Consider the following 72,089-nt stretch of genomic DNA (forward strand, 5'->3'; position numbering starts at 1 on the left):
GTGCCCTCAAATGACACTACTCGAATCAGGAGGCAAACAAGGCAAAAACAACTGAAATCGAAGATACAGATGGCATGAGAAACCAAATCGTGAAGAGCTGATCAATCGAACCATGGAAGCATTAGAACCAACAAGATAAACCTCCCCATAATGCGGAAGTCGGAGAGGGATAGGAACACTGAAAATGATAGCCAAAAACAACTATGTGACGAAGAACCAAGAACATCAAAGGTGTTGAGACACATTATCATGAGGCGAATGTCATGGAAGGAACACTCACTTGACAAAGGAAGATGGCAAACAATAGGCAAACATCAACCCCCTCATGGCACTTGATCAATAGTGCATGTACAACAAGACACAAGATATGCAAGATTCTAAGTAAACAATGCATGATGACACTTTATCTCAGTGCGTTTGCATAAATACAAGCTACAATGATAAGAAGACTGGAAAAAGAAACATGAACCAAAATAGAGACATCCTACTCAGAGAAGAGATCCCAGGACCTGAAACAACCACGATATCCACCAGAGTGCTGAAAAGCAAAAAATTGAATAAAATATGTATGGAGTAGAATCTAGAAATAAAACTCATATTTCTGAAAAGTACACAACACAAGCTTTCCAAAAATATAAAGTTTTCAAAAAACAGAGTTCGGATGCTCATTTTATGTCTCCCGGAGTGCAAAAAAGAGACCTCACTTTGACTGCAAAAAAACATAGTCAAACAGAAAAATTAGAAAAAATTACAACACCATGAGGTCGGCCTCGAAACCAACATTCTGACACCTATTCTTTTTCAAAAAAATGACTCTGTATGCCCAAGATAGGGCCAAAAAACCAAATCCCTCCTGAAAAATTTTAAAAAAGAAGTCTGGTGGCTTGTTTGGGCGGAGGAGGCCAGGGAGCGGCACTTCGGTGGAGCTCCGGTGGTGGCCTAGTGATGGCTTGGTGGCAGGGCGGAGCCTCCCCGGGGGCTGGGTGGAGCGGAGCCAAGTGGCCAGGCGGCGGAGGAGGCCGGGTTGGGTGGCGGAAGTCGGCAGCAGGGAGGCCGGGTCAGGCGGTGGCTTGGGAGCTGGGGGCCGCAGGGAGCGGAGGCCGGGGGCTGCAAGCAGCGGCGGGCCGGTCGGGTAGCGGTTGGGGAGCTGGGGGCTGCAGGGAGCGGAGGCTGGGGGCTGCAAGTGGTGATGGGCCGGTCGGGCAGCGGTCGAGGAGCTGGGGGCCGCAGGGAGCGGAGGCCGGGGGCTGCAAGCGGCGGCGGGCCGATCGGGCGGCGGCCGGGGAGCTGGGGGCCGCAGGAGGCGAGTTCGTTGGAGAACGCAGGGCCGATGGGGCCGCCAGCGGGGGCTGCAGAGGCCGAACTGACAGGTCTGACAGGCCTGTCAGTCCGGTACCCACAAACTCAAAAAAACTTTTTCCCAAAAATTTTTTTTTTTTTTTTTTTTTTGCTTTTTTGAAAGAATTTTTTTTTTAAAAGAAAATTTCGGCCTGCATGCTGTAAAATGGCAAAAAATAATTTTTTTTTCAAAATTTTTTTCTCGATCTACATGTAAGGGCTGTACGGCTTGGATCTGAGAAAAAAATTGCTCCCAAAGGCTCAGGAACCAAAATAGGTCAAATTTTATATGACCATAGGGGTTTTCAGGCCTTCTGAGCATGATGGTGAGGTCCGTTTAGGCCCAAAGTTCTCAAAAAAGAGGTCAAACCCTAGATACATAAAAAATTCCTAAAACCCCAGATCTGCTTCCAAAGCAAAAATTCTCAAAACAAGAACAGGTAGATGCAGATCTGAAGCTCTGATACCATGAAGAAGTTGAGGAAATACAACACCACAGGAGCCCAAATAATCTTTGCAAGCTGAAAAATCTATTACAAGGAGAAGCAATGAAGCAAATCACATAAGGAAATAATACACAGGAAAAATATGCTCCAAAAGATGAGAGCTCAATAATCTCCAAAATGTATTGTCAATAATAATCCTTCTTCATACAATGAAAAGAAAGAACTCAACCTTTAATAGGTCAAGAAACCCTAAAAGGGAAAACCTAGGTTTGCACATAATAATTAATTATATGCACCTAAAGTTAGCTTAAGTGTAAAAAAGATAAAGGGAACTTAAATAATTAAACAAATAATGTTTAATTAATCAAGTAAATACTCGAATACTCTTAACATAATACTCTTGCCCTCGATCCATTTTGGGTGCAGGAGACATCAAAGTACAACTGCCATGTGGAGGATGTGGTAACGGCCATAATGAACTCATCTAGTAATTCAGTGAGGAGAGGATGGTCCCTTGGAAGTGGAGCTTCAACCAATTGATCTGCAATAACTTGTCCCTTGATTGCTTTTTTGTCCACATATTCGATGTCAAACTCACTTAGGAGCATGACCCATTTGGCGGTTCTACCAGTGAGAGCAACTTTTGACAGGAGATATTTAAGTGGATTAGTTTTAGCAATCAACTTTGTTTTGTTGTTTAGCATATAGTGTCGGAATTTTTGCATGCTAAACACCAATGCTAAGCATGCTCTTTCAATGGGGGTATAATTGAGTTCATATCCTACCAGTGTTCGACTGATGTAGTAAATGGCATGTTCCTTCCCTTGGTCATCTGTCTATGCCAATAATGCCCCCAATGCCACTACAGTAACACATATATACAAAATAAGGTGTTTTCCAGGAGTAGGAGGCATCAACACTAGAGGTGATGCTAGATATTCTTTCAGTTTCTCAAAGGTCTTTTGGCATAAGTAGTCCCATTTGAATTTTGTGTCTTTACACAATAGGTGTGCAAATGGATGGCACTTGTCTGCTAGCTGTGAAATGAAACATCTGACTGATTGGAGTTTTCCCTGGAGACTGCGTAGTTGTCTGAGAGTCTTTGGTGGAGGCATTTCCAAAATAGCTTTTACCTTTGCGGGATCGACCTCGATACCTCTGCGGGAAATAATGAATCCTAGTAGTTTTCCCGATGTGACGCCAAACACACACTTTTTGGGATTTAGGTGCAGTTTGTATTTTTTCAATCTTTCGAAGATCTGTTTTAGAATGGGGATGTGTTCTTGTCTTGTCTTGGATTTGCCTAGCAGATCATCCACATAGTCCTCCATAATTTTGTGCAAGAGGTCATGAAAAATTGTTGTCATTGCACGTTGATATGTAGCTCCAACATTTTTAAGGCCAAAAGGCATGACCCGGTAACAAAAAGTACCCCATGGTGTTGTAAATGCGGTTTTATGCTAATCCTCATCTGCAATCTTGATTTGGTTGTATCCAAAAAATCCATCCATAAATGAGAGCATCTCATGTCTTGCTATAAGGTCCACAATCATATCTATATTAGGGAGCAGGAAATCATCTTTAGGACAAGCTCTATTTAGATCTCGGAAATCTGTGCAGATGTGGATGCCCCCAACTAGTTTGCCAACAGGTACAATGTTGGAAACCCATTCAACGTAGTCTATAGGTTTGATGAATTCTGCATCTAACATATTTTGGAGTTCCACCTTGACCAGGAGTGCAATATGTGGGTGGATTTTGCGCAATTTTTGTTTTACAAGTTTTGCATCTGGGCGAACAACAAGATTGTGAACCACCAAGGCAGGGTCCAACCTTGGCATATTGGCATAGGACCATGCAAAATTGATTTTTACCTCTGTAAGGAAGTTGATGAAATCTTGTTTCTCTTTTTCCGTGAGGGACTTAGCAATGTGAACATTTTGTGGGATGACTTCGGTGCCCATGTTGATGATGTATGTTTCTTCTATCAACAAATTCGATCTATCCTGTGGAAGGTAACCAATGGTAGGGAGGTCAAGTCCCTCATCATCAAGTGCCTCTTCTAGGTTTTCACTTTCGGATACACCCTTTGTTTTTATTTTTTGTTCATCCAAAGGTGCCTCAGGGAGGTTTTCACCTAGGGAATCATGTCTTTTCCTTTTATTATCTTTTTTGTGGCTAAGGGCATTGTCCTGATTACCAAAGTATCCCTTTTCATGTAGTTGGATACCCTCGATCCCGTTACAATCTTCTAGATTTTGTGTCATCGGGAGAGAAATGAGAGCATTATTGTCGACGCAGATATCTAAAGTGGGTTTGTCTCATTGGCCCCAGTCAATGAGTTCAAGATGGACAAGATATAGCTCATGTGAAGTGGGAGGGGTTACGGGGGTGATGGTATTGATGTAAACATCAGAGAAGATATCTTTCTCGTATTCATAAGGCATTTCGTGGAATTCCTCTTCGTCAACACTTTTGATATCCAAAGAAGGACTAGAAGGGGCACCGACGATAGTAATCTTAGGCATCGGGGTGTACCCTAAGCCTCTATTGTATTTGTAGGAGATAAGATTTATGGGTGTTTTTCTTCCTTTCTCCTCTGGTCCCAGGCCGTGTCCTTTGTAACCCATTTTTCAAGTATGACAGATGCTTTTGGGTACATTTTTTTGGATACTTTTGCTGGATCATCATCCTCTTCCCAGTATAACCACAAAGAGACATCTGCTTCAAGGCTCTCCTCATTAAGTAGGCACCATTGCTGGAAGATGGTATTTTGGCATTGCAAGACTGGTTTCGGGTCCTTTTTGAGCTCTTTTGGTTTGCCAAATGACTTAGGAGAGAGAGGGAGGTTGCCTATTAATAAGACGTCCTCTGATTTGTATTCTCCAAAGCCATTGTCCAAGATCTTGATTTGATTATCTGGTTGAGATGAAGTGGAGGCAACATTTGATGTGTCAGATGGAGGTGTTGGTGAGGGTCTATTTAATGGACAATGATACAGATGCTTCCCCTCTAATAGTTTGCAATATTGAAAAGGTTGGGGATCACCTTTGATAGTGATCTCTCTTCCATTATAGGGGAATTTGATGCATTGGTGATAGGTGGAGCGTACGGCCTGCAAGGAATGAATCCATGGCCATCCGAGGAGAATGTTGTAGGGGAGATCAAGATCTAGTACTTGGCAAGGGGTTTCAATTGTAATGGGGCCCACTTGAAGAGGCAAGGTGATCATGCCCTTTGAAACTCTTTCTACATCATCATATGTCTTTATTGTGATCCTTCCTGATGTGTCTACCAGATCCCTAGAAAGTCCCAATTGTTTTATTAATTTGTATGTACACAGATTAAGCCCAGATCCACCGTCTATCACAATACGTTTGACTTTATGCTTGTGGATAAGAGCTTCGATATGCAAAGGTTTGTTATGGTCTTCATCTGTGGGAGCATCTTTGGAGGTAAAAACAAGGTGTTGCAGGGTAGCAAGGTTTCCAATGAGGGATTAGAATTAAGTGGCGTCGATGTTATCAGGAACGTGTGATTCAAGAAGGGCTTGTTCCAAAATTTCTTTATGGACTAGGGAAGTCTTAAGAAGTTCCAAAATGGAGATCTATGCGGGGGTCCTCCGAAGTTGGTCAAGGAGGTCATATCGATGAGTGGAAGACATGGATGGGGGATTTGGTGGGGGAGGGATTCCTTGGATGGTGACTTTACCTCAGCGTGTAGTTACATTGCAGTCATTCTAGAAATGGGAGGTGGAATGCGTGGTGCCTAGAATGACTATCCTAGCAGGATTTGGTCTATTTTGGGAAGAAGGAGGATTAACTCCTTGGATGGTTATGACATTGACATGATTGTCTATAGGTTCAATGCAACCTACTAAAAAATCAAAGTCGGTTATGTGATTAGTGTAGTCATAACCCATTGCGTTAGATGATGAGCCTTTTCCTTTATCATGCTTCGGGAAGGGTTCCTGGTACATTTTCAGTTTGTCATTGTTATTACTAGGTTTTGCATTTGCTACTTCAATCTTACCCCTATCAATGAGATCTTGTATGTAGATTTTCAGTTTCATACACTTTCGTGTGTCATGCCCCTTGATACGATGGTATTCACAATACTCATTTTCATTATACCATCTAGGTTTAGGTTGATTGGGGTCAAACGGGTGAGTGATTGGAAAAACCACTGCACCTGCTTGGAAAAGTTTTTGAAACACCATTTCAATAGGTTCAGCCAGAGGAGTGAAGTCTCTTGGAGTCCTGTTATTCGATCGAGGTGGTCGTCTCTAGATTGAGACATTGTTGTGAGGTTTTTGGGATTGATTTTGATTGTTTTGATTATTGAATTGATGATTATTGGTGGTGGATTTTGGGGGAGCAGCCATGGTTTGGACCCGCTTTGCATCAGTTACACCATCATTGACCACGTTTTTGTTTCTAGACCAAAATTTTGGCTTGTCGTTATGATAAGAGGAAAAAATTTGTGTCGACTTCTAGTAATGTTTCAAGGTTCCTTCCTCCAACAACACACATTCGAGGGCGAGGGCCTTATCGGTCAATTTTTGGAAGGATTTGATACATTGGGATATTAAGGGTCTCAAAATTTCAAGCACCAAGTTCTTTTGAAATAGCTCAATTTGATGTTGTTCTGGCATGTCCCACTAGAATTTCTTGATAAGATGTTGCCATCTTTGTAGGAAATTGGCAATGGTTTCTCTAGGCCTTTGTTTTGTATTGCACGGGTCCATCATAGAAACATCATTAACCATGTTGTAAGCATAGTGGGCCACAAATTTTTGTGCCAAGTCTGGAAAGGAGACAATAGAACCTCATGGTAGAGATGAGAACCATGCCAGGGCGTCTCCCGTGAGGCTCTTGGGAAAGAGTCTGCAAAGATAAAGGTCACTATAGGAGACTTCTTGGTATAAGATGTGGAATTCTCGGACATGGTCGTGGGGGTCTCCTTTGCCTTCATACTTGGTGAATTTGGGGATCTCAAATCCTGGGGGTAGGGTGAAACTGATATAGATGGGTCGTAATGACAAGGGAAAAACTCTTCAAATGAGTAAATTTTCCTTTTATTAGTCCTTTCTTTCATGCCCTTGATGATATTTTTCATGTCTTGAATTTCCTTGATGAGGTCTTGTTGTGGACTTTGATAATGATGAATTGTATTTGCCCCAAGAATCGAATGAGCCAAAGAAGGTGCACCACCACCAATATATTGATATGATGAGGAGGCGGGAACATGGGATGTGCAAACTGATGTCGCAGGGATTTGTGTGATAGTTGGTTGCAGTCTGCAAACTATTGTGACAGGATTGAGTACGGCTCGGATAAAAATTGCGATGTTGTTGGCATGAAGGGAAGTTTGTGGAATAGAAATATGTGGTTGAATGAAAGGAGGTGGTATAGAAGTGTGTTGGATAATAGATGAGATCGGATTTGATAGTGGTATAGATGGTAAGGAGGAAGAAGGTGGGATGGAGACCACGGTGGGATATGTCACGGGTGGTATTGATTGAGCTTGTATGATTGATGGGGCTGCAATTGATTGAGTCTGAATAATAGGTGCAACACTTTGTGTGGGAGTGAGGTCTCCTTGTGGTTGTTGGGCGAGGGCAGATCTATTAAATTCAGGCGGAAGTTGAGCTCCATTTTCAAGGAGAGTTTTTAGAAGTGAAGTAGGATTGTGTTGAATAAACTTTTCCATCATCTCTTGGTTATAAGAATTCGCTAGGAAAGTTTGCACTTTCGGAGAAAGTTCATCTTGGCTAACCATGTTAGGATTTTGGCTTTGATCTTGATTGCTACTTTGCCCACTTTGTGTAGGATCTTGTGTGGGATCTTCATATAGGGCTATAATGTCCAACATGCCATATTGTTGTTTAGCCATCTTTCTCTTTTGGGATCGAGTTGTAACCATACATGAATAACCTTGGAAAAGTTTGGAGGTGGGAATTTGTGATGAAGGGACTTAGCAAGATATTTGTGGAATTTTGGATTTTGTCTTTTATGACAAGGGATTTTGTTGATTGGTATGGTTCTTGGATTAGAGCCCAGATTTGATTAGAATTTGACACCTTAGTCCTTGGATGAGTATTTTAGGTGGCAAATGCAACCACAAGAAAGGTGATGACCAAGTTGGGTAGAATTTAGACCTTGGATTGATGACTAAAAAGCCTCTCTTATCCCAAGGGTTGACTAATGATCCTAAGAAAAGTAAAGACGTGAGTTAAGAGTCTTGATCGACTCAAAAAGGATTAGGCAAAAGGTACTTGGAGAGGATTCTCCTTCAAGTACGAGAGCCAATTGATTAATGATGAGGTCTAAATAAAATTTCACAAGGCATGTAACTTTAATGTGAGGTTAAATTGGATTAGAGGATGATTGGATTTTGATTTTGATAATTGATTGGATAACGGTGGGAGATTGATTTGATGTGCTAAGTCCTTAGGAAATTTGAGGATGATTGATGGAGGAGGTATGATAGTGATGGTTTAGAAGAAACTTGATGACTAGGTTTCTCTTGGCATGAACATGACTCGATGGAGGATCGATTCGAATGGCAAGTTATATGAAGGGACATGACCACCCTAATTTGGATGGTAGTTGGTGTTTCAAAAGGACAAACTTGAATATTGATGGAGAGGATGGACTCTTAGCTTCTCTCTTAGGCTTATGAAACAGGGGACAAATGGAGCTTTGACACAATTTTGGATTTTGTGTAGGTAGTGTCTTGGACAATTGTTTGTGTCTTGAAAAGTGTTTTGCAAAGTGTTTGGGGATAATGACGTGTTTTTAGTCTACTCTTGGCAAGTATGTACCAAACAAAGGAAACACAATGATCAAATTCATGTTAACTCAAAGACACTCATGCTCATATACAACATTCTTAAGGTTGGCAAGGACAATAGTCATTGGACCCCAATCGGTTTTCCAGCTACGCTTACCTAGAGAAGACACTTAGATGCTTGACTCCACTAGCTCCCCTCCATGACACTCACTTCTCGGGGCAGCCAAACATCAATTCCCATAAAAACTCCTCATGGCGAACTTTGTGTCTCTACTAAGGGTTGTAAAAATATGGGTGGCTTCGGAGGTCCGACCTCCTGCACCAATGACTAAAAGGTTTTTGGCTACTATGAACAAGGTATTTAGTAAGTCTTCCCATTAGGAGCTACCCTTCGAAGTTGTGCAAGCACAATTGAGGCCTGTAGCCCAATGAAGCACCAAGAACTTAGTAATCACGCAAGCGTGATTGAGATCTCTAGGATCCTACTAAGCACCCAATGTGAGAGTGAACTCTCATATAGCCCCAACCATTAACCCTTTCGTAGTCAATGGCCTATTTATTATAGTGAGTTGGGAACCCCAGGTCCGGGTGTACTCACTTGGGTCGTTCCCCTCTTACCTTCTCAAAGAGAAAGTTGGGAGGGTAGACCCAGTAGAGGAAAACACACAATCAAACAAGAAAAGGTTGGAGGGTCTAGATTTCTGTTCGTCTAGCTAGACGAGAGCATACTCTCCTACCTTTACGCTTTTCTTAAAAAGACATGCAAGACAAAGGTTCATTCCATTTTAATTAATATATAAGTGCCTAATTTAAATAAATGAACAATATTTGGTTGAATTTGCTTAGGCAACCTACAAAACAGTGAGATTAGTAGTTTTTTCTGATTTTCTGAGTCTTGAACGGTCGGATTAAGTTGCAAAACTAAAATAATAGAAATTAGTCCTAACTATACTACACATACAACACACACACCGAAGTGAAGTCACCCACACCAAAATGCCTGCGTAGGTGCCGAAATGCTTGCGTACGCGCTGAACCAAATAAAACCAGTAAACAAATTGACAAATCACACAAAATAGGAAGGGATTTTATACCTATCTGTCGCACTGGTCAGAAACGCATGCGCTCGCGCTAAAACTAAAAAACAGAGATCGATAGGAGTTAGCGGGTAAAATTTCAAAATTCAATTCCAAATAACAGAGCAGTGATTTTGGAAAAAATAGTCATGCTGGTTTGAATCGGACGCGCTAAAACGCTTATGCTCGTACCAAAACGCCTGCACACGCGGCAAAGAAACAAACAGAGAGTGAATTTTTATTTTTATTTTTAAATTTAGAAGCGAAAAAAAACAAAACTAAATGTTAGGATGCAGTCGTGCTGATGCGTGTGCGCTTGCACTGATGCGCCTGCGCTCACACCAAAACAAGTTTTCTGTCACGCTAAACCTGAGGCGTTCGCGCTGATTTGCAGTCTCTCGCACTGTTCTGGAACCTGCGTCTCACGACTCATAAAAACTCATAAAAAATATTAGTTTTTAGGGACATGGGTCCCACCGGGCATGCTAGGATGAAGAGGGGAAAATATTAGTGAGGTGGATTAGATAGCAAATACGCAAATCAAACATATAATCATATGGAATCCAAAGACATAATTTGAAATGCTCAAAACAAGGACAAATGCATATACCTCACAAAAACCAATACATTCTCCTTCGGATGGAGCTTGATGAAGTGAAGGCGCCCTTGGATGATGCTCCACTTGATCTGCTCCTCTTTCTTATTTGATGTGGATGGCTCTCCAATGTTGTGCACAATATGAAATGGATTTTAGGAGGATGATATGGATAAAATGATTAAGTGTGGATGAGATATGATTTGGACATGATAAGATTGCTAAGATGATTTCCTCGGCTCAAAAGGGCAGCATAAAATTACTAAACTTGGAGATGAAGAATGAAGGGATGGAATTCTCAATTTATAGGAAGAGGAGAGGAAAAATGGATGGCTAGGATGGATTCAAGATGAAGGGCTAGGATTGTTTGTGAGCTCCCAAAAGGCCCAAGAGAGGGTGTGGAGACCAAGAGATATGCCTTAAAGGCATTTCTTGTCTCCATACTCCTCAAGGTACATTAGGAAGACTTCCCAAGGTATCTTGAGAAGAGCAAGGTGCATTGGGAAGACTTCCCAATGTGTCTTGAGAGGAGAAAGGGATGTGACATTCCTTGAAGAATGGGGAGGAGGAATTTAAAATTAATCAAAAAGGGATAATCATGGGGATTGGAGGAATAAGAAGGAATTAAAAATTCCTTGGGAGAGGAGATGCCTAGAGGATTGTGAGATTTTGAAAATCTCACATTCACCTACGAAAAGAGCATTAAAAGCTAGTGCATGGATGGAAGGGACAAGGAGTTGACTTTGTGGCTAATCATGATGATTAGCCATTAACAATTCATTAGGAGGGGGATTAGAGGAAATTTTAGGTGGGATTAGGATTTGTAGGAGGATTTGACTAGGAGAGAGAATGAGTGGAGGGAATTAAAAACTTGAAGAATAATGTTAAGTGGGTTTAGGGAGTTTCTAGAAGACTTTATTAGGTTAATGATGAATTAAGAAGATGATTTGTAGGAATCATGTAGGTTAACTAATTAATAGAAATTAATTAACCAAGAGGAAGATTTGTGAGGATTTAATTTTTTAGAAGAATAAAGAAAGGGATTGATTTATTAAATAAATCAGTCACATACTATAGTGACAATATTAATTATATTTAATTAATGTTGAGGAGAATTTGAATTAACATAATTAATTAATTAATTATGTGAGGAATTAAAAATAATTAAAAATAATTATTTTTAAGTGTCTACACTCTCGATGTGTTTCAAATATTTGGCATGCTTGATTGAAAGTCTACCCTCACACCGTTTCAGTCAAGCATTGTGTTATCTTCTAGTTGTTTTACTCCTTCAATTGATGTTAAATTGTATAGGTAGTTGATTGTTAGTATTTTGTACATGACACACATGTGTCTAGATATTTCCTTTGTGGTTGGTCTAATATCTCATTTCTCTCATAATCTGCATGATAGTCACTAGAATGATGTTAAATGTATCTTGAGGTATATTCATGCTAGCACATCATATTTTGGCATTTACTAAACACTAGGAGACTCTTATGTTGTTGGATTAACTGACTTAGATTAGGTTGGTGATGTTGATGATCAATAGTTAGCTTATGGCTGTCTTTTGTCTTGGTTTTAGCCTCATTGCATGGTCTTGCAAGAAGCAATTTTATATTGCATTATCATCTACTAAGGTTGAGCATCGAGCAATTTTTATTGCTAGACAAGAGGTTATATGGTTTCATCAATTGTTAACAGAGTTTGGTTTTCCTCCTGAAGGTCCCACTTTTCTTTGGTGTGGCAATCAAAGTGTCATTCACATTTCTCGCATTAGAGGACTAAGCACATTGAGATTCATATGCTCTTCATTCGATAGTTGATTCGGGATGATTTTCTCATCTTGGATTACATACCTATAGAGGAGCAAGTTGCAAACATTTTCACTAAGCCTTTGGCATCCCCTTGTTACCTTCTATTGTGATTGATGCTTGGGGTGAAGGAAGTTGTCCTTGGGGGGTCTTTATGAGTCCTTTTTGCAATTCATGTCTTTTTCATGCATTGCATCTCTCCATTTTGGAGAGATTTTTTTTCGCACATGGTTTTGTCATTTTCTCTTCTTAGGGAGATCTCTTTTTTGTACTTGGGTACCTAATTAGGCCTTTAGTTTTCGGTACCCATCTTGAATTAATGAATTTAGAGGTTTTTAACTTCTCCCTAAGTTTCACTTAAGGGGGATATTAGAGCATTTTAACTTCTAGTTATGCTTTTTTGCTTAATTTCACTTAGTTGTGCTTTTAGTTCAGCTAGAGTTGATCTTTTTTTAGCTCCTCATGCTTTCACTTTAGTTCTCCTAAATTTAGCTTAGGGAATATTTTTTATCTCTATAAAAGCACATCACTATGCATTGTAAATTATTTTGTAATCTTTGATTTTGATGATTATATATTTCTTTTGTTGCTCTCATTTGTGGAAGGTGTTCTTCATTTGTTGTTAATCTTGTAGGTGCTTGTCTTGTAAAATTCAACATAGGTCAATAAAAACATTTTTGGGGGCACTATTTATGGAGTACCAATCCTAAGAATAACCATATACTAAAATTCTAATCATTAAATTTTTTGCTATATTGAAGAGCTGCTTACTTGTCATCATCAAACTTCAATTTTGTCGCTTGATAATGACTGATAAATGTAGGAAGGCAAGAGGAATTGTGAAAGGACAGAAAGTTCCAACTTGTTTATGATCATCCTCTACACTTACTACGTACTAAAACCAAAATGAGTAAGAGGTCACACTGAACCTTGAAATCTCAAAATGGTGCACTGTGAAAATTTATGGGCTTTGAGGCTAGCATTATGCTACATGTATTGAGTCAGATCCATACTTAATGTAGATATAAAAATGGGGAAGATGGTCCAGGAAAATATTTTGACCCCCATTGGACTTATTCTTTTTGAGAAACATTCATTAACCAATCAAGGATTGTGCCACAATAAGATTAGTGGTTCCAATAATTCTTGGAACCATTGAAAACCCTAACACCATCACTCAACTTCAAATTATTTATCTACTTTATGAAATTTAAATCAGCCTTTACTTTTATTTCTCCATCTTTCCAAGATGATGATCGATTGTTCATTAAGAACCAAGAATTAATTTGTAGTTTCACCAATTCTTGGAACCACTAAAAGCTCTAACTTTCCCATACTTGTACAAATTTTACCAAATAAAAAATAGAGACACCAAATAACACAATCTTTAAAATGATCTTTTTAAGTTACATGTATCTTTCTTATTATGCCCAAACCAACAATCAAAGTTCACCAAGAATTAAGAATTGATTGGCAGTTTAAATGATTCGTAAAACTACAAAAAGATCCTATTTCACATTACTTAAATATTTTAACCTCAAAAAAACCATATTGAAAATAGGAGAACCAATTAATCCCTTCTATAAGTTGGTTTGGAAAATACACACACCTTGCCCAAAACTAGCCTTAACTGTGGTTCTAGCCCCATTAATAACTAACTCAATGCACAAGGAACCATGGTTGCACGTTGACTCGTCGATTTGCATGCCCTAATATTATAAAGGAGAGTTGAATAATAGTAAGAACCATCAATATTTCAACAATTCTAGGAACCAAACAAATGAACTTCATTTTATTGAAAAAATGGCTAAGGCATGGGAATATTGGTGGTTGTTGCGAAATAGGGAACTAGGAAATTGTCAATAGTTTTGATTATTTTTGAAATAGTTGTTGGTGTTGATAGAGGTTTCTATAAGTGCCAAAAGCTATGATAGGTCATAACTTCAATATATTAACTCTAAACTTTTCTAATTTAAGAGGGAGATGCCTATTAAGTTTTTATACAACATGAGAGATTTAAATAAGTCCAAAACTTAGCCATATTTTGGATTTTTCAATATTTAGTAAATGACTAAGGACAAGGGAGGGGAGAAATCACCCAATAGAATATTTTAATAGGGTTTCCCTTATGTACATTCTCAAATTAGTTACCTACGAAAGGTCATGAAATGGGCACATTACATGCACACAAAAGGAAGGGACTCAAGTAAAAGGATAACAAGAAACTTGAGTCCCAACACCTTTCTTCCCAAAGACTTGCATTTATCTACAAGTCTAGTATTATAAATAGGATCCATGCCTCTAAATAAATAAAATCACATTGTTTCCCCTCTTCTTAGTTTTATTATGTTGTGTAAATTATTCTTACCTTCATGCTTAAAAGTTTTTTTTCTATTTTGTAGATATATGTTGTGTAATAATGGTTTTCAAGAACTATAAGTGGATTGCCTCTTCCCTCACAATGATTATTTATTATCTTATGTTCATATTTGTTTGCATGAGCTATAAAATGGAGACCTCTATGAGTTTAAATGATCTTGTTGGTCCTATGTGCTACCATGGGCAAGGACGAAACTTGCCTAGATCTTTGATGCATCCATTTTTTAAAAAATTGTCTTCTCTCTTATCCTTATCAGATAAGTAGAATAGGATTAGATTTTAGTTTTAACCTATGTTGTGCTGGATCAACACATAAATCTAGATTTATAAAGGATCCAACCTTCACTAGGGGTTTGATCTCAATTGCACGAATTTCACAATTTGAGATCATTCCTACTGTGTCATTAGAATGTTGAACTAGTTTCAACAAAGGGTACAATTTCAAGTGATAATATGTACTTAGATCTAGTGTTTAATGCTTAATACTCTAGATCATGTGTTTTCTAATGATTAGACACTATAGTTAGCGTAGGCCTCTATTAAACATAAATGATCAAATTTCTAAATTGGATGTACCTCACTCTAGCTCTATTAAATCGATGACTATTGACTTGACCTAGATCATATTGATCTTCAAGATCTTGTTTTACTTAGGTATCTAAACAAGATGGTACAAGTAGATAATGGTAGAGTTTGTTATACTAAGTACAAAAATTGATCCCCTTCTAATACTTTATTGAAACCCTTGTTATTGATCAATGATATGAACACTTTAAAGAGCTAGATCTAAAGTCCTAATATATTTTTATCAATCCAAAAGTTGATGTTATGATTCTGTAATGATGATGCAATGTACAATTAAGCTCTATTTCTAGATGTATCTTAGATCCTAGGTATCTCAAAAGAATTAGGATTTTCCCTTTTATACAAGATGCAATATGCAATTAAGCTCTATTTCTAGATGCATCTTAGATCCTAGGTATATCAAAAGAATTAGGATTTTCCCTTTTATACAAAAAATCTAGTTTTAAATTTGAATGCTTCATGGTAAATTCAAAGAGAAATAATTAGTAGGATAGTGGTTAGATTGGGCCCATAATTTAAATTTAAATGTGAAAGTTCATGGGTCAATCCACATTGCAAATGTGAATTAGATTCAAATCCACACTTGTCAATTCAACCTATTATAGATAATGGGTATTATGTAGATAATTTTTTTGAATAGCCAACTACATACTATTGTTTATCTATTTTTTAAATTTCTATCTCCCAAAGTTGGCTATAATGTTCTTCATAATCCAATTTAATCATATTTGATAGATTTTCCTTGATCTTGACATCAAATGACATTGAATTAGACATTTTTATTCTTCAAAATAATCACATAAATTGTGTTATTATATATAAAATTATATTGTAATCTCCAAAATTAATTAGAAAAAATATTTTTTCTCTACTCTCAGCCCATTTCAACATCTTTATTTAAAATTTATATATTGATAAAATAATTATATGTTGGATCACCATAAAATTATATATTGTAAATGGGAAAATTTGATTTGGCAATTTACAACATAGAAGGAGAAATCACCAAATCAATTTTCTCTTTGGGGGAGGAACTCCTTTACATTCAAAAGAGGGAAGGAATCCACTAGATTCAGTCACAAATTAGATAAGGACTGAATACTAAGTGGATTGGTTGATTATGATGTTTTTTTTCCTCTTTTGTAAGTTGAAATGTTGATTTAGGGTAAAATACTAAAATCAGAGACAAAACTGAGAAAATAATGAGCTACAGGTTCGGGATTTTGTCGTGCACTTGGATCTGAGTAATATGAGCTGATTCAGATATGTCCTGCGAAATGCCCCCAAAAAGAAGGGACCATGATGCAACAACATGGTCCTCTGAATTTTTTACACACCAAAAAGGGTTGTTCCATCTTTGTGTCTGAAGCTTATTCCAAGAAGTACAAATATGTACCTATTTCCTACACGCAAAAAGGAAGGGAAATAGGTTGGGAATAGGGGCTTGCCTTAGGTCAAACCTTAATTTTATAATTAACCATGAAATTGAGATAAATGTAATCGAAATGACTGAAAGGAATGGTTCTCCTTTTGAGGGAGATGTTGAATTATGACTAAAAAATTGAATGATTACACCTCCTTGTGAAGTTTTTATTGCCTCCACATGGGATTAGGGTTTCATGATATAGGATGTAGATCTCCACTTCAACAATTGAATCTTGACTTTATTGTTTCTCCAAGGCTTGAAGGAAGACTGAAAAATGCTCAATTTATCTTGAATGCTTGAATGCTTGATCTCATGTGTGCTTGAATGCTTCTTGATTTTTCATGAAAGATGTTCAAATGAGAGGGGAAATCCTCTTTATATACTTTCCCATTGAGAAAACTGGCTAATTTTTCAACATGAGCCAACACAAAGAGGGAAATCCTTCTCAAATTTTAAATATGAAAAAGGGTTTAAAGAGGGCCCATTTTAGGGAGGAACATGGTGCCACGCCTCGGTCCTAGTGAGGACTAGGGTGTGGTGCCCTAGTCTTGCCTTATTTTTGTTGTCCATTTGGAGGAATTGATTATGTGTTGCATTGATTTTTTGTCATTGATGTCAACACTAGCTATTATGGATGCTTTACCGACACCCTTCTGGTCCCGATAGGATTTTTGGTTTCTGGTTGGTTTGTATTTGACATGATTTGGTATCCTCCGGTATGTTTGGGTTATGGAATTGGCCTATGCATGCTACTCATATTCATGTGCAGTCAGTTTTGTTCTGGTGATCAGATGCTATCCTATTTTCTTGGAATCTTGGTTTGTGGTTCTGGCAAGGGTTTCACCGGCAGAGCTTTGATGAATTGCATAAGTGGTGTTGGTGAGGCTTCTGGTATGGTTTCAGGATGTTGATTGTGATCATGTTTGAGACTTGGCAAATTGGGATCATTTTTTTAGAGTGTGTGGACCTATATTGGGTCTCGGTGTATCTAGGTTATAGACCAACTTAATGTAACATGTGGATTAGACCTCTCGATGTGTTTTCAGGATGTCTTATGGGTTGGATATTATTTGTTTGGTCTTAGGCCGACATGTTTTGTAATTATGTAATTGTTTTATTGTTTGGTGGCCAACCTTATTGTTTATGGTCGAGGCTTTGTATATATATGATGTAAGATCTCATTGTAGATTATTATGGTATGGGATATGGATATGTAAGGATCGAACATTGTAATATCATTCAGGCAGAGGATTTGGTTGATCATTGGAGATCAAGTTGGGTTTATGTAAGATGATTTAGTCCTATGGTATTGAGCTTAACTGGAACTGTACTCAGGCATAAGAGATGCTATCTTTTGTAGTTTAGTCATTCTTCCAGATTGTAGTATGAATTTCTATGTATTCAGTGAGACTCCTTTTGTGATGGGCAGTGCGCTCTAGGTTGTTGGCCTTCCTGCAAGTGTAGGCCCCTCAATTGTAATTCACAAAATTACTATAGAAGTATTGTCTCACTGTGGGTAGGCTTCCCACCATGTTTTTCCCTTTACCGGGTTTTCCACATATAAATATTGGTGTCATGTGGATGGTATTTATTCTCTGATTATTATTTATGCTTAATTGGTTTATTTTCTATTTCAATATCTAGTTTATGTATTTCAATATTGATCTTTTGGGTTCTGGTAATCTATGACAACTTATTCACCCCCCCCCCTCTCAGTTGTCTTCTGGTTATTTGAACTATCTAAAAATTGGTATCAAATCTTTGGTCCTCTCTACAAAAATCTTAACCACTTAAGGAAGATCCAATGGCGACTAACAATTCAAGTTCATATAATTCATCTGGAGCTATCTTTCAGAGAGATATTCCTAGGCTTGATGATACAAATTACACAGTATCAAAGATTCAGATGGAGACTCATCTGAGATGTCTCGGTAAGGAGATTTGGGAGATCACACAGAATGGTGTTACACCTCATAATCTGGCATCTAGCAATCATCCTCCAGAAAAATTGGATAAGGATCTTGAGAATGATTGTAGAGAAAGAGAAGCCCTCTTGTATGCAATTTATGATCAACAAATAATGGGATTAACTGACAAATCATCTGCAAAGGCTATGTGGGACAAGTTGGAGACTCTTAATGAAGGTGACCCTACTATGAAAATTGCTAAACTTTATGCTTACCGGGTGAGATATGAAAAACCTGAAAATGGAAGAAGATGAAAGGATTACTGCATTCATGGAAAGGGTATATGAGATTGTTATGGGAATTCAATGTTGTGGTGGAACTCTGAGTGAAGATGAAATAGTTTCTAAAGTTCTGAGAGCTTTGCCACCAACATACAAGATGAAGGCTACTACAATTAATGAATTGAGAATAATGGCTAATACTTATGCAAATAGAGATACCTTGGTTGGGAAACTATCTGCTTTTGAGCTTGAAGAATTTGGACCTTCTGGAGCTGTGAGGTCTAAACCTGTTTTTCATGCATCTGCATCATCAACCAGAAAGCAAGATTAGAAAGCTTTATATGTAAAGAAATTGGATGATATGAAGAGAGAAGATGAATAATTTGAGTAGCTTGAAGCCCTATTTGCTAGAAGAGTACCTAATGGACCGGTAGCAGGTAAGTATGAAGGAAAAGCACCTTTTAAATGTTTTGCATGTAATAAGATTGGTCATTTTGCATCTAGATGTCGTGAAAGGAATTCAAGATTTGAAGAAAGAGATAGAAGATCTTTTAAGCCTAACCCTAGATATCAGAACAAGTATAAGTATAGGAAAAACATAGATAAATCATGCTACATAGCGGATGAGAAAGCTGTGATTGATTCTGATGATGAACCGACATAAGACTCTACTAGTGGTTCCAATAATGGAAAGGAATTGATGTTATTGTCTATCAAGGAAGATGCTCTGGCACTAGAAGAGAATGTACCTGAAGAGAAGACACTTGCTGCTAAAATTGAAGATAAGGATGAATGGGTAATTGACAGTGGATGTTCACATCATATGACTGGAGATAAAGGGAAGTTTCTATCTTTGCAAGAATTTGATGGCGATCTAGTTAGATTTGGAGATCACAAAGCATGTATGATCAACGAAAAAGGAACTATATCATTGGATGGTAAGAACAATATAGATAATATTTATTTTGTTGAAGGTTTGAAGCATAATCTTTTGAGTGTAGGACAAAGAGTTGATCTCCCCTAATATCAAAATAACTGGGGGCAAAAATTCTACAATTGCAAGTCAAAAAGCATACTTGTTGATCCTAAGTCTCCATCATGCTATCCTACTTTCACTTCTTTTCACAATCATAAGTCTTCATAACTCTTCCACTTGTTCCACACATCCATCCCCTTCTAGCGATACATCATGGACCTTTAATGGAGCTTCCTCGCAGGACTTTGTTATCAGGGATGCCCAAACTTCTTCAGGTGACACGCATATGGGCCTGTGTAGTCCACACACTAGTAATTCTATCTCAGTTCCTTTATCAAGGAAGACAGTCACTCAAGATACACATCATTCAATCAAGGAACGTTGCAGCTACAATCACAAGGTCAAGCCTCGCACATTTGAGGTAGGTGACTTAGTTCTCAGAGAAAATCCTAAAAATCAACAAGACAGAGAGAAGAAGGGCAAGTTCGAACCAAACTGGCTTGGTCCCTACATCATTACAGCAGCATATGGATCTGGTGCGTATCAACTCTCAACTACAGAAGGTGAACCTTTAAAGGATCCTATCAACAGCATGCACCTTCGCAGGATCTACACATAGCTCTTCAGAGTATCCTAATTCAAAAATACAAAAAAAATTATAAAACAAAATAAAATCATTACTTGGTGAAAACCTGGCAAACAGGCGCCTTGTGACACAAAAAAACATTGAAAAATCCAAAAAAAAGTAAAGAGAAATAATTTCGTCCAAAGGTGAAAACCACTTCGGTGGCGCCCTGGGCAAGTACCATGGTGAAAATTGGGTCACCAGCGCCATGCGTAGAGACATTGTTCCTGCCTCCTTCAGGATTCTCTTTCATCATTTCACTTTGCACACACTCACAACCTATTCGTTCATAATAAACTTACCCATTCCCATCATGGCTTGTTATTGATCTACCCAAGATTGGTTAGCCATTCATAATAAACATTCCTTTTCATCCCTTTCCATCCATAATAAATCAGATCCTATCTGTGGCTAAGGCAAATCCTACGTCTAGTGATGGGTGTGGAACTAAGAACATCACATGTTTCGAGGAGTACAGTTTCTTCCAGCTTCCTTCAGTCTATTCGCACACAGTCCGCAATAAAGCAACATTTGCATCACAGATCCACAATAAATTATCAGTTTCATGGATTCAGTCAGCTTCAGATGAGACACAGCAGCAACAATGGGCTTCAACAAATCAAATCTTTCAACAGATTCAGACAACATTATGGTTCAGTGCTATCTATCCTTTCTGTGAAAGTAAACATTGTGACCACAATCAAATAAGACTTATACAAGTGACAAGAGACACTAAACTTGAGGGCTATAATGGATGTTGGTGTCGAGTCTTGGCTTTCTTTTGATTTTATCTTTTTGGTGACATTTCTTTTAGCTTTTCTGGGATGTCTTTGACTAGAGATTCTATCTCCAGGATGTCTTTGACTAGAAAGGTGAGGATGGGGTATCGTCACCTATTTTTGCTGTCTGTGGATTGTCTCTTAGTAATGCTATGACTTGTCCAAGGATATGAGGACACTGTGAGTCTAATGTGAACTGGGGCATTCCTTGTTTGTGACTATCTTATCTCCATGCAAACAGGTACAATGACTTTCTGGGTCAAACATATGCCTCGATTGTCATAACCTATTTTGCCATAATAAAGCTCAATGATGATAACGCACAAGAAGCTCTTTCACTTTCATATCTTCTGTCTTCCATCCCTATTTCTTGATTGACTTCCATCATCCTTCTCGAGTCCGCATAGCCTGCTATCACATGAGTGAGTATAATGACACACCAAAAACATTTACATTTCATGTAGTTGCACCTACATTACCACATATAAGCATTTCATACATACATATAGATATCACAACTGCATCACATCCTACACACAACACCTGTTAGTACAATAATCATTTGCATTATCATATTCATTTGCATTACATACATTTACATTTGCATTGACATACACATATAAAAACATAAAAGAACAAAAATATATTGCATTGCATTCCATACATATTTGCATCCATATCATAAGCATCACATAAGAATATCTCATCACATAGGTACACATGCATATAGCTGCCGCAAAGATGAATCATCTCATATATAATCATAAAGTGTCATAATACAATGATGTCAAAAATCATATGGCTACAATCACCCGCAGGTGTCTACAATACAAAAATGGTACAAAACTGATACAAAGGGAGCCTTCTAAGGCTATGATGAACTCCCTCCCTCGGAGCCGCCTGGCCTCGATGGAATCTGAGCCCCTGAAGGACCCACCCCAGGATCATCCCTCCTGTCTCCTCTATCTGGTGGTGGTGGAGGACCCATAACCCCACCACTCGATGCCTGTCTCTTCTAGCTCCCTCCCGTAGCTGTCGCTGTATGCAACGGTCTATGGAAGCTCCTCGCCCGCTGATCCGCTGGCACTGCACCGTAGTAGAGGTCTCTCCAGTAGGCTATCTCCTCTCCTGCCCGCAGGACATAAGCGTATCCTGCCCTTGTATCCTTAGTTGCCTGTCTCCTTGCCCTCAGTGCTATCTCAGCCTCTGTGTAGCGCTGGATAGCTTGATCCCACTCTCGCTCAGTATCCTTGAGCCTAGTCCTGAGCCGATCCCTCTCCCTCTCTAGATCCTGAATCTCATCTGCCTGGCCCTGGCAGATCTCCCTCAGATCCAGCAGCTCAGCCTCCACTGGGTCAACCCCCTCTGCCTCTGCCCCTGCCTGTGGCTCCTCCTCTCTGGGTGCCTACCCCTGTGCCGGTATTGGTACCTATACTGGTACCTATCTCTGTCCCTGCCCCTGTATCTGCACCTGCCTGGGACCCTGTGCTGCTGGCACTTGTAAAGGCAATACACTGCGACCCCTCACCACCCGAGCCTGCCTCTCCTCTCCACCCTCCCTCCGAGGTGCAACTTGCCTCTCCCCAACTACTCCTCTCCTCCTCCGTCGGCCTCTCCCCCCATCACCTCCACCATCATCATCATCTCCCCCACCATCTCCCTCCAGTGCCTCTCCAGGATCTATCAACCGTGGGAATGGATGCTCTGCCCAATATGCTGTATACTCAGCATCCATCCCGGCGTCCTCGATCTCAGGCCACATGTCCCAAGGAAGAGGTATCATCTCCACCAGCTGAGTCACTGCCTGATCATATGACAGTAACAGCCCAAACTGTGCCTGATCTCTAACCGTGCGGGCATACATGCCTGATCCCCGGGGCATCCTCTGAATCTGACCAAACTGTCAGCCAATCCTGTCTACCAGCTGCCTCTCTAGCACATAGGGCGTCCGCCCAATCAGGTACCTGCTCTGAAAAGTGTATGGTAGCTCAACTGCATCATCCTCCCACTGCTCGCAGCCCAGATATGGTCTCCATATGACCTCATCAATGTCATCAATCACTCGCCTCCAGTACTCTAGCTTGCCAATCCGTAGTTGTGATGTGATCATATCGTACAAATGCACAAAGCTGCGTCCATGACCTCTGCCTCTGAAGTGTATCGGTTGGGTAACCGGCAGATGCTCGTAGGCCCATACCTGTAGCAGTGTCACTCCACAACCCAATCCCACTGATCCATGATAAACAAACTGATGAAGCTCGTAATACAAGTGTGCTAGCACACACGATCCCCAGGCATATCTAGTATGCTGTGTCATCAACGTCTCCAGTGCTCCCCCCCAGCCCACAGCCAATCCCCGTGTCGCCCTATCCAGACATAGGAACCCACTGATAACTCCTCCGATCACTGCTGGCAATGCTAACCCTGTGGCTGTCATGGTGTCCCATGCCACGTGTCCTGCCCTCATCTCCAATCCAGGGTCCTGAAATACCCATCTCAGTGCCTCCCTGTCTCCATCTCGATCGTATGGGATCAGCTCCCCATCGATCGGCACCCGCAAAATCCTGTATACATCCTCCAGCGTGACTGTCATCTCACCCATAGGCAAATGGAATGTGCACGTCTCAGAGTGCCATCTCTCAGCCAGCGCAGTCAGCAAACCCATGTTTGCCCGAAACTCAAGCACATACAGTACATGTCTTAGACCCATCTCATCAATAGCAGCTCTGTCCTCGGCTGTCAACTTAGGTCGCAACCTCTGAGTCGATGGGAATCTCTCACGTGACTCTAGCATCGGCAAATACTCCTGCAGTCAAACAACTCAATCATGTCAGTTATAGTGGCATTCACTGTTTATCACAAAATGCTACTCGCTATCTAAATGCATATGGCTATCTACCCTAGTGACACTCACTGTTCATCACAAAGTGTTGCTATTTATCCTAGTGGTACTCACTGTTCATCACAAAGTACTATGTGTGTGACACTCCCTGTTCATCACAAAGTGTTACTCACATTTGCACTCCCTGTTCATCACAAAGTGCTACTCATATTTCAGTACTCCCTGTTCATCACAAAGTACTCTATCTTGGTACTCACTGTTCATCACAAAGTGCCTTGATCTATCCTAGTCTTCCTAGAGGACCTGCTTGAGTGTATCCTCTCAGCAGCTTATCCAATCGACAGCATATGTTCATCACAGAACTGCCGATTTGACCTAGAAGATGCAAATTCATACTTTTCAAATGCAAACGCGCTTGCATGACATAAACGTGCTCAAAAACTGCATAAACGCGCCTGAACGACATAGACGCGCCTGCCTGACATAGACGTGCCTATGCTCTGCATAGACGCACCTAGTTGACATAGACGTGCCTTCTTGGCACAAACACGCCTGAACAGCACAGACACGGCCGCATTTGACACAGACGCAGGTCTAGACATAGACGCGCCTGGCACAAACACAGACGCGCCTAGCGAACACAAACGCACCTGGCACCAACGCAGACGTGCCTAAACATTTTTTGACACTTTTTGGACCCTAGTCTAAGCGCATTTATTACCCTATTCGACATGCATTAATGACAAAATTAAATGCATCAAAGTACGAAGAGGTTTGGTGGTACTTACCAGCTCTCCTGCCTCTGCTGGCCTCTGAAATCGACGAACGCGGCCGAATCTGTGAGTGAAAGCCATCACTGCTGACTGCTCCTACTAAATTTTCACTCTGTAATATACTCTCGTGGATGTGTAGATGACAATGAGGATGTGTTTTCCCCCGTGGTCTATCTTATAGATTACCCCTAGCCCTCGCCTTCATTTTCCGAGTCAGTCTTCATTATCCCGTGACTTTGTCACTTTATCCGGTCAATCCATTCTATCTTGTCTTTCTTATCGAGAGATTGTCTGCAATCTTTTCAGACATTTTTATCCAATCTCTCGAGGGGGTATATCATTCCCATTCTGGGGCAACTCTGTATCAATTCATCTTATCTTCTTTGAAACAACACGACAAGCCGCATTGTCTCAAAGAGGGGCAAAATGTAGACACCTAAAATTGTCATGTCTAATTAAATAAATATTTTATTTATTTAATTATCTAAGCCTAATTCTTCTATTAATTAAATAAATCCTTATTTATTTAATTAATTCATTTATCCTCTTCTAGCCTTATTTCTCATTTAAATAAATACATTTATTTATTTAAATTATCCTTTTCCTAAATTAAATAAATATTCTTATTTATTTGATTGATCCTACTTCTTTATTAATTAAATAAATCTTTATTTATTTAATTAATTCATTAGCCTTTTCTACCTATGACACATGTCATTCATCTCTTAATTCATACACTACCTACCTCTTTCATTATTTTATTATTTCTTTTACCTACCCTCTAATCATAGCCGACCTCCTTTTACACCTCTCAATCTTATCCCTCCATTTCATATAGTGTCTTCTATATAAGGAGATGCTTCCTTCATTATCAAACCCTAATGAGCTAAGGACCTAAGGAGCTAACTACTTGATCAATTGACTACACCACGATCCTACTTGCAACCACATTCCGTTCTTTATTGAGCTCTTGTGCATATAAAATCTGAGAGCAAATATATCAAGCAAGATCAACGGAGATAGGAAGAATGGAGATCAAAACCCTATTGGACATGTGATGGTATAATCTTTGTGATTTTATGTGATTTGCATTGTCTTAGGTAATCTTCATATGTTATGGTGGATCTTTGTTGATTGTTAGGCTAGGGTTTTGTAGTTGAATTCATTTAGCCTTTCAATATTGTTATTATTGTTATCCATTTTCACCATATACAGTTAGCTTTGTGATTCAGTGGTTTTTGTTTTTGCTTTGATACTTTTGTCAGATTTCTAGCATTGATGTCAAAGGAAGAGAGATGTCGATGTGAAAAACTTAAGGAGTTGTATACATTAGGGGGAGAGATATATGTGAAAAACAAAGCTTTATAGAGATATCATTCATAGGGAGTTTGGTCTTTGTTTTAGAACTTCATTGCTATATCTTTATGTAGGAGATTGTTGGTTGTCTTCGATTGGGGCAGACCTGTTTGGCATTTCTTTAGCACTTGGATGTTTTTCACATATAGTGTTGCCATTAATGTCAAAGGGAGACATCGTTGGACATTTGGAGGAGTTGATTATGTGTTACATTGATGTTTTGTCATCGATGTCAACACTAGTTGTTATGGATGCTTTAACGACACCCTTCTAGTCCCGGTAGGATGTTTGGTTTTTGGTTGGTTTGGATCTGACATAATCCAGTATCCTCTGGTATGTCTGGGTTATGGAATTGGCATATTCATGCTACTCATATTCATGTTTACTCAGTTGGTTTTGTTTTGGTGATTGGATGCTATCCTGTTTGTTTGGAAGCTTGGTTTGTGGTTTCGATGAGGGTTTCATGGATAGAGCTTTGATGAATATCTTTGATAAATTGCATAAGTGGTGTTGGTGTGGCTTCTGGTATGGTTTTAGGATGCTTATGGTGATCATGTTCGAGACTTGGTGGATTGGGATCATTGCTTTAGAGTGTGTAGACCTATATTGGGTCCTAGTGTATCTAGGTTATGGATCGGCTTAATGTAATGTGTTGATTGGACCTCTTGATGTGTTTTTGGGATGTCTTATGGGTTGGATATTATTTGTTTGGTCTTAGGACGACATATTCTGTAAGTATGTAATTGTTGTTTGTCTGGTGGCCGACCTTGTTGTTTATGGTTGAGGGTTTGTATATATATGATGTAAGATCTCATTGTAGATCATTATGGTATGGGATATGGATATGTAAGGAGTGAATAATGTAATATCATTCAGGTAGAGGATTTTGTTGATCATTGGAGATCGAGTTAAGATTATGCCTAAGGATTTAGTCCTCTAGTATTGAGCTTAACCGGAACTGTACTCAGGCATAGGAGATTCTATCTTTCGCAGTTCATTCATTCTTCTGGATTGTAGTTTGGATTTCTACGTATTCAGTGAAACTCCTTTTGTGATGAGCAGTGCACTCTAGGTTGTTGGCCTTCTTGCAAGTGCAGGCCCCTTAATTTTAATTCACATACTTACTATAGAAGTATTATCTAATTGTGGGTAGGCTTCCCACCGTGGTTTTTCCCTTTATCGGGGTTTCCACATATAAATCTTGGTGTCATGTAGATGGTATTTATTCTCTGATTATTGTTTATTCTTAATTGGTTTATCTGCTATTTTGGTATTTGGTTTATGCATTTTGTATTGATATTTTGGGTTCCGATATTAAAGTTTAAATTTCTTAAGGTTCTGGTAATCTGTGACAATTGATTTACCCCCCCCTCTCAGTTCTCTTTCGGTTATTTGAACTGTCTAACAATTTTGGGTCAGGATCAAGGTGCCTAAGGGGGTGTTGATCAAGGTTTTTGATGTTTGTGATGTGTATGAGCATAATCAGGTCTTCAATCAAGCCAAGGGTCACAAACACTAAGGTGAAGACCCAAATGTGGTTGAAATTGCAAGGGGTTCAATTTTAGGATGCTACATTTAGCCCCCACTTTAGCGGGAGTATGAATTCAATCATACTCTCGATAAATCAAAAAGGGTTCACATTGAAAGACTTTCACCAAGTCATCAAGGAGGCAACATACACCAAGCCCCCAGTGGAATTTAGGATCTCACAACTTCAATGACAAGATAAAAGGGAAGATACTAAGATAGAGAAGGAGAGAACCATGACTACAACTAGTAAGGTTCCCTTACTATGAGTCATGAAAAGAAAAATACCAAAAATTACAAAGCAAAAGACAAAGTTCGCTAAGTAACTTTAAGTATCAAGATATAAAAGAGAGAGAATCATTGAGCGGAGTGTATGTCCCCATGTTAAAGAAATTGTGTACACCTTTATTGCTTTAAGGTAGGATACACCCTAAAAGACAAGTACGTTATCACAATAATAAGCCCCCAAGAGAGGACAATAAATGGATAATGAACAAAAAACACAAAGCATGGGGTGGTTTCACTTAACTCTGGGGTCAGTATTCTTTTTATGATAGCTCATGTATGTATATATATCTTGGTGCACGTACCGGTTAGGAGGGACCTCAAAGAGATCAATCTGGACCGATCAACAAGAGTAAAAACAACAGAAACACGAGGATATGATGGAGGGAATGTAGAACAGAATGAATTATATCATGAAAACCAATTCAATCAACCGGTAACAACTGAGTTATAGAAACTGGCTCACTGACTTGCTAAAACATGCTCAATTACAAAATAGGTCACAACTAGGACCTCAAATCTTAAGATCTAGCTTCTATGTTCAGTCTAATACCTTATATAACATTCCAATGCTTAATTATAATGATATATATGATCTAAGGGATTTGGTTGGCCCAAAAAGGGATCAAGTGCCGAAGAACAAGACCTAACGTGTAAAACCAACAAGGTCAGCCTTCGCCAAAGAAATTCCTCTAGAAAATCCAAAGGATGAAGTGTAGATCAAAGGGAAGGTTGACCACACACCAAGGAACATCATAATCAACTCTCATGGCTCCAAAAGCTACATTAGGGATCTAGTAGATCACTAATGCAAATAGGTCTAGGCAACCAGTACCAGAAAATTGTCTCAGAAACTGGTAGCGATAACTTATCGAAAAATGATCCAAATACTTCATAGTTTGGGAATAAGGTAGATGATCAAGTCCTCAAGAAAAAATACAACTCCTTAAGATCCAGTGAGCCAATTTCAGAAAATGTTGAATCTGCAAAAAAAAAGCAAAATAGAAAAGAAATATTTTTAGTTGATGCAAGATTGCCAAGAACCAGGGATGCTCCTGCATCAAACATCTGGGGTTGCTGAAAACGCGAGTCTCTCACTTTTCTGGGGTCAGAGGAAAACCAAGGCATTCTACCTCTTCCTAAGAAATGACTGAATATAGAAGTTAGATCTTAAGATTTGAGGTCCTGGTTGTGACCTGTTCTGTAATTGAGCATGTTTTAGCAGGCCAGTGAGCTAGTTTCTGTAACCCGGTTGTTAGCAGTTGATTGAATCAATTCTCATGATACAATTTATTTTGTTATGCATTGCCTCCATCATATCCTTGTTTTTTTGTTGTGTTTACTCTTGTTGACTAGATTGATCTCTTTGAGGTCCCTCCTAACCAGTGATTGCATCAAGATATATATACATAGAATTGTTCCCATCCCCCAAGGAAAGGAAACCACCATGGAAGAAATGGACACATGTGCCTTTTGAGTCAACATTAGAAAGACCAAAAGAGATCTCAATGCTTTGCATTTTTATCAAGTAGACAACACTAGGGACAACAAATAGAAGAAGGATCACAAATAAGAAAGAGAGGAGAGAGAGAGAATCTGTAGTGCTAATGAAGCTAATCAAGCACATCATCCACCTCCTGATCTTTCTCATAATTATTTATGGAAGGTGGAAAATACACAAGAGGAGACACATCGAGCACGGTAGACAAAGCTACCACAAATTCCAAACAAGGATCATGCTCTAATGATGAGTCACTTTGTTTGTTACTAGGAACTACAATTAATGCTTTTGAAAATTATTTAGATAAGTAATTGTCAACATCAACATATTCATATTCATCATCAGAAATATTAGGATCAACATTTTCATCATTAACAACATTCTCACCCATTTCTTAATCAAGATTAATGAGAATAGGATCTCTAATAGGAATAGAACTTGAACCATCATTTGTCTTAAGCATTTTGCATCTTGGAGAATTAGGTTAAACATCCTCATTAGGAGAAAATGGAATTATGTCAACATTTGGCGTTTTAGGAGAAGAAATGGTTTGGGAAGCAAGTTCACAAGCTCTAGCACGACGTCTTCATTGGCGTTCTCTCGCAAAACTATTTCATTTAGTTTTGGCTGAAGGTTGTGAAGGTTTAGGTTCATCAGGTATAGGCTCATTTTCTTCTTTTAAGGAAGGATGAATAGGAGGAGGTCTTTTAGGTTGAACAATAGGAGAGGTCGATCAATTCCCTTTGTAAGATGTAGGAGGTAAAACTACACCATATAAAGTAGGAATTAGAGTTGTAGGAAGGATATTGATCCATCATGAGGAGGAGGACTAGGTCTACCCTTAGGAGGAATAGCTTGACACTTAGGAGGAGAATTTCTATCCTTGGGAGGAAGAGTGGACCCATCCAAAGGAGAAGGAATATATTCCTCTTTGGGAAGATGATTATTTCTTTCCTTAGGAGGAAGAATAATCTTATCCTCGAGAAGAGGTATATGATCATCAAGAGGAAGGCTAAGTGTTGGATTTTTAGGTTTACTCAATGACAAAATCATCTCATTTTTCCATTTTTGATATGGTTTAAAGAGAGCTTTGCTTCTAGGTTGAAGAGGTTCAAGGAATTATTCAGACTAAACATAATCAATACAAAGATCTCCATGCATCACTGTAGGTTGATATATCCTACAATTAATAGTTATGATTTCATCATTATAAGGAAATTTCAAACACCTATGAACAATAGAAGTGATCACTTTCATGGAAGAGAGCCAAGGATGTCCCAAATTCACACGAAATTGATCAGATGTAGGACTGATAGAAAATTTAACATCTAAGCATTTAGTGCCAACATAAATAGGAAGTGTGATAGAACCAATAGGACGACAAGAGAAGCCATCAAAAACTCTAACTATCACATCAGTATCAACATATATCACTTGATACAATTGCAAAGTATAAAGATTATCAAGTTATCACATTAACCATGCAAATTGGATCAAGAAGCACTCCTCGAGAAGGTATGCCTTTGATTTTTTGTAGTTATGTATAATGGGTCATTGGGTGCTTTAATAGTCTCACTAAGATAAAATGTAATGCACAAGTCCTCAGGAGGTTCTTTTTTATCTATAAGGCTCACCACATTACTAAACTCAAGGCCAACATCATTGGGAGAGAAGGCAAGATGATCAGTCTCAATCACATTAGTGGAATGGGAAGGTAAATGATCAGTGAAAATTTGAAGGTTTTGATTAGGACAAGCTGCTAATTTATTTCCTTTATCATTCACAACAGCCACAGATATGGTATTGTTATCAATCAATTCTTGGATCTTACTTCTCAAAGTATAACACTTTTCAGTGTCATGACTAGGTTGATGATGGTATTGGCAAAAGGCTTTGGAATCAAAGTAAGGTGACAATGTCTTAGATGGATCAATTGGTTTGATAGGGGGAAGTTTAAACACATTCCTTTGTAACAATTGATACATAATACTATGAAAAGATTCATTAAGAGGAGAGAATTCTTTTCTAAAGTATTTGGATAAAGGAGGCACACATGTTGCGGTTGCTATTTGAGTGTTGTTGTTGTCATTGAATTTAATGAATCCCTTGTTTGTTTTGAACTTCACAAATGGTTGTTGAGCACTTTCACCTTTATCACTCAAAGCCATTGAAGGGGATTGCTCCAATTGATTCATGGTAAGTTGATAATTATGAAAAACTGCGCACAATTGTGCAAATGAAGTAAACTCAGAAAAGAGAAGTTTATCCCTAATATCTTTTTGCAAATTAGAAATGAAAATTCTTTGAATATCTTGATCAAGCACATGAAAAGAAATTTGAGAATACAAATGCTTATATCTACCAATAAAATCGTCACTTTTTCTTTCATACCTTGCTTACAATGCATCAAATCAGTCAAAGTAATTTTAGGACCAATATTATTGTGAAATTGTTGAATAAAAGCATTAGCCAATTGTTGTTCAAAAAAAAGAAATACAATAAGGAGGCAAAGAAAAATACCATTGCAAAGCTTTATCCCTTAATGTTCTTATAAATAATTTAGCCAACAATATTTGGTCATGAGCAAGGTCACTACACAAAGTTTGAAGTGTTTTAACATGAGACAATGGATCACCTTTTCCATTATAAAGCTCCAATTGAGGGGCTTCCACATGTTTAGGAGGGACAACTCGGACAATGTGATTGGATAATGGTCTCACTACATCAAATGTAGGCACATTATAAGATTGATTCATAGAAGTTATTTGTTGTTGTAAGGAAGACACTGTTTGAGTGAGATTATTAATGGTAACTTTGATAGAATGATTGAAATTGGACATGTTGGATTAAGGAGGGGTAAAATTGTTGAATGAAGGAAGGGGTTGTGAAGAAGGAGGTGGAACATTATGATAGTTAGGTATGGGAGAGAATTGGGTAACAAATGGAAGACTTGTGGTAGGAGAAATGAAAGAAGAGGAGTTTCCCCCTTGACTAACATTCATAGGTATAGGAGAAGATTGGGTAACAAATGGAAGACTCATGGTAGGAGGAATGAAAGAAGAGAAGTTTCCCCCTTGACTAACATTTGTAGGTATGAAATTTTGTGTAGAGGTAGCCATGATGTTTGATATAAATGTGGGAACCCTAGCCATAGGAGTAGTCAAAGGAATGGAATGATTAACTTGACTAGGAGGTTGTGTATAACCTAGGGCTTTAGCACAACTCTTCATAGGCATAATATTAGAATCGACAATATGAGCAGTACCACACAAGATAGCAATACCGAGTTTATCACTTTGAACCATTATTTTTAATCCTTCAATCAACGAGAGAGCTTCACTTTTCGAGTATTGTTGACTTATCTATTGTTGAAGATTTCCAAATTGATTGCCAATCTTCTCCAATTGGTCAATGCAAACCCTAGTTAGTGATTCCTCCACATCATGATAACTATCTAAAGAACGGGGATAAACAAGGACATTTATAGGATTTGAAGAGCCACCAATATCCTCATTGAAAAACTTATCCAAATTAGGCTCCATCTCCTCAGAAATTAAATATTAGGCAACCTTAATTCTACAACTTCTTCTCACAGGGATACTATAGGTTGGACTAATAGTAGTAAAACTCATGCACTAAGGGAGGGAAATTGAAAATTTGAATTTTGGAATCTAAGTTGCAAAATAATTGAATAATGAAAAATTCTAGGAAAAATGATTAGTCAATTAAATGAACAAATTGATTGGAAGAATAAAGAGAAATAATGCAAGCTCCTAGGAAATTGAAATTTCAAATTAGGATTATGTAAAAATAACCTCTTAATTTAAAAATTAAAATTATCCAAAAGAAATTGAATTTTAAAACTAGGGCCTTGTGAAAATTACCTCTTAATTTTAAAATTTGAAATTGTTGAAAAGAAAATTAAATTTAAAATTAGAGCTTTCTAAAAATAACCACTTAATTTTAAAATTTAAATTTTGAAATGTGGGAATTGAAGGAATCAATTTTAAATTTAAAAATTAGGGTTTGTTTAATTTTTAAATTTAAATTTGAAATTGAAATTTGATCCAAGATTACAATTTTGAATTTGAATTGAAATTAACAACCAATTTTGAAGTGGGAAATTTAAACAACCCACAAGCTCAATTTGAAAAAAATTTAAAATTAAGAATTTTGAAATTAACCACTTAATTTTAAAATTTTGAAATTGAATCTTGGAAGTGAAAATTTGAAACAAGATTATCAAATTTAAAATAATTAATTTAAAATTTAAACAATCCAGAAGTTCAATTCTGAAATTAAAAATTCGGGTTTTTGAAATTAACCACTTAATTTTTGAAATTTGATTGCAAATTGAACATGTAAATAAAAATTGAATTGTAAAATTGAAGAGTAATCAGCTCTGAAATAATTAATCCAATTTAGACAAATCACAAGCTCAATTTTGAATTTAAAAATTAGGGTTTTAGTGAATTTAACCTCTAAATTTTTAAAATTTGCAAGAAAATCGAACTTGTAGATGAAAATTTGAATTGTAAATTGCATACACACTCAGATCTAAAAACAAAAATCAGAATTAAAGGTGTAAGGAGACAGGTACACCAAAATTTAAAGGGGAAATTTTGATTTGGCAATTTGCAACATAGAAGGAGACATCACCAAATCAATTTTCGCTTTGGGGGAGGAATTCCTTACATTCAAAAGAGGGGAGGAATCCACTAGATTCATTCACAAATCAGATAAGGACTGAATACTAAGTGGATTGATTCATTATGATGTGTTTTTCCCTCTTTTGTAAGTTGAAATGTTGATTTAGGGTAAAATGTTGAAATTGGAGACAATTGAGAAAATAATGAGCTACAGGTTCGAGATTTTGTTGTGCACCTGGATCTGAGTAATATAAGTTAATTTAGATCCTCCCTATGAAAATACCTCGAAAAAGAAGGGACCATGACACATCAACATGGTCCTCTAAATTTTTTGCACACCAAAAAGGGTTGTTTCGTCTCTATGTCTGAAGCTAATTCTGAGAAGTACAGTTGCACACTTGTTTCTTGCACATAGAAAGAAAGGGAAATAGATTGGGAATAGAGGCTTGCCTTAGGTCAAACCCTGATTTTGGAATTAACCATGAAATTGAGATAAGTGTAATTGAAATGACTGAAAGGAAATGTTTTCCTTTTGAGGGAGATGTTGAATTATGACTAAAAATTGAATGATTATATACCTCTTTGTGAAGTTTTGCTTGCCTCCACATGAAATTAGGGTTTCGTGAAATAGGATGTAGATCTCCAATTCAATGTTTGAATCTTGATTTTATTGTTGCTCCAAGGCTTGAAGGAAGACTAAAAATGCTCAATTTCTCTTGAATGCGTGATCCTATGTGTTCTTGAAAGCTTCTTGATTTTTCATGATAGTTGTTCAAATGAGAGGGGAAATCCTCTTTATATACTTGCCCATTGATAAAATTGGCTAATTTTTTTACATGAGCTAACACGGAGAGGGAAATCTCGCTCAAATTTGAAATGTGAAAAAGGGTTTAAAGAGGGCCCATTTTAGGGAGGACTATGGCGCCACGCCCTGGTCCTGCCTTATTTTGGGTCAAGATCAAGGTGCCCAAGGGGGTGCCAATGAAAGTTTTTGATGTTTGTGATGTGTATGAGCATAAGCAGATCTTCAATCAGGCCAAGGGGCGCAAACACTAAGTTGAAGACCCAAATGTGGTCAAAATTGCAAGGGGTGCAATTTTAGGATGCTGTACATATATTAATAAAAATATTTAATCATTAAATTATATAAAAAATTGATATAAAAATATAGTCATACACTCTAATTCCTTCTTATTAACATATTTGGCTAGGATCCACAAATTGATATATAGGGGGCTTATCCTTAGATGTTGGTACCAAGGACAACTAGGTCTACATAATTGTGTAAACCATCAAGTTAATGAAGTATTCACATAGAGATTAACCAACTAACAAAATATGTATATATTGACTGAGAAGTATAGTAATACCAAAACTAGATCATAGCCGGCAAAAACACAAATTTAGTACACAATTTATCCAATTTTTTTTGTAACAACCAAATCGACAACTAATGAACCTACTCATAAGATGAAAATAATCATTAACCCAACAAAAAAGGAGCAATATAAAGGGGGAAAAGGCAAATTACATGGGCTTTATCCCATTAGTGTGACTAATTTCATAACATGTTTAATAGGAAACATGATTTCTACAAGGGGAGCCCATCATCTCCTCTACAAGCTCATCCTTATAGCAACATTTGGAGGCAAAATGGCCTCCATTGAGAAGGAAATATTAACACCTTTCACAATAACTTCCACTACCATTTGGAAACATATATATCTCCTCTTTGTAACATGTAGATGATCCAACACACAATTGAATACACCTCTTTATGGTGAACAACATCTGCAGTATTGTTGTGGAGGATGCATGAACTAGAACCATTTAATAATAGAGAGACACAACTGAGCATTTGGGGTATATCAAACAAGTTCCTTCTCCCACACATGTCCTATGTCTAACAACAAATCTACCATGATGGACTAAATACTAACACACATAACCCCATCAAGTTCCTTCATTGACTTCCATATGTGAACTACATATTGCCTAAGATTAGGGTCTTTTATTTCTTGCTACAAGAATGCCATGAAATTTGCAATCATCTCCTCACTAGATTGACCCTCTACTTCCTTCGTCAACCACCCTTCTCTTTCACAATAGCATTCACAACCTTCTCTATTGAAAACTGAGACCTACCACACTAAGCCCCCAAAACAGACACCATATCACACTTAGAGGACCAACCACCTAGCAACCAAATGTAAGTAAAGAATGTCTTAACCACTCTAGAATTGTTGAAGATTCATTAACTTAAAGAAACCACCATGAGCTTACAAATCCCATCTCATCCATCATTTACCATCTCTAACAACAATTACAAACAATTACCCCTGCCACCAACCCTTTTTGGAATCATCCATTCTAAAATTTGATTTCCAATACATTAAAAATTCTTAAAATATCATATATAGTTATAGTAGATTTACCAAAATTTATATAAAATGAAATAGATAATTTCTAAATATGTGTCCTAATAAACACCAAATCTGCACCCTTAATACATATAAAAGATCAAGTAAATCTAACTTATAAATTTTTTTATATTCACTATCGCGAAATCTGGAGGTGTCCTTGCCGAAGCAAGACTAATCCCCCAGTGTGTACGACCCACTCACAAGGTAGCAACACACACAGAGTTAACACACAGAGTTAACTTATAAATTTTCGAAAAAAAAGTATGCATATAAGACAAACCATCAAAATTGAGCTCATATACGTTAGGCATTATTAAAAGCCACTGTAAGACATAAATTTAAAGATTTCACAGCGACAAATGAAGGGTTAAATGAGAGCCAAATTTTCCCTAAGTAATTTAATTACTACTTTTGGTCTTCCACATAGGAAAAGACATCACATCAAACAAATGGTGAGATCCCTCTTTCGAACAATCCAAGCTTTTACTTTCAAATAAATGCCACCATATTTTAGATGGTTATTAAAATCTTTTCAAGACAAATTTGTGTTTTAATTTTTTTTATATATGTGGTTGTGTTGGGATTTTGTTGGGTCCCAACACATAAAGTTGCACAGACAAAAGTCTAGATCAAGTTGAAGTAAAATGTCAAGGTGTGGATAGAAATGATCATCCCACCTAGGCAATTTTCATCCTTGTCTTACTGTATACTATGTAATATATGATAGTTTAGGATTGAAAGGTTTACAATGTACAATTTTAGATTATGATACATTTCTTATTGGATTGTGGGGATAATATAAAATAATAAAAAAATATTTTGGTGTCATATATAATATGTAGTTCATAATTCTATCAATTTAGAGAAAAATTTAAGTTTGGCAAAAAATTTTGGTTAAAGATGGTTTTATAAAAAAATATTTAAAATTATATGTACATTTTATGACTTTATCATCTAAAAATTGCAATATTATTTAATTATAATTTTTGTTTCTAGAGCATGGATATCTAACTATTGTTAGCTATTATCTAAATATAAAGAAATATTCTATTTGCATTCACCTAATTTTTAAAGTTGGCCATAATATCATAGTTTATATGTTGTTGGTGAAATTTAGGAAGCTTGTTTGCAAATAGAAAGAGAAAAACAACCAATGCAAATAGACACAATTGTTCTAATCTTAATGATTAGATGTTTTGGGAATTGTATCAAATGAATTTTGCCTTTTTCAACACTAGAACTTAATTGTGGAGAATGCAATGGATCACACCCATTCTTTAATATTTTTATGACTAAGGATTAAACTACCCTTGACTCTAATTTCATGGTAATATTAATATTCTTTAATATTGATCACATTGTCAATTCATTATGCGCCTAAAATTATTTTGAGATGCCTATGATTTTGCAACTTTCAAAATCAATAGTACTAGACATATCTTAATTCACTTTGTTTTTGCCACTAAGACAATGTGTATGTGTGCACTCAATTTTTTTTAATTGCTTGTATTGAACTCCCTATAGCTAAGGGGAATTCTCTAGGCCTTGAATATAATCTTTAGTTGTTTCTTTATCAATTTCATCCTAGATAGATACTTCTTTTTGAAACAAAGTATATCCCCACTAGAATAAGCTAATTCATTAGCATCAATTTCTTTTGGCTTAGTTTGTGGGTCTTCATAATCAAAGATATTTAGGATCAATAATCTCATTTGGAAGAACCCCTTAAGAATATAAGTAGTGTTAATAATTGTTTTGTTCCTTACCATTGATGTCTATACTCTAGCATTGTCTATATTGATTCACATTTTTTTAACCCAATTGTTTATCCAAGACCAACTATAACATATCAACACTTTTCATTAAGGAAATGTACCTTTTTATTGTTTCGCCTCTTTAAAATTAATTGCATTCTCTTTGTACACTTCCACATAAATATGTTGATTATCTAATACCATAGGTTCACTTATCTTCCTTTGATATTTCTTACCCATGACAATTTCATGGACAATGGCACACACATAATTGGTAAGTGTCTTTTTGGTGATTTCTTTATTTTTTATTGATTGTTTGTTTTTATACCTTGCGCTTATCACCCCTCATTGTTTGTAGATGATGGATGCTACCCATAGATATTTGCTAACATGTGGTGGGAGGAAATGCATGATTTCTTGTTGTACATCTTCCTTTTTTTTTACTTTAGCCCTTTCTTCTTTATGCATATATATCGTCCCTCCCTAAGTATTTGCATGAATGCAAACTATAAAGATATTCATATCTTTTTCTTGTCGACACAAATATTTAGGATTATTTTATTTTCCACTTCTACTCTATGTTATTTTACTTCTAGTGAATCATCTACATGTTGTTTAACTTCTTTATGTCCCCACTCTTTACATATTTTGGGGATAATGCAAAATATTTAGGCATAACTCCCCTTTTCATGTTGACCCAAACCTAATAGGATTTTTCACATCATTTGTTGTATTCTCTCTCTTCTCCTTTATCTAAATCCATGCATGTGTTATTATATAATAATAAAGCATGATGATTCTAGTCTAGTGATCTATTACCAGCCCATTGATATTGAATACAATCTCATAAGTCTATTTATTCTCTTTTATGCACATTTATATGATATTGCTTTACTCTATACTTTTTCTTATTCTACGTGTGTACATTTAATCTTTCTTATTTTCAATTCCTTTTCAAAATTTTCTTTCTATTTCCTATTTCTAGATTTCTTAATTATCATATTTCTTATATTATACTTCTTAGAATTTTCATACATGTATTACAATATATTTTCTATCTTGTATATGCTCATGATCTTCTCTAGTTTACTTTTATTCATGCAATTTTGTAGTAGACACATACAATACATTTGCATGTATGATCTCCTTTTTCCACATTCTATTATCCTATATAGACTTCATATTCCAAATCTAAAATATGCTATATTTTTTTATACATTTACACATTTATCTCTTTTGTAGATTACTGCTTAAGCTTTTCCTTTCTTATATTGGTTCCCTACTTCCCTTGGGAGCACAGGTTTATGCTTACACTTTAGGTCCCACACCTTAGCTTGTGTGCACCTCCCCCTCTTATGACTACTTTGCATTTTCTTCTTATTATTATTAATTTATTAATGTTACTGTCCATTTTATACATCATTTATTTTATCTTTAATTGGAAGATACTTTTTTATTACTAGGACCATATCCATTCTTGTACACCTATCCTATTCATGTTGGACACAATGGATCACTGAGAGGGGGGTGAATCCGTGATTTAAACACTTATTTACTAATCAGGGATATACCGGTACTATATAAAATAGACAGAGTGCTGACCAATAAGCCAAACAATGCAAATTAAGTGTGTGAAAGGATTTTCTATAACATCAAAATAACACATACACAAGAATGCATCACATAACACTAGTTATACGAGGAAAACCCAATGTGGGAAAAACCTTGGTGAGAATAGTTGTTGGAGATCTTCTGCTCCAATCCAACCTCACAATAAAAACAATCTAATTACAATTTTAGGGCACCAACCCAAGGAGCACCAACTCAAAGGAGAACCAACCCCTAAACAATCTATAGGCTACAACCTAAAGGAGCTACAACCCCTGCACTAAGCACCTACTTAGTGAAGACAATATGAAAATTAAAATACATAAGTAAATTCCCTACTACAAATGAAGTTTTGCAACCCTCCAATATTCTGCTCTACCGGTTTCAATCTTACCGGTTTGTGAAATCTCCACACACACTGCAAAACTGCCTTTATGTTGGTCCTTACTCTGTTGAAACTTATCTCCCTCTGATGGTTGGATCCACTTCACACTTGCCGACACTTTTCCAGAATCTGTCTATGTTGGTTTGTTCTTTGCCAGTTCACACACACCTTACCAGTTTCTCCTTCAACACACAATCACTTATGATTTTTCTTGTATTTCACTCAAACAATCTTTTCTCCTTACTTTGATTCACCAACAACAACCTCATCGATTTAGACTTGCATATTTGTAAGCAAGTATTCCCACCAAAAAATAATTCAAACTTCAAGTGGTTAGGGTTTCTTTCCTTCAATCAAATCCTTATCCAATCCGATTCGATCTTCCTTGGATCTCTCACCTGCTTTGGGGAGATGCATTTGTACACATTTTTATTTATCCAATGCATGTTTTCTAAAAATAGCAAACTTCACCTTACTTTACGACCTTGATCTATGTCGACCTCATTTCACCCAGTTGTTTCTAAATGAAGGTCAATCTGCAATTGGTTTTCGTGCCTCGATCATAGTGCCAACAACTTCCTAATCATTCTTTGTCATCCATTCTTCCTCAAGCTACATTCATCTGTCATCAACCCATGATTTGTGGTTTTATCATTTAATGACCACCTACTACACAGACAACCATGTCGATGAACATTTCATCGACCTTTGTATGTTTTCCACCTCAACTCCATGGAGGACACATCAGCTTATATTCAACTTCACCAACATAGGGTCGGTTCAAACTTGAACAATCGAGAAACCCTTCTATCGGTAGAACCTTGCAAGTGTGACCAACACATTGATCAATCACTCTTACCGACAACACATCATCCTGACAATTCATCTTGCCTTCCGGTATGACTTCATGTCATTCTTCCTGTTCAGCTCACCAGGTGTTGTTGTGATTCATCAACATTCAACCTCTTCATCACAAACAAACAACTAGCCTTCATACCGGTTATAACTCAAGCATTCCAACTCACTCCTATATCTCACCTCATATTGGTGATATCATCTGTCAAATCATAACATGCTTCTCTTCTTTATGCCAATTCAATCTTCTTCATACTGGTTTCACTTATCTTCTTCATACTGGTTGACACACTCTACTGGCAACCTACAATACCGATTGATATCAATGACAAATCAATGCCAACAATCTCCCCCTTTGGCATTTATGTCAACACTTTTGTTCTGGTTTCTCTCCCCCTTTGACAACAATGGCAAATGGAACCTTAGTCTGACACCAATCATACTACTAGAGTCTAACCATAATCTCTTCCTGTGTCTTCAACCAGTAGGACACATTCTCCCCCTATGTACATGCTTCATGATTCAAGAGTCATAAGATAGTAACAATTGTTGACTCCCCCTGAACCATACATCTCCCTACACATTTAAGTTATGTCAGATGGTGGGACAACTCCCATCTTTTGTCTCAAGTACTCAAATGTGCCCAAAGGAAGTGGCTTGGTAAATATGTCAACATTCTGCTCACCGGTTGGAACATATCCTACTATGACTTCCTTGTCTGCTACCTTATCCCTCAAGAAGTAATACTTGATTGCAAAGTGTTTTGTTCTTGAGTGCATTACTGGATTCTTAGAGATGTTGATTGCACTTGAGTTATCACATCGGATTGGAATAGGTTCTGGTATTTCCACCTATATGTCCTTCAGTGTCTGCTTATCCACAATACCTGTGAACAACATGTGGCAGCTGCTATATACTCTACCTTAGCAATAGATAATGACACTGAATCTTGCTTCTTGTTGTGCCATGATACTAGCCAGTCTCCTAAGTAGAAAGCACCTCCACTTGTACTCTTTTGGCCATCAATACATCATGCCCAATCTGCATTACTATAAGCCCGCAAAGAGAAGTCTCCTTTCTTTGGATACCACAAGCCATAACTAATTATTCCTTACAGATACCTGAAGATTCTCCTGACTGCTTTTAAGTGAGACTATTTGGGAGAATCTTGAAATATTTCAACCATGCAAACTGTTTGTACAATATCTAGTCTAGAGGTTGTTAGATATAACAGACTACCAATCATAGACCTATACAATGTCTGCTCTACTTCCGGAGACTCATCTAGTTTGCTCAATTTACAACCGATAACCATGGGAGTACTTACCGGTTTGTTATCCTCCATTTGAAACTTTTTCAACATGTCTTTAACATACTTGGTTTGTGAGATGAAAATTCCTTTCTCCTGCTGTGAGATCTGCAAACCAAGAAAATAGGACAACTCACCCAGCATGGACATCTCAAATTTTGTCTTCATCTAATCTGCAAATTCTTTGCACATGATTTCCTTGTCTCCACCAAAGAAAATGTCATCCACATATACAACAACTATAATCATATGATCTCCATTTACATTGATATACAAGTTGTTGTCTGCATTCCCTTTCCAGAATCCTTGCTATTTCAAGTATTTGTCTAACCGGGAATACCATGCTCTGGGGGCCTGCTTCAAACCATACAAGGCTTTCTTCAACTGGCATACAAAACTCTCATCATCATGTAATAGATATCCTTCTGGTTGTTCCATATACACTTATTCTTCAAGATTACCATTCAAGAACGTAGATTTGACATCCATTTGGTAAACCTTGTAACCTTTATAGGTAGAGAAAGCTAAAAACATTCTTATTGCCTCTAACTTGGCAACCTGTGCAAAGTTTTCTTCAAAGTCAATACCTTCCACTTGAGCGTACCCTTTGCAAACTAACCTTGCTTTATGTTGGATTATCTTGCCTTCTTCATTCATCTTGATCTGGTAGACCCACTTGGTACCTATGACATTCTTGTCTGCCGGTCTAGGAACAAGTTCCTAAGTTTAATTTTTCTCAATTTATTTCAGCTCTTCATCCATGGCATCTACCCACTTCTCACTTTTGCTAGCTTCATCAAAAGTTTTGGGCTCAAGTTCTGTCATGAGGTAGAAATTTACCTGCTCATCGTTTTGGGCTAGTCTCCTTCTGGTCTGCACACCTTCATTGTTATCTCCTATGATTTGTTCTTTCGGGTGGTTCTTTTGAACATACTAGTTGGGGTTCTTGTTTGGTTCTTCTTCTACTGGTTCATTATCATATTGTTCTTCATACTCAACATTTGAATCATCAATGTAGGGTACCGATGCAAATTTTGTCTTATGTAGGTCTTCATCTATTCTCACATTTATACTATCAACCATTTTTCTTAATCTCTTGTTGTAGCATTTGTAGGCTTTACTATTGGTTGAGTAACCCAAGAAGATTCCTTCATCACTCTGGGAATCAAAACTCCCAAATCCATCAACATCTCTCTTGATGAAGCACTTACTTCCAAACACTCTAAAATACTTGAGTGATGGTTTTCGGTCATACCATAACTCATAAGGAGTCATTCTATTGTTCACACTGTACCCAATTTAATGTGTAGACAATAGTATGAACTTCTCCCTTCCAGTATGTATCCGGTATGCTGTCCTCATTCAACATTGTTCTAGCCATCTCCTTCACTATCCTATTCTTCCTTTCTGCCACACCATTCCGTTGTGGTGTTCTTGTTGCTGAATATTGTCTCTGGATTCCATTTTTCTCATAGTAGTCAATAAACTCATTTGAAGAATATTCTCCACCCCGGTCAGATCTTAAGAATTTTAATTGGTGTCCACTGTCATTTTCAACCATTCTTCTGAAAACCTTGAATCTTTCAAATGCCTGTGATTTTTCATGTAAAAATGTCACCCAAGTCATCCTTGAGTAGTCATCAATGAATAGCATGAAATATCTCTCACCGGTCAGAGCCCTTGTCCTTGTTGGTCCACACAAATTTGTATGTACTTGTTGTCCTCAATTTTAGTGTGGCCAAAATTGTGAGGCAACCCAACAAAACTTGTTTGTTTCGTACCTTATGACCTCTGGGAGAGCTTGATCGACTTCATTGGTTAGCTCGTTTTTGCTTTTTGTTTTTGTTTCTATTGTTTTCTAAGTGTTTAAGATTTGCAATTTTTCCTGCAGGTTGGACTTTAAAGTCCGACCTGCAGGGTCCCTTCTTTTTCAAAGGAATTGCACATCAGACTTTAAAGTCCGATGTGCAAAGGTTTGATTTTCAACCTGCGGGTCGGACTTTAAAGTCCGACCTGCAAGTTATCCTTCCCCTGCAGTTCGGACTTTAAAGTCTGATCTGTAGGTTGTCTGGTCAAAAAGTTGCATGTCGGACTTTAAAGTCGGACTTGCAAGGGTTTTATTCCTACATGCCAGACTTTAAAATCTGACATGCCTTGCATGATTAGTAATTAATATCATATTTATTGCTAATTTAGGGGATTATTTATTGAATTTTCAGAATTATTTCTTCATTCTTGTTTGTGAAATTCTCCTTCACGCGTGCCCTCCTCCATTTTCCTCTGTCTTCGTTTGCTGGCCTTGCGGATTTGTCAAAACCCTACCAGATTTTCACTTGTTGTGGTGGATTGAGGTAGGTTTTGTTTTATTCTTATTTTTCCCTTTTGGTTTTTTCCCCGACATTATTTCCTCTTTGATTTTTCTGTTGGTTGGATGCATATTAGACATTAAGGTCTGATTGATCCTCAGATTCTCCCGATCCGCAAGTTATATACTAAAAACCATCTTCTTTTCCTTTCACCTCGCTTGCATGATGGGATTTATAACCCGATCCGCAGGACTCTATGCAAAGATATATCCGCATATCAGATTTTAAAGTCCGATATGTAGGAGTGTCAACTTCGCATATCGGACTTTAAAATCTACTATGCGGAGAGGACATGTCAATTGGTTGCCCTTCCCCAATCTGCACATCGGACTTTAAAGTCTGATGTGCAGGTTTTTCAAATGTTTTATCCTCACACATCAGACTTTAAAATCTGCTATGCGAAGAGGACATTTCAATTGGTTGCCCTTCCCCAATCTGCACATCGGACTTTAAAGTTCGATGTGCAGGTTTTTCAAATGTTTTATCCTCGCACATCGGACTTTAAAGTCTGATGTGCTAATGATTTTTTCCAACTTGTAGATCGGACTTTAAAGTCTGATGTGCCGATGACTTTCCCCTATTTGAACATCAGACTTTAAAGTCCGATGTGCAAATTTTGACTCCTAAGGTGCAGATCAGACTTTTTTCCCCGACCTGCTATTTTTGATAGTTTTACTCCCAAGCCTATTCTGAGTCCGATTTTTCGATCCGATTGATAAAAGTTGATTTTATTGATGATGATAACTATCAAAGAAGCTAATCCTCAATGTTGAATGCAGTCATTTGCAAATGTCAAATCCCTCTCACAACAAATCTGAGCCTTCCTCGAGCCAGTTGGAATCTTCTTCGGGTAAAACATCAACAAAAAAGATGAAGTTCAAGTATGATAAGTACTTGAATGTGTACCCATAAAGGTCAGTAGACTCAAACATCAAGGATATAAAAAATACAAAAATTAGACATGTCAGTATGCAGAATTTTATTGACTGAGTTGAGAAAGCTCTTGCCCACCTAACAAACCTAATCAAATCCGAGTTGCATAAATATGCATCCTTCCCAGTTGCAGCTCATGATCCAAAATTTGTACTTGCGGTAGTGGATAACTTCGATCTGAATACAAGACAGGTTAGGGATGCTGATCAAAATGTCATCATGACTCTGGATAGTATTTTCTTCAATAGTGTTTTCAAAGGTTCTCCAGTTGAAGAAGTAGCTGACATTTCTCAGGAAAGTGCTCAAGAGTACTATGAGAAAAATGAGACCAAATGCAAGAAAGTGATCAATACTGTGTACCTCTCTGCTGCCAAAAATTCCACCACCTCGCGATGGCCCAAGTTTTTCACAAGAGTGACTTCAATGAGTACAATGAAATGGTCACCATGTTATCAAGAGTGAAGGGTTTAAAGGACTCTCACTACTTTCAAAGTTGGATGTATTATTACATGAATATAATTAGGAAAGGGGCTGCTAGGATTGATTGGGGTGAGCAGATCAATGATGCACTCTGCACACAGTTGAAAGAAGTCAAAGTAGAATTGAAATTTTATATGACTTCCTACTTGGTTTATGCAACTGCTTCCATGAGGCAATATCCAGGTTTGTCTGCTAAAGGTGATAGGAGATTAGTTCCTGTCTGGGAATACTAAGATCAACTTATGATCAAGAATCAAGGTAGCCACTTTAGAAGAGTCAATGATGCCTTCTTTGCTATGTGGAAGTGCATGTTTGATAAAAGCCCGCAGAAGAAAATATTATCAGAGGCTGCATATAACAGGGTGTCTCATTTTGGATGCGTTTTCTTTCAGTTCCCAACATTCACTTACATCTAGATCAGATGTTTCTCAGTTGATCCCTTCATTCTACCAAGGTATCCTTCTGAAAAGATTGTTCTCATGGAGTTGTATCAACAACTAATCTATGTGCATGAAAAACAATCGCAAGGACATAAGACTGGGTTGAAGTTCCCATAATCAATTGGTAGGTACTCAGTTCTAACCAACCCCAAAGCCAAAAACATGGAGGAATAAATGCAATGGAATACCGTGAGAAGATTCAATGCACGAAACAATTTTGATTTTCATGGCATGAAGAACAAACTCAAGAGGAGTTACACCCATATCTATAGGTTTGAAGATGTATGAGCAGACTGTCAAAATGAAGAAGATATAAGAAGGATGGATTTCACTCGTCTTACCCTAGAGCAGATTGAAAATTTGGATTTAGCAAAGATCCCAATGGCCATGGAAGACACTGATGACATAATAGACCCTATCTATTATGAAAAGAAGATTGTCAACTCCCTGCTCCCACCGATGCAATGGTAAAAAAAGGAGAGTAAATCTATCACTCAAAGAATATCTCCTATTTTGGCAAACACCAATGCATGGTTGCTTAAAAAGAATCTTAGAATGAAACAAATTCCTGCTAGTTCTGGAGATGACGATAATAGTGATGGCCCGACTGGTATGATAATTACGGTTCAAACAAGAACTAAGGCCAAAGCAGATTCACAAGCATTATCCTCAGCTTCTGTAATGCAATCCAAGGGGAAAGGACCCAAAATCAAGTTCACAATTAAAGGGTCCAAGAAAGCTGAATCATCCTTAGCAGCACATGAGACAATTATGAAGGATCTAGAACAACATACTGCTGGAGATACTGAAAAAGAGAAAGAGGTGAAAGAAGGTAAAATTCCTCAACAAGAGGAAACACAAGTTGAAGAAACGTCACATCTTGGTGAAGTTAATGTTCCAGCCACTACACAGGTGCCAACTCATTCACAAGTGATTATTCATTCCATCGATTCTAATTCTGATCATGAGGAAGAGGAATTTGATGATGAGGACCTGGGTATGGGCATGACTCAATCAGAGACTGCTCAACAATTCTTCACACTATCCAACTTTTCCAGCCTTGATGATATTCCTTCAACCACTATTGAATCTTTAATATTGGAGTTTCATGAAGCTATGGAACAAGCATTTGTGGAACAACAAATGATGACCTTACCTTCTACAGTAGTCATAACAAAGATTCCATCTCAGGTAAGCACTGAATTTATTTCTACTACGACAATTATAACAGAAATTCCACCTTTGGTTATCACTCAAGTTGTTACAACTGCATCCTCCACTTTCCCCTTTGTGGTCGTAACTGAAGAAGGGTCATCAGCATCAACAATTGTTGCTACATCAGCAGGTATATCACTAGATACTTCAACATTGATATCAGTCACCACTGCCAGTTCAAGCCAGCATGCTCCTAAAATACCAAGTGACACTCAGGAAGAAGTTACTACCCCACCGACCAATCTTGAATTACCACCTTGGATGGAGGTAGTAGCACCTAAGAGGAAGAAACAGGTGATTTCATCTGATGAGTTTGACTTTTAGCAATTGGTTCCTCCAAATCCCAAGGGAACAAAGAAGCCAAAGACTATTTCCCGAGTGTTAGTAGACCCGACCTCTAAAAGGAAGTATGTTGAAGTCATGGTGCCATCATCAGATAAGAATAAGGATGATATATGACCTGAGGATTACATCATGCAAACTGTAGAGCTTGAGCAGGAGATGCATTAAAGTGTTAAGCTGGTTTCTCAGACGGCTTTAAACTTTTTGATACAAAGACTTGACCAAGAGAGGGATGAGAAGAATGAATTAAAACATAAATGTGAACAATTGACTAATGTTCTTCTGAAAGTTATCCAATCCTCTCAGGAAGTTGAGCCCATAGGATCCTCAATAGACGCTAAAGCTCTCAATAAAGTTGAACAAGTAGGAGACAAGGGCCAAGTGGTGGACAAGTGGATAGCACGACTGAAGTCAAAAGGGTCTCATCTCCTAAGTTCAACAGTTAGGTTGTTGACAAATTTTGAAGTGATCCAAAGTCAGATGCAAAGTGTTAAAACTTCACTATCTCGGGAGATTGAAAATATTGAAAAAAGTACAACACTTTGGAGCAAAATGGAGGACTTCAAAATAGACGTCCTCATTGAAAATAAAGTGGTTCCTTCAAGACAAAAATATATCTAAATCTTGTTGCTACTATCTTACAAGAAAGAGACAATAAAGTTGATGATAGTAGAGCTGGATTGAGAACGGAAGGAAGGTGATGATGAGATTGATCTCATTTCTGCCAGGATTGTTGACCTTCCTTGTTATCTGTATGATGACAATCAGAATCTCGTTACTAGTGATGCCATCACACAGGAATTTGTGTCCTTAGTAGATAACTACACTAGACATGACTTCTCACTTGATGCATTTGATAAGTTACTGGAAATTCAAGTCAGTTTTGAGGTCCTTGCATCCATGCTAAAGGACGGGAAAAAGAAATTTGTAGAGGCTGAGGATACCATCTCCCATGTTCATGTGATCACAGATTCTACCTAGATGTCGAACCAAGCAGAGATGGAGGCCATCCTGACTAGGTTCGAGGAATTCCACAAATCAAATGAGGAGGAGAAAAATGAATAAAGTGCCCCTTTTTGGCATTTTCTTTCCATGTAGTTACATTTTTAGATGCTGCAAGTTTTCTCCCAGCTGCATGTTTTCTTTCTGCAGTAGTTGTAGTCAAGTGGGACTGTGCAGTTGAATTAGTCAACTATGCCCACATTTTTCTCCAATTTTCTTATATATAAGGGGGACCCTCATTTCTATATTTTTATTTTGGATTATGCTAAGAAAAACTCTACTAAATTTTTGCCTCAACTAAGACTTTGAGCTTTGTTGTGAGAATTTGATCAACCAAATAAAGAAAGCAATTTATTTGATCCTAAACTTTGTGTTGTGTTTAAAAGGAATTGCTTATATGAGTTAATGTTCTTAAGTTCATGACTTATATATGTTCTTGAATTTCTTGATATAGGAAGTATTGTTAAGCGAATTAAAGAGCTCTTAAATTATGAAAGTAGACTTTGTGCTCCTTGAGTATTTGAGAAATTTTTTATTGTTAAGTAATTAGTAGTAGGCTTTGTATTGCTACTATTGCTTGTAGTTTTTAGGATTAAGGAATTATACTTGAGGACTTTGAGATGCAAGTTGAATTCCTTTTCATTGTGATAATTAGTTTAGTTGGTGCTATATTCAAGAAAGACTTTGTGCTTCTTGTTTATAAAATCTTGATATAGTTTGCTAGATAAATTAGTTAATTTCCTTAAGTATCAAAGTGATAGGGAAATGTTAAGTCCCGGAGACAACTGAGAGGGGGGGGGGGGTGAATCAGTTGTCAAATAAATTTAAATCAAAACAACTTAACCAACTTACTGCTTAATACCGGTGAACCTGTCTTTTATACCGGTGGACAGTTTTATCAGATAATTGCAATACCAGTAAAGATTAATGCATGAAATAAAAGGACAAAGTCATCCACAACACATAACACCAATATTTGTACATGGAAACCCTGTAAGAGGAAAAACCACGGTGGGAAACCTTACCCACAATCAAATGATACTACTGTAGATAGTAAGTGTATACAAATGGGGTCTGCACATGTAGAAAGGCCAAGCGCCCAGAGCTCACTACTCAGACACAAAATAGGAGTCATACTGACTATAATTGGATGGTTAAATCCAACAAGGATGTACTGCTCAAAATAACATCTTCATATGTTGGATTTAGTACCGGTGTAGTTCTGATATGCTTTCCCAAAAACCTTGCTTCACCTTCAAATGATGTTTGCATGTATAGCTTTTCTTATTCTCGCATACCTTCACACAAATCTTCTTCTCATACCACATTCGATCTTACAAATAAGATCTTACATTTATATCATAACCTAAGACCAATTTTAGTAGGTCGACTCTACAAGATATTACAATAAAATCATTTTACAAACAAAACAATATCTGATGCAATAACTAATTCAACATGTCGGCTTGATGCATTTAAAACAATAATAAATCATCTCCATAGCATGCCATGTTGATCTGGAAAAGATAAACCTGTCGGTGTATAACCTGGACCTATTTGCCGGTAACAACAAATATACAAATACGAATATACCATAAACAAATCTCTAAGACAAGGTGTCCAAACAATGTCTTTGACATAACCAAGTGTTTTCCATGCCATTCCAAGTGTCGGTGATCATTATATCCTGTCGGTGTACCATATACCGGTGACTGTGCATAAGTCACTTGCTTACCGGTAAATATTGTTGATTCTCCAAAGTGCTAGAGTTGATAAAGTTTAGTAGATGTTGACATCAATGATAAAACCATACCAAAATACCAACAATCTCCCCCTTTGGCATTGATGGCAACACAAGATGGAAAAACCATCAAAGTGCCAAAATAGAAATGCCAAATACCAAAGTACCAACAATTACCAAAATATAAGTTAAACTCTCCCAAAGTAAAGTAACAATCTCTCCCCCTGAGAGTAACATGTGTTTCCTTGTGTTTTTCCATACCAATCTCTCCCCCTTTGATATCAAATGCCAAAGTAATAGAAACATTTTCAGATACAAAATACCAACCAATATAGTATACCAACTACCCCCCCTGAGAAGTAGCTTCCTCATCAAAGACCGGAGTAAAAGTTTTCTCTTGTTACTTCTGTCGGTTGATGATAGATATCAACTTCCCAAGTCTCTACCGGTGGGGGTATGACCCCAAGCTGGTCTCTGCGATATTCAAAAGTCTCCTTAGGCAGAGGTTTAGTAAAAATATCTGCAATCTGCTCTTTTGTATTCACATAAACCAGTTTTATTTCTTTTGCTTCAACATTTTCCCTTAGAAAATTCAGTTTTATAGAAACATGTTTGGTTTAGAGTGTAATACCGGGTTCTTAGATATATCAATTGTTGCAGTGTTATCACAATAAATAGTTATAGGTTCCTTGCATTTTACCTTTATGTCTTTCAACATTTGTTTAAGCCATAGTACCTGTGTACAGTTAGTTGCTACTAAAACATATTCTGATTCTGTTGTTGATAAGGATGTACAACTTTGTTTCTTACTCAACCAAGAAACTAGATTGCTTCCAAGAAAAAATGCTCCGCCAGTGGTGCTATTTCTATCATCCACATCTCCAGCCCAATTTGCATCTGTGTATGCACATAATTCAAAGTTTTCATCTCTAGGATACCATAATCCAAGATTTGTAGTGCCTTGTAAGTACCGAAAAATCCTTTTTACTGTTGATTCATGATTTTCTCTAGGATTACTCTAAAATCTTGAAACAATACATATTGCATTCATGATATCAGGTCTGGTTTGTGTCAAATATAGTAAACCTCCTATCATAGATTTGTACCTGGTTGGATTAACAGGTGTAGACTCATCCCTTGGTGATAGTTTGTCATTTGTAGTCATAGGTGTGCTTACTGGTTTAGAGTTCTCCATCCCAAATTTCTTTAGTAACTCCTTTAAGTATTTGGATTGACTTAAGAATATACCTTTGCCAGTCTGTGAAATCTGCAATCCTAAAAAGAATCTTATTTCACCGATCATAGACATTTCAAATTCTTGTTGCATTTCAATAGAAAAGTCTTTACATAATCCATCTTCTCCTCAAAAGATTATATCATCAACAAAAACTTCTATAGCCAAGATGTCGTCATTAGTTATTTTATAATATAAGTTGTTGTCAGCATTACCTTTAGAAAAACCAATCTTCAAAAGATACTTATCCAATCTTGCATACCAAGCTTTTCTTAACCTGTAAACCATATCTTTGTCATCTGTTAAATAAAATCCATTAGATTGTTCAATGTAAACTTCTTCTTCAAGATCTCCATTTAGAAATGCACATTTAATATCCATTTGATAAACTTTGTAGTTCTTGTGTGCTGCAAAAGCCAAGAATAATCTGACTGCCTCAATTCTAGCTACTGATGCAAAGGTTCATTATAATCAATTTCTTCTTTCTGAGAATATCCCTTACACACTAGTCTTGCTTTATTTTTCATAACCTTACCATCTTCATTAAGTTTGTTTCTAAATACCCATTTGGTTCCAATTACATTTTTATCTATAGGTCGGGGAACTAATGTCCAAGTGTTATTCTTCTCAATTTGTTCTAATTCTTCTTCCATAGCTTTAGTCCAATATTTATCTTCACATGCCTCATTAACTGATGATGGTTCAATTTGAGAAATAAGGCATACCTCTTCATTTACCAATCTTCCTCTTGTCATAATTCATTTATGCTTGTTTCCAATTATTTGATCTTCAGAATGATTTAGTCTTACATATTGGGGTGTCTTTGTTTGCTGTTGATCCTCAGTCATAGTGGAATTTTCAGATGGTACCGGTGTAACTGGATCTTCATTCTGCACCGGTGGGTTCAATGTAGGTTCATTTGTTATAATTTCTGTTGCCGGTTCAGAATCTATATACCTTGAAGTTACTTTGAATTGTTCATCAATCTTCACATTTGTACTCTCAACAATTTTCTACAATCTTTTGTTAAAACATCTATATGCTTTACTCTTAGATGAATAACCAAGAAATATTCCTTCATCGCTTCTAGGATCAAATTTTCCAATATACTCATCTCTTCTAATATAGCATTTACTTCCAAATATTCTGAAATATTTAAGAGTAGGAGAAATACCAAACCATAGTTCATGAGGGGTCTTACCGGTTTCAACTTTGATGTGAACTTTGTTAAATGTATAGACCATTGTACTTACTGCCTCTCTCCAGTATACATGTGGTAGGTTTGCTTCTGACAACATACTTCTAGCTGCATCCAAGATAGTTCTGTTTTTCCTTTCAACAACTCCATTTTGATGTGGCGTCCGAGGTGTTGATAGTTGTATTCTGATTCCATTTACTTCACAGAATGCATTAAATTCCTTAGATGTAAATTCTCCTCCTTGATCTGATCTTAGACATTTGATTTTCTTATCGGTTTCATTTTCTACCATTGCTTTGAACAGTTTGAACTTTCCAAGTGCTTCTGATTTTTCTTTGAGAAAAGTAACCCAACGCATTCTAGAATAGTCATCAATGGTTAACATGAAATATCTATCACCTTGTAAGCTTTTAGTTCTAGTTGGACCACATAAATCAGTGTGAATTAAGTCAAGAGCATTATTAGATTTTTCTAGAATACTTTTGAAAGTAGCTCTAACTTGTTTTCCAAATTGACATTCCTTACATACTTTATTGTGAGGTTTGACAATTTTAGGTAGATCTCTAACTGCCTTAGTAGTACTGATTTTTACCATGCAATCAAAGTTTACATGATAGAGTCTTTTATGTCATAGCCAACTTTCATCAATATGTGCAATCAAGCATGTCCTTTCACTGTTATTCAACTGAAAGATATTACCTCTAGTTTGATTACCGGTTGCAATATCTAAACCAGTTTTGTTCATAATTTTGCCTTTACCATTTTTGAATTGTAACTGAAATCCTTTCTCAACTAATTGACCAACACTCAAAAGATTATGCTTTAAACCTTCAACATAGTAAACATTGTCAGTATTATGCTTACCATCAAGAGATATTGTACCTTTACCTTTGATCAGACAAGCTTTGTCATCTCCAAATCTCACTAGACCTCCATTATATTCTTGAAAGTTCAAGAATTTACCTTTATCTCCTGTCATATGATGTGAGCATCCCGAATCAATGATCCACTCATCCTTTACTTCAATTTTAGCTGCCAAGGCCTGCTCTACCGGTTGGATTGTAGGTGTCGGTTGATCTTCTGTTATAGAAACAAAAACCCATCCATTGTCTGTTGGATCCTCATCAAAATCATCAGTCACTCCTTCATCAGCAAGATAACAAGATTTGTCTTTATTCTTCTTAAATATGTATCTCTGATATTCAGGGTTAGGCTTGTATGTCCTTTTAGCTACTTCTCTTAGTCTAGCATGTCTATCAGGGCATCTTGAAGCAATATGACCAATCTTATTATAGTTAAAACATTTAAAGGGTGCTTTTCCTTCATACTTACTTCCAACTAGACCTTTAGGCATTTTCCTTGCAAATATTGCTTCAATTTCTTCAAGTTCTTCATTTTCTTTCCTGCTTTCTTCAAGTTCTCTTGCATAAAAGGATTTCCAATCAGATTTGTCAAATGATGTTGATGCTTTAAAGGCTAAATCTGTCTTTATAGTAGCAATAGGACCAAATTCCTCAATTTCAAAGGCTGAAAGTTTTCCAATCAATGTATCTCTAGTTACTGATGTATTAGGCATTGTTCTTAACTCATTTATAGCAATGACTTTCATTTTATATGCCGGTGACAATCCTCTTAAAATTTTTGAAACAATTTCATCCTCACTTAAGGTTCCTCCACAATATTTAATACCCAAAACAATTTCATTAACTATTTCCATAAAAGCAGAAATCCTTTCATCTTCTTCCATTTTCAGATTTTCATACCTAACCCGGAAGCTTTCATGTTTTGCAATTTTGACTATGGAATCTCCTTCATTCAGTGTTTCCAAATGATCCCAAATAGCTTTAGCAGTAGACCTATCTGATAATCCCATGATTTGTTGATCTGTTAATGTGCTCAAAAGTGCTTCTCTTGCTTTGCAATCATTTTCCTCATCTTTAGTCAGGTTAGGTGGATTAGGTTGACTTTGAGTAGGAGCAGTATAGCCATTTTTTGTAACATCTCGAATGTCCTTTCCAATGCAATTTAGATGTGTCTCCATTCTGATCTTCCATATGCCATAGTTGGTTCCATCAAGTTTAGGACTGTCCTTCCTGAAATAGTTAGTAGACATTGGATCTCCTCAAGCTGTTAAACTTCTGCAAAAGAGGACTAGGCTCTGATACCAGTTGTTAGGTCCTAGAGACAACTGAGAGGGGCAGGGGGTGAATCAGTTGTCAAATAAATTTAAATCAAAACAACTTAACCAACTTACTGCTTAATATCGGTGAATCTGTCTTTTATACCAGTGGACAGTTTTATCAGATAATTGCAATACCGGTAAAGATTAATGCATGAAATAAAAGGACAAAGTCATCCACAACACATAACACCAATATTTGTATGTGGAAACCCTGTAAGGGGAAAAACCATGGTGGGAAACCTTACCCACAATCAGATGATACTACTGCAGATAGTAAGTGTATACAAATGGGGTCTGCACATGCAGAAAGGCCAAGCGCCTAAGCTCACTGCTCAAACACAAAATAGGAGTCACATTGACTACAATTGGATGGTTAAATCCAACAAGGATGTACTGCTCAAAATAGCATCTTCATATGTTGGATTCAGTACCGGTGTAGTTCTGATATGCTTTCACAAAAACCTTGCTTCACCTTCAAATGATGTCTGCATGTATAGCTCTGCTTATTCTCGCATATACCTTCACACAAATCTTCTTCGCATACCACATTCGATGTTACAAATAAGATCTTACATTTATATCATAACCTAAGACCAATTTTAGTAGGTCGGCTCTACAAGATATTACAATAAAATCATTTTACAAACAAAACAATATCCGATTCAACATGTCAGCTTGATGCATTTACAACAATAATAAATCATCTCCATAGCATGCCATGCTGATCTGGAAAAGATAAACCTGTCGGTGTATAACCTGGACCTATTTGTCAGTAACAACAAATATGCAAATACGAATATACCAATAAACAAATCTCCAAGACAAGGTGTCCAAACAATGTCTTCGACATAACCAAGTGTTTTCCATGCCATTCCAAGAGTCGGTGATCATTATATCCTACCGGTGTACCATATATCGGTGACTGTGCATAAGTCACTTGCTTGCTAGTAAATATTGTTGATTCTCCAAAGTGCTAGAGTTGATAAAGTTTAGTAGGTGTTGACATCAATGACAAAACCATACCAAAATACCAACAAGAAATTATAACAAACTGAAGGGAGAATACATTAACTCTGAAAAAAGAGAGTTATATGCCCAACACTAACCCACAAATTTAAATTTCTTATTAATTAGAGAAGAGATTTTAAAGGGAACCTCCCCTTGATAAGAGGAGAGATTGATTTCTCAATATAGTTGTGAGTGAATCATATATTTTTTCATTGGTACGCTAGTGACAAAATATTCACCCAACAGTACTAACTCCAAAGGTCTTGAGGTATTGTACTCTTTTGTTTTGTAACTCACTTTGATTTGCTTGCCTCTGATGTATTCATCACAAAAAGTACTTGTTGGTTTAGTTATTTGTGGAATATTTCTTACATACTAGTTTTTGCTTATCTTCACTAGATTATCAAAGTTCACATGACCTAATCTCTGGTGCCACAACCAACTTTCATCAACTTGTCCCATCATGCATTGGGACTCGTAGCATTCCTTCAGATTGTAGACATTACCATCTATCCTCTTTCCTTCTGCTACAACCTGACTAGTACTCTACTTGCTTATCTGACAACCGGTAGAGTCAAATGTGAACTTGTACCCTTTGTCACATATCTGACTTACACTTAGCAGACTATGGTTTAGTCCTTCCACATAGTACACATCATGAGCATTGAGCTTTCCATCAATATTCAATGTACCACGACCCTTAATCTTGATAGAGGAGTTGTCACCAAACTGGACAGAACCAGTACCATTCCAATCATCAAGATTAATAAACTTTTTCTTGTCTCTGGTCATGTGATTTGAGCAACCACTATCTACTACCCATAGATTCCTCCTTTCAGCACGTAGAGCAGTTTGCACAATCAAGCTTGACTTTGTCTTATTCTTCTGCTTCTATATCCAAACCTGTTTCTCTTCTTTCTTCTCCTCTTCTGTCATCTTGTGTTCCAGTTTAGTCTTTATCTTATGATCCGGTACTATTTTCTTTTGCTCGTCAGTTCTCAACTTACAATGCCTTGCTATGTGACCAAAATTTTTACACTTGTAACATTTTACATTAGCATTGAAAGATGTGTCCAAAGCATTCTTGTAGGACATCTATACATTTCTCCTCCACTCATAACTCTTATGACCAAACTCATTGCAATTATAACATGTGACGTTTGTACTTTGTAATGCAGCAAATGAGTTTCTACTCTCAAAATTGGGGTTTACATTCATTTTTCTACAATCTACCATTCTATGACCGAACTTATTACACCAGTGACAATAACCATGAAAGTTTGGAACATACTAGTTAGGTTTCCTTGGTCCTGCAAATAACTGCCTCACCGAGGGTCTTCCTTTCATGTTGCTAACTCTGGTGAATCCTTCATGATCAACTATTGCATTTCTCCTTGGATTTGCATGTTGGTACATTGAGTGTGGCTTTCGGTTCATTGATTGTGTGTACTAGTTTGTGTGGCAATTTCTAACAGCATCTACATATGTCTTCTTACCGATATCCTTGTTTACCATGAATGTCTTCTTCTCTTCACTTTCATTTGAAGAAGTGAATTGTATCTCCTTATTGAATGTGTCTGTTGTTTGAACTTTGTCCTTCTTCAAATCCTAAGCCACTGGTATCCTTTGAGGACTTGTGTTTGCTCAACATTTTATCGAGGGCCTTTGTGCTGCTTTCATACTTGCTTCTCATCATCAGTTCATTCTTGCTCTTTTCTAATTCCTTCTGGAGCTTAACAATTTCTTCTTCCAAGTTCTGATGCTCCTTCTCCTTTTTACTCAAGTCGATACTAGTAACTTCACAAATCCTCTTGGCCTCTTCCAATTAAAGTTTTAGATCTATAATTGTTTTCTTGGATTCTTCAAAAGATTTCTCCAACATCTCTTGTTCTTTAGTTGCTGCCTTTTTCACCTTCTTCAGATCTCTTCTTGTTTTCTTCAGTTCTTCCAAGGCACTGATGAGCTCTACTTCAAGATCTACTTCTCCTTCTTTCTCTTCTTCTTCTCCTTCTTCTGGAACCAAAACCTCTTGGGCCATAAAAAGGTTTGCTCTAAATTCATCTTCATTGCAACAGTCATATGAGGCACTCTCCTCATTTGTGGTATCATTTTCATGTGTGTAAAGACTGCTATGCTTCTAGTTGCCTCTTCTACCATGTCGGTAGACATTCTTCTTACTGTCCTTACCGTATGATCTGCTACCACTTGATTGATCATCTTCATTCTTATCACCATAGGCACATTTGGCAGAAAAATGTCCAATCTTTCTACAATTGAAACTGTAGTCACACAAATCTGTCCATTTTAATTAAATGAATATTTCGTATTTATTTGATTAAAAATCCACTAGCCATCAGTTAATTAAATTAATATTTAATTAATTCATCCCCAAACATTCTTCTATTAATTAAATAAATTATTCAATTTATTTTAATTAATTCATTAAATCAAATTCACAATCAATTAAATAAATAAAATCTATTTATTTAATTAAATCCCCCTATTCCTCTTTTAAATAAATTAAATAAAACATTTATTTAAATCATTATCCCCCCCCACTTGCATTTTCCTACAAATGCAACTTGCACACATTTATTAAAATAAATGAATTTTTATTTTAATAAAATCCTATTTTCCCTCACCCACCAAATCCACTTGCAAACCTAATCCCCTTCTAGATTCTTCTAAACCCTTCCTAATTAGCCTAATCCATCCCCTAATTATTGTCACATTCCTAAGCAAAATGGAGTCACTTCTCAAAGACTCCAAAGTCTTTGAAAAGCATTTAATGCTTTGTGTGTTCAACAAATTAACCCCCAAAGTCTTCCAAGACCACTAATGGCTCTTACATAACCATTTATGGTTATTTCAATCTTGTCTCCCCAAACATTTATTGTTTTGACCATATTCATCCATTTCACATTTGCACAAGAGTTTATCTATTGGATAAAAGCTTTATTCTTTGAATAAAGAGTTTATTCATTCAACCAACCTTGACTCAAAATCCCAAAGTCATGTCAGGCATTTAATGCTTATTCCCTCTCCTCTCAACCTATCTCACATTGACACTTGTCATCCTGGGATTGGGTTGAAAGCCCTCACATGGATTTGAAATCATTCAATCCTGACCCTTGTTGAGATTACTCAATCTCAACCATCCATTGCTCCATTTTTCCTATAAATAGAGCCCATTCCTTCATAATCCAGATCCTGAAAACTTGTATGCATTTAGGCTATAGACATTTTTAGAGAGCATTTAGCATAAGCAATCTAACATCTTATCATTTTGGTTAAAATACATCATTTTAGCATTAGTATTAGCTTTTTATTTCACATATTTAGAGCTATACTACAAATCTCAATCCTCCATAAGCATCCATAGTGCAAAAAGCTGCTGAGAGCTACACTATTTTGGAACTTGGAGAGGAGAGGAACAAGGGAGAAGGAACTAGGAGTATGTTAGGAGGTATTTGGAGATGCCTCATCATGTTTGCTTTGATAGTTAAATATGCTTGCATGCTTTTAGTCTCTCTTTTGGTATGCCTTTTTAGATTAGTTTTCGATTGACTAACGCTAATGTTTTGTGTGTTTTGTGTTCTTCGATCTTAGACTAACCTTGTGCCATTTAGGAGGGCATCAGAAACATTTCAAGGGCAGCTTGCCTTTGTATTTGTCGGAACCCGTCTTGAGTCTTCTGACAAATTTTTCCATGATATCATCAGAATATTCACTGGTTCCATCTTGAGCAGAATCTTCTTTTCCTTTCCTTAATGTTTTGAATGCAGCTTCTTTCTTCACAGCCTTAGTACCGATAGTCCTCATCTCATAAGTTGTTAGGGAACCATATAGCTCATCCATTGTAAAGGTTTTTATATCTTTTGCTTCTTCTATTGTTGAAACCTTTGTATCATACTTAGATGTGAGAGATCTAAGTACTTTCTTCATTGCCACCTCATCTTTTATTTCTTCTCCAAGCCCTCTAATGGTGTTTGTTGTTTCATCAATCCTTTGGAGATTGTCAACAATCTTCTCTTCATCTCTCATCTTCGAACCCTCAAGTTGTGCTCTCAATGTCTGTAACTTGGCTTCCTTGAATTTAGCATAGCCTTCAAATATTTTCTGCAACTTATCCCAAGTTTCTTTGGCAGATGAGCAGTGCATGACCTTAACAAACTCATTATCAGATAACCCACTAAAAATGACATTTTTAGCTTTAGCATTGTTCTCATATTCCTTCTTAGCATCTGGATCAGTAGGGGGATTATTAGGGATTGTATACCCATTCACAACCAACATCCATACATCAAAACCTAGAGAGGACAAATGGGTTTCCATTCTTCTACTCCAAAAGGCATAGTTGACACCATCAAACATAGGGGCTTTTGAGGAGGCAGATTCATTTCTTGTCATTGTGAATACTTGAAAGGATCTACCCAAGCTAGAGAACACTTTGACAAAACAGGGTACCTAGGCTCTGATACCAATTGTTGTACACAATGGATCAATAAGAGGGGTGTGAATCAGTTATTTAAACACTTCTTTACTAATCAAGGATATATCGGTACTATATAAAATAGACAGAGTGCTGACCGGTAAGCCAAACAATGCAAAGTAAGTGTGTGAAAGGATTTGCTATAACATCAAAATAACACATACATAAGAATGCATCACATAACACCAATTATATGAGGAAAACCCAATGTGAGAAAAAAATCGATAAGAATAGCTGATGGAGATCTTCTGCTCCAATCCAGCCTCACAATGAAAATGATTTGATTACAATTTTAGGGCACCAACCCCTAATTTATGAGCATCGACTCAAAGGAGCATCAACCCCTGAACAAGTTATAGGCTACAACCTAAAGGAGCTACAACCCCTGCACTAAGCACCTACTTAGTGAAGACAATATGAAAATTCAAATACATAAGTGAATTCCCTGTTGCAAATGAAGTTTTGCAACCCTCCAATATTCTGCTCTACTGGTTTCAATCTTACCGGTCTGTGAAACCTCCACACACACTGCAACAATGGCTTTATGGTGGTCCTTACTTTGTTGAAACTTCTCTCCCTTTGACTATTGGATTCACTTCACACTTGCCCACACTTTTCCAGGTTCTGTCTCTGTCGGTTTGTTCTTTGTCGGTTCACACACACCTTATCGATTTCTCCTTCAACACACAATCACTTACGATTTTTCTTGTCTTTCACTCAAACAATCTTTTCTGTCTTACTTTCATTCACCAACATCATCACATATCATTCAGCAACAACAACCTCATCGATTTAAACTTGTATATTTGTAAGCAAGTCTTCTCGCCAAAAACCAATTCAAACTTCAGGTGGTTAGGGTTTCTTTCCTTCAATCAAATCTGTATCCAATCTGATTTGATCTGCCTTGGATCACTCACCTACTTTGGGGAGATGCATTTGTACACATTTTTATTCATCCAATGCATGTTTTCTAAAAATAACAAACTTCACCCTGCTTTACGACCTTGATCTATGTCAACCACATTTCACCTAGCTATTTCTAACTAAAAGTCAATCTGCAATTGGATTTCGTGCCTCGATCACAGTGCCAACAACTGCTTGATCATTCTTTGTCGTCCATTCTTCCTCGAGCCGCATCAGTCTGTCATCAACCCATGATTTATGGTTTTATCATTTAATGACCACCTGCTACACAGACAACCATGTCGATGAACATTTCATCGACCTCTACATGTTTTCCACCTCAGCTCCACAGAAGACACATCAACATATATTCAACTTCATCAACATTGGATCAGTTCAAACTTGAACAATCGGGAAACCCTTCTACCAGTAGAACCTTGCCAGTATGACCAACACACTGATCAATCATTCTTACCGGCAACACATCATCCTGACAATTCATCTTTCCTTTTGGTATGACTTCATGTCATTCTTCCTATTCAGCTCATCAGGTGTTGTGATTCATCAACATTCAGTGTCTTCATCACAAACAAATAACCAACCTTCATATCGGTTTATGCCTTACCGGTTATAACTCAAGCCCGCCAACTTACTCTTGCATCTCACCTCATATCGGTGGTATCATTGGTTGACACACTCTACCGGTAACCTGCAATATCAGTTGACATTAATTACAATCTAATGCCAACAATTCATTCTCCTATCACATACGTTGTAAATTTTCCTTTATACACTTATCAATTTTCCTTAATTGATCAACTCTTCTTCCTTTGCCAATCAATTTAGGAGGGATGTTATTTGTATATTCTATGATGATCATCCCAACAATTTATTTGGCCTAGCTCAACCTCTTTTGTTCTTTGGTTGGTAACTAATTTGATTTTTTATTTTTTTGAATTTATCTTGATCCTCATCATTTTGTTTTTGTTTTTCCCTTTTTGTTAGGCTTAAATCCCTTATTCAATAGAGATGACATCAATAATTAGACAAGGAGTATAATGAGCATCCATCACATAGGGAGTAAAAGCATCATTAATAATGTATTTAAATGATGTAAAGCCCTTTAAGATGTCTAGTAAAGTAAAAGAAAGCTTCATGAAAGAGGATAAGCTATTAAGCTAGATAAGCATAAAACAATCCACTCATGAAATATGTAGACTCATCAATGAGGAAAATGATATAATATCATCATTAATGACTAAAGTATAGGAATCAATAAATCATGAAAACACCTTCTAATCCTTGATATATATGCATGGAGATAGTCACAAGGCATAGGCTCATAAAGGTCCATGATAAATGGTCTAGTAATAGAAAGATCAAGGTGATGCACACAAATAAAAGAGAAAATGAACAATTAAATTGCAAACCCTAATCATATATAATGACCAAGAATAAGTGAGAGTGAATTGAAACCTTCTCAAACATAAATGAGACCTAAAATGTTAGATGTAAACAATTTATAAAGAATAAGGTTTCAAGTAATGTAGAGGACCAAACCCTAGGGGGTGTAAGAGATGCTAGGTTCACTATTTAAAATGTAAGGAAATAAAATCACCATATAGATACATATACATATATATATGTATATGTATCTATATATGTATATAGATACATCTATATATATATATATATATATATATATATATATATATATATATATATATATATGAAAAAAATGCAATGAGTAGTAACAGTCAATACACTTAGTTATTGTAGCCAAGTTGGAAATACTGCAAACCTATTTTCATAAATAGGTGCTAAAATTGACAAGGAAGACAAGAGTACTTAGATCTAAGGTTTGATGCTCTACCATGTATCATATATTCTTTCATGATTAATCACTATAGATAGTGCTTGGATAATGGCTATCAAATTACTAAATTGATTGTACCTCATTCTAGGTCACTTCTACGTTGCAAAAAGATGATCTTCGTACATGCAAATTCAATCCCTAATCCATAGCTTCAACCCCTATCTATGGACTCAACGTAGATGGTGTTGTTCTAGAAAATATTGGTTGTGTTAGGTATCTAAATAAGATGACATTGATAGATAATGGAAACTTTGTTGTACTAAGTTTGAGACTTGGTCCCCTCCCACTATTTTAGTCAAAGCCTTGAAATTGATTCAATGATTTGAGTATGTTTGAAGAAACTTTAAATGACCATGTAAATCCTAATATATTCTTATTAGTCTAGATTTTGATGTTGTTCTTTTCTAATGATGATAGAATGCATAATTAAGCTCTCTTTCTAGATGCATCATATAGCTTAGATATCTCAAATGAATTAGGATTTGTCCATTTGTACAATACCCTAGCATGTAGTTTGATTGCTTCATACTTAAGCCAACAAGTAATAGTTAGTAAGATATGGTAAACTTAGGCCCATTATTTAAATTTAAATGAAAAGTACAAGAATCAAATCCACATCAGAAATTTGAATTAGATTCAAATCCACACTTGTAGATTCAACCCAATATGAGAATGGATAGTATGTAGATCAAGGAATTAGTAGTAGCTAGCTATGTTCCCATTTAGATATTTTTGACATTTCTATCTCCCAAATTTAGTTGTTTTAGGTTCTTTAGAAGTGTTTGTTGGTGTGAATAAGATCTTGTACCTAGCTAATTCCCAGCGGGGACTTATTCACATGGTTTAAGTTTTATTTAGGTTCCATGTGTCATTTCTATAAGTCTTAGTTGTCAAGATAAGAATACATCATATCTTGTCTAGATAAGAATACATCATATCTTGTCTTTATGATTTTTATTTACTTTTAGTTGCCTAGGCATTTAATATTTGTGTCATGTTAGTTAATCATACTACATCACACATTGCCTTTATAAGCAAGATATCTAATTCTATATTCCATATTCAATCAGATATTTCATGCATCCTTATTATGCAAGCCATTCTTGTCATTCTCTCTTGTGGAAGTTGTTTTGGTCTTGCAAGAATTTTGAAGGTGTTGAATAGTCACTAATCAACTCCTATAATATCAAATTTATCCACATTCAATAGATTTTCCTTGATTCTAACACAAAATTACCTTGAGTTAGAAATTTTAATTCTTCAAATTAAATAAATTTTATACTATTACATATAAAATTAGGTCTTAATCTTCTCAATTCATTAGAAGTTAAATTTTATTCTATGTACTCACCCCATTTCAACATCTTTATCTATAAGTTATAGATTCATAAAACATTTAAACATTAGATCATCATAAAAATTATATAAGAGAGAGAGGAAGTCAAGTTTAATTTAACTTAAGTTATTCTGAAAATTAAAATAACTTCATTATAAGACAATCAATCAATCTTAGTTCATGTACTCTAGGTAGATATTTCAATTTTAGATTAAACTCCACCATAAGAGTAAATTTATAGATAATGAAAAGTAGTATGATCTGAAGTGATGAAAAATATGAGGCACAATTTTAACCAGAAATGTAAAATTAACATTATAGACTGTGGAGACTTCAAAGCCACAAATTAAGGCATTAAATGAGAGCCAAATTTTCCAGAACTTGTCATTTAAATAGTAGTTGTCCTGTCTTGAGAAGGTGAGCAGAAAGTACCAAGGCAAGAAAGACAACCAAATGATTTCACGTGCTTTCCAACGACTTTTGGCAGTTGAGTTTAGGTCTTCCGCATAAGACAAGACATCACATAAAACATGTTGTGAGATCCTTACTGCCTTGGGACAATCCAAGCTTTTACTTTCAAATGAATGCCCACATAGTTTTGGTGGTTCTTAAAATCTGTTCAAGACAAAAATTATTTTTTTATATGTGGTTGTGTTGGGATTTTGTTGCTGTCCCAACAGATAAAGTTGCATACACAAAAGTCTAGATCAAGTTACAGTAAAATTGTGGATAGAAATGATCATCCTAACTAAGCAAACTTGGTCCTTGTCTTACACTGTACTGTGTAATATTATATATGTGATAGCTTTGGATAGAAAGGTCCTTTTAAGGTCCACAATGCACAGCCTTAAATAATGAGATACTGGATAGAAAGGTCCTTTTAAGGTCCACAATGCATAGCCTTGAATAATGAGATACTTGCTGCTAGCTTGTGGGGATAACATGAAACAAAGATTAAATTTTTGTCTTCATCAACAGCCCATAGCTCATAGCTCCACCAGCTAAGAGCAACATTAAGTAAAAAAGCTTTGTTAAAGATGGTTTTGACAAATTTATTTAAAACTGTACATAGGAAAACATACTCTGCCTTCTCCATCCAAAAACACCAAGTGCTATTTAGTTATCTTCTGCTTCTAGGGTATGAATATCTAGTATCTACTTATTGCTAGCTATGGCCTAAAGGGCAACTTATTGTCTTCTGCTTCTAGAGTATGAATATCTAGTATCTACCTATTGCTAGCTATGGCGTAAATATAAATAAATATTCTATCTGGGTTGTTGCTCTGATTTTCAAAGTTGACCATAATGTCAAATTGCATATTCCGAAGTGGAACTTCTGGCAAGCTTGCTTGCAAATAGAAAGAGAAAAGCAACAAATGCAAATAGACACACAATTATCCTGATCCTAGTGGTCAGATTCCTTGGGGACTGTGCCAAATGAAGTTTGCCTTCTTCAGCTGTAGAATCCAACTGTGGAGAATGCAGTGGATCACACCCATTCTTTACTCTTTTTGTGACTGAAGAATTATTAGCAACTGCCCTTGAGTCTGATTTCATGACAGTATCGGTTTCGTTGTCAGTTGATTCTTTATGCACCTGAATTTCTTTTGAGGCATCTACAAGTTTGCAACTTTCAGAAACAATAGTAGTAGACATATCTTGATTCATTTCCTTTTCGCCATTGCCACAATGTGTATGTGTGCTTGAATTTTCTGAATTGTATGTATGAATTCCCTCTAGCTCAGGGGATTGCTCTGGGTTTTGTTTATAATCTTCTTTTGCTGCTTTATCAATTGTCTCCTGCTGATACTTCTCCTCGGAACAATGTGTATCTCCATTAGAATGTTCTGATTCATTAGCATCAACTTCCTTTGGCTTGGTTTGTGGGTCTTCATTATCAGGATCTTTAGGATCAACAATCTCATTTGCGCACAGCCCCTTGAGAATAAGAACATTGCTAATGGAATCTTCTGATTCCTTACCATTGACATCCACCCTCTGGCTTTGTTTGTATTGATTCACATTTTCTAAACCAATTGTTTCTTCAGGATCAACTATATTCTGTTGGCACTGTTCCTTGGAAAGATGTACATTTTCTGATTGTTCCAACTCTTCTAAATCAATTGTATTCTCCTTGCATTCTTCACCAGAGGTATGCAGATTATCTAATACCTCAGACTCACTCACCCTCCTTTGGTATTGCTTATTCTTGAGAGATAAACCTTCGTCTGAATCCAGTTTATCTACTGAATCAGCTGTCTCCTTCTGGGAATGTTCCTGGATGATGGAAACAACTTCCTCTGTTAAATCTAGTTCCTCAAATTTACTAATTACTTCTGCGCTTCCTTGACTCTCAACACGCGCATCTTGGACAAAAGTCTGTGAGTCTATTGAATCAAGTGATTCCTCTTGGCATTCCTCTTTGCAAATGAGAGCATCTCCCTCTTTATCTTCTTTTTCATTGGAATCAATAGTACTTTCTTCACACTGCACATCCATGTCAGACATATCTTCACCAGAGACGAGCAGATTATCTAATACCTCAGACTCACTAATGAGCTTATTCTTGAGAGATAAATCTTCGACTGAATCCAGTTTATCTATTGAATCAACTGTCTCCTTCTGGGAATGTTCCTGGATGATGGGCACAACTTCCTCTGTTAAATCTAGTTCCTCAAATGTACTAATTACTTCTGCGCTTCCTTGACTCTCAACATGTGCATCTTGAACAAAACCCCGTGATTCTATTGTATCAAGTGATTCCTCTTGGTATTCCTCTTCGCAAATGAGAGCATCTCCCTCTTTATCTTCTTTTTCATTTGAATCAATAGTACTTTCTTCACACTGCACATCCATATCAGACATATCATCACCAGAGACATGCGGATTATCTACTACCTCAGACTCACTCATCTTCCTTTCGTATTGCTTATTCTCGAGAGATAAATCTTTTACTGAGTCCAGTTTATCTATTGAATCAGCTGTCTCCTTCTGGGAATGTTCTTGGATGACGGGCACCACTTCCTCCGTTAAATCTGGTTTCTCAAATTTACCAATTAATTCTTCGCTCTCTTGACTCTCAACATGTGCATCTTGGACACAAGTTTGTGAGCCTATTGAATCAAGTGATTCTTCTTGGTATTCCTCTTTGCAAATGAGAGCATCTCCCTCTTTGTCTTCTTTTTCATTTGAATCAATAGTACTTTCTTCACACTGCACATCCATATCAGACATATCTTCACCAGAGACATGCAGATTATCTAATACCTCAGACTCACTAATGAGCTTATTCTTGAGAGATAAATCTTCGACTGAATCCAGTTTATCTATTGAATCAGCTGTCTCCTTCTGGGAATGTTGTCGGATGATAGGCACAACTTCCTCTGTTAAATCTAGTTCCTCAAGTTTACTAATTACTTCTTCGCTTCCCTGACTCTCAACATGTGCATCTTGGACAAAAGTTTGGGAGTCTATCGAATCATGTGATTCCTCTTGGTTTTCCTCTTTGCAAATGAGAGCATCTCCTTCTTTATCTTCTTTTTCATTTGGATCAATAGTACTTTCTTCACACTGCACATTCATATTAGGCATATCTTCAATTGTTTCTAGTGACTGTTTGGGATTTTCTTCCCTGAGAAGTAAATTGCTCTCTGAGCTAATGTCTTGATCTGTATCTTCCTTTGAATCTGCTCTTACACTCTCTGATTGTTCTTTTGCAAAAGGTACACCACCTTTTGAATCTTCAAATTCACTCAGACCAACTGCTTCATATTGGCATGATCCATTCTTATGCGATGCCCTTTCATCAAAACCTTCAAAATCCTTTGAATTGTGTACCCTATATTGGCATGATTCATTTTCATGAGATGCACCTTCACCTAAAGCTACAAATTCCCTAGAATCAGTTGCCTCCAAATGGCATTGTTTACCTTCACGAGCTACATCTACCTCGCAATTTTCCAACTCCTCTGAACCAGCCATATCTTGTTGCCACTGTTCTGGATGGGATTCAAATGTCTCCTCACTTAGGCTTTGTTCTTTACTCAAAAGTACCTGTTCGTATGCAGCAACTATTTGCTTCCGGTGTCCATCTTTAACTGTCTCCTCCTGGAATTGTTCTTTGCTAGGACAGAAATGTTGCCCTGAATTTACTATTTCCTTGTCTTGGCAATTTTCGTCAATATGTTTTTCACATTCTTTGTGATCTAAAATTTCAAAATCCTTAGAATCAATTGAATCATATTGGTATTGTTGACCATTGTGAACTTCATTTATCTTGCAATTTTTGAGCTCCTCCATTTCAGTCCTCTTTTGAAGGCAGTTATCTACACTATATTCTAATTTCTCCTCTTGTGGGCACTGTTCTTTGCACGGAAGGACCTTTTCATTTGCATTAACTACAGAATTCTGCTCTCCATCATGATGAATGTGTGCATTATCTGCTGTACATTCGATTTCCTTGACTGTTTCTTGCTGGATTTGCTCTTTGATTTGACCACCTTCCTTGTAGTTTGAACTTTCAAAATCCCTAGAATTGACAGATTCATATTGGCTCTTTTCACCATTATTAGCTAAAACTACCACACAATTTTCCATCTCTACCTCTGAATCAGTCCTTTCTTGCAGGCACTGCTCTATATTGGATTCAAATTTCTCCACCTGTATACATTGTTCTTTGCACAGAAGCAGTTCTTCATCTGCAACAACTATCTCATTTTTGTGTCCATCTTGATGAACATGCAAATCAACGTCTGCACATTTGAGTTCCTTACATTGAGCTGTCTCATTTTGGCATTGTTTTTCGATAGCACATAAATTTTCCTCTGAATCTGCTGATTCTCTATGCCTGTCTATTTCATCATGGTGGCTAGTAGTGCCCAAATGCTTAGAATCAACTGTCTCATCATTGTATTGTTCACCTTTAGGAGCTATATCTACCTTGCTATCTTTCAACTCCTCTGACTCTGGCCTCGCTTGCAGACACAGATCTACATTGGATTCAAATTCCTCCTCCTGTACAAACTGTTCACTGCACACTATCTCATTCTGTTCATTGAATATTATTTCATTCTGTTCATCTTGATGAACATGCATATCAGCCTCTGCACATTCCATTTCCATAGATTGATTTGTCTCACTAGAGCTTTGTTCTTTGATTGGATATAAGTTTTCCTTTAAATCATCTAATTCCTCTTGTTGACTGTCATCTGGATGACAAACACCTCCCTTGTAATCTAAATCTTCAATATTACTAGAGTCATCTCTCCTACATTGGTATGGTTCACCTTTATGAACTACATTGTCCTTGCAATCATCTGACTCCTCTGAATCAGTTCTCTCTTGAGAAAAATGCTCTACATCGAGTTCAAATTTCTCGTCCTGCAGGCATTGTTCTTTGCACAGAAGCATCTCTTTGTTTGCACTGACTATGTCACTCCGGGGTCCATCTTGATGGTCATGCACATAAATCTCTGTACCTTCCAATTCCTCAGAAGCAACAGGTTCTTTCTGGATTTCTTCTTTGATAGGAGAATGATTATTTTCTTCCTCTAATTCTCCATGTTGACCATTCTCATCAGAATGACTGGCCCCTCCCTTGGAATCTAGATCCTCAAAATCACTAGAATCAATTGTCTGATGTTGGCATTGTTCACCTGTTTTAACTTCATCTACCAAACAATCTAAACCTCCAAAATGACTAGAGTCAACTGTCTCACGTTGGTATGGTTCACCATTTTGAGCTACATTATCCTTGAAATCTTCTAACTGCACTGAATCAGCCCTCTCTTGAGAACACTGCTCTACATTTAGTTCAAATTTCTCTTCCTGCAGTATCTCTTCATTTGCAACAACTGTATCATTCTTGGGTCCATCTTGATGGTCATAAACATCAAGCTCTGCACCTTCCAAATCCTTAAATGTAACAGGTTCTGGTTGAGTTTCTTCTTTGTTAGGAGTATGACAAAAAATTTCCTCCGGTTCTTCTAATTCTTCATGTTGACCATTTTCATCACGATCACTAGCATTTCCCTTGTGATCTAGATCTTCAAAATCTCTAGAATCAACTACCTCATATTGGCGTTGTTTGTCATTATGAATTTCATCTACCATACTATCTTCCAGTTCCTCCTCCGAATTAATCCTCTCTTGCAGGCACTGCTCAATATTGGAATCAAATTTCTCCTTCTGCAGGCATTGCTCATTGCACAGAAGCAGCTCTCCATTTGCACCAATCGTGCCATTCTGATAACATTCAAGTTCTTCAACAGGACATAATTTTTCTTCAGATTCTTTCAGAATCCTCGAATTAGCCTTTGTAAAGCAACCAAAATCTCCTGTGTAGTCTTCTGACTTCTTCGAATCAATAACATCCTCGTGACAATTCAGAACTTCACTTGAACGAATATTCACTTCCAGCTGCTCCTCCTTGAACAGAGCAATGTCTTGTTTTGAATCAAAATTCTGGAGCTGGCTCTCTTTTTCTTCTAAACACATATCTTCCTTCAGAGATCCATAATTCCGCATGCTACCTATCTCTTCGTAAGCAACATCTATTCTCTGTAAATCTTCAGAAACATTTGTATTAACGCCCTTGAGGGGTATATGAACTTGTTCAACACACAAAGAACCACCATCTTCCTCCAAACCAACCCTATTGTGCTCACTGTTCCCATTATCCATTACTCTACCCATCCCTGTACCATCTGTTTGCTTACAATCCAAAATACATTGGCCGGATTCCTTAATCCCTTCCCCACCGCCAAAAACAGCTAGTTTCTGCTCACCAACATGCTCTGCTACAGACCCACCTAATTCTACAAAACTACCAACCTCTTCACATTCTTCTTGTAACCCATCACAAGAATCAACCGACTCTTCATACTCAATTTTTGGGTCCATCGACTGGTTTACGCTGCTAATGTGTACCTCATTATCCTCATTATCAGGAACACATTCTCTGAAGTGAGAAGAAGCTTCCTTACCAGCGGTCTCTTCTATGGGGATAAAATAAAAACGACCTTCTTTCAAATTCATCTGTGAAGAATCAATCT

At 37.0% G+C, this 72,089-nt stretch overlaps 2 protein-coding genes across 2 annotated transcripts in view; one reads left to right on the forward strand and one right to left on the reverse strand.

Annotated features, from left to right (window-relative positions):
* Positions 1–945: 945 nt before the first annotated feature.
* Positions 946–44,192, forward strand: LOC131859925 (glycine-rich protein DOT1-like). Its single transcript, XM_059214214.1, has 2 exons — positions 946–1,392; positions 44,181–44,192. Exons 1-2 carry the CDS (start codon positions 946–948, stop codon positions 44,190–44,192), a joined length of 459 nt encoding a protein of 152 aa, XP_059070197.1.
* Positions 44,193–65,396: 21,204 nt separating this feature from the next.
* The window catches only part of LOC131056068 (uncharacterized), an 8,164-nt gene continuing 1,471 nt past the window's right edge, over positions 65,397–72,089 (reverse strand). Inside the window, exon 3 of the mRNA XM_057990400.2 lies at positions 65,397–72,089. This exon is cut by the window's right edge and continues 112 nt beyond it. Within this exon, the coding sequence (XP_057846383.2) occupies positions 66,346–72,089 (5,744 nt within the window). The 3' untranslated portion in view covers positions 65,397–66,345.

Source organism: Cryptomeria japonica, chromosome 2, assembly GCF_030272615.1.
Source record: "Cryptomeria japonica chromosome 2, Sugi_1.0, whole genome shotgun sequence".
NCBI lineage: Eukaryota > Viridiplantae > Streptophyta > Pinopsida > Cupressales > Cupressaceae > Cryptomeria > Cryptomeria japonica.

Coding starts and splice junctions, on each gene's coding strand:
- LOC131859925 (XM_059214214.1), top strand. CDS start 946: ATGGCTTGGTGGCAGGGCGGAGCCTCCCCGGGGGCTGGGTGGAGCGGA.